Source organism: Podarcis liolepis (genome assembly GCF_965112155.1).
Source record: "Podarcis liolepis genome assembly, chromosome: 10".
NCBI classification, from domain to species: domain Eukaryota; kingdom Metazoa; phylum Chordata; class Lepidosauria; order Squamata; family Lacertidae; genus Podarcis; species Podarcis liolepis.
This window is the reverse complement of record NC_139562.1, coordinates 39,528,909-39,600,997: the sequence shown is the minus strand read 5'-3', so window position 1 is coordinate 39,600,997 and position 72,089 is coordinate 39,528,909. Positions and strand designations below refer to the sequence as shown.

The 72,089-nt window shown below is 41.0% G+C and overlaps 1 long non-coding RNA gene across 1 annotated transcript; it reads left to right on the top strand.

Moving 5' to 3' along the window:
* Positions 1 to 33,810: 33,810 nt before the first annotated feature.
* Positions 33,811 to 43,578, top strand: LOC310687440. Its single transcript, XR_014516427.1, has 4 exons — positions 33,811 to 34,185; positions 36,342 to 36,414; positions 42,622 to 42,663; positions 43,534 to 43,578. It is a non-coding gene; the product is annotated as an uncharacterized lncRNA (long non-coding RNA).
* The last annotated feature ends 28,511 nt before the right edge of the window (positions 43,579 to 72,089 follow it).

The window sequence follows — 72,089 nt, the reverse complement described above, 5'->3', positions numbered from 1 at the left end:
GCTTATAATTAAATTCATGAAATTATAGTGTGCATATGTATGGGGGATATGTAAATAAATGGCTCTACTCATTAGCTGACACCTCGTATACGTCTGCTGCTTAATTACTGTCAGGAAATATTTTATGCCAGAACGAAGGTTGAAAAGACTTATCTGGTTTTAAATGCAATGCTGGCAAAGTTTACAGCCAACTATATTTTAAAATAAATTGGCTGAGAAAATGAAACATCAAGTCATTCAAGTTTGCTTCGGTTTTCTATTGGAGTGGTTTGCGTACGGTTAAAATGCTTTTGTCCCATACTTTGACTGGATTAGATGTGACATTAAGGAACGTGCACTCTAGGAAACTTCAGATTCAATGACGTTGCTTGTGTGATCAATGACCTTTAAACTGTACCCTTAATAGTAATAGGTGTGCTTCTCAAGCTTTTTTATAGGCTATTTCTTTATGTTATCTGATGTTATGTTAATTCTTGCTAATATCAATGTCATTTAATATCAACTGTCATTTAATACATTACACAGTATTATGATGCAATTGAAAAAAACACGTTATTATAATGTTATGAAATTGGGGGTGGGGGTGGGCAGACTCTCCATAATTCTAAATTTGGTAAAGGGGTAGAATTTAGCTGATTTTTGGAATATGAAGAGAAGATGCCAGACCAGTGAAAAAATAGAGGATGAACTGGTTTTCCTTTTCAGGAGATCACTGACAGCAATGTCAACAAGAACACAAGGACAACTAGATGTAAATGCTGCAAACTCTCCCTCCATAAAACTCAGGTGAAAATATGTGTGAATAAACCAGATTTATAAGACAACGTAGACTCGACTGTGCCTAATTTTTGCCAAAGAAACACAAACCCTGGTTAAGTGCCAAGATCTCTGGAATTTCTTGCTGCCACTTGGCAGAAATTGGGGTGGCCAGTAACACTAATTTAACATACGGTACAATTGTTACAGTAAATGTCTGGAATTTGGTGAATGCTGATATTCACCACTGACTGCTTGCATTTTCAGATAAAGTTTGTGACTGCCTGGAAATGGAATATACACAGTGCTTTTTTCTGGGGGGATGCAGGGGTACGCATACCCCTAAACATTTTGTGAATCTGAGTTTGGCCTCATTGAGGGGCAGTATTCAATATGAGGAGGAAAATGAGAGTACCCCTAAACATTTCTTTTAATATAGAAAAAAACACTGGATATGCATCACTTTTCAGACATACACCAGCTAGGAATGGAGGAATGATTACTTCAGTCCACCTTCTGAAGCTAGCCAACCCAATTCACTCGTCGGACACTCGTGCATGCAACTTTCTAAAACTATCCAATCACTGAACGTCACTTTCGATCCTTCATTTGCATAATTATCTACAGTATCCCCCTGCTGGCCCAGGGTGAGAACTTCAGTACATAACAGGGACATTTTCTGTAATATATGCTATGTCACACTAAGCAAAATATAGTACCATGAGGCAATTTCATTTTGTCCTATAGAATGGCAGAAGCCTCCCCTCTGATACTCAGTGTTGGCAGATTTTTCTCAGATCTCCTTCATAAGCAAGTATAGGATATATGGAGTGCAGTGTATCAAGAGATGCAATGTGTGTTTCTTCAGCATATTAATGGTGCTCAAAGTCATGACAAATTGACATGTTTGCACAGCACAGCATCCATTGGTATGATTACCAACTTGTCTGTTTTGACACCTCATTGGGCATTACAATTGCTTTCTATTGATGGAAGTCTGAAATAGCAGATATGAAAGTGCTCTGTTATGTTTGTAGATGTGTAAATTGCTTTCATATCTGTCTACACAGAATCAATACCTCTGGCTGCTCAAGACTGGATGTAACTGGGGTCCAGTTCAGGTTCAAGCAGATGCAGATCAGGAGGGCAATGGATGTAGTCCCAAATGAGCAGGAGGTCAGGCACCATATCTGGCAGATGATGCTCAAAGAGCAAGCACAGGAGAAAGCAGGCATTCTGAGGGAGCAATAGAAGGCTGAAGGAGCCAAAAACACATGCAAGGTCAAAGGCAGGCAGGGATCTCCATCTAAGATAGCAGTCAGGAAAACAAAGAGTAGACAAAAGCCACACAATCAAGGCAAATTGATAGGACCAATACACTGGCTTACTGAAGCTGCAGGGACAAAAGAGTCTGTCAGACTCAAAAATATCTGGACTTCAGTGAATTCTATGCATTTGATAAAACTGGACTCTTTATTGGTGTCTGGCAAGGTACACTTTTCTGCACAACCTCATAATGTAGTCCAACTATGTTGCCACAAAAGTCTTAGCAAATGAGCAAGGACCATATATTATTAACAGATTTGCCAGGGCCCAGACAGATGTGGTTTTGCTGAAATTATTGTTGGCAGTGGAATCCTTAAGAGGGTTGTGATTCCACCGTATTGAGATACCAAGAATTTACAGAAGAGATGTTTACGAGTCTGATTCATTTTAGAGATGCATCTCTGAAGCAGCTTTGCTTTCATTTTTCATCATATAGAGAAGAATTAATAATGGTAACAGAGACTTGAGTGTACATATGAGAGCTTCAAGGCCCTTGTGAATTAATATGAAATTTGCCCAAAACTGCCATGGGACTTAAGGCATCTACTACTTCCATTTCCAGTGCTATACTGCATCATTTTGTTTGTATTAATTTTGCCATATTGTAACGTGTGTTATTTAGTTCTCTTGGGAGGTGAGATGGAAAGGAAATGTGATTTTTTTTTTTTTGGGCAATATAATCAGTAACTGGAAAAAGTGTGGCAATGTGTATGTGTGTGTGTTCAGATTTGCTGCTTGCTAGCAGGGCCAGATTTAGGTTTGATGAGGCCCTAAGCTACTGAGGGTAATGGAGCCCTTTATATGTCCAGCTGTCCTTTATCAACAACAAATTGTTGCTGTTTTTTGTGTTAAATATATGCTATATGGTAATTTAACACTGTCCACTGGTTGGACAGTGTTCTCGAACATGAGCTTGACCAAACTGTGGGAGGCAGTGGAAGACAGGAGTGCCTGGCATGCTCTGGTCCATGGGGTCACAAAGAGTCAGACACGACTAAACGACTACACAACAACATGGTAATTTATGGAATTAATAGGTCCATACACAACAAAAAACACTGTTGCGGTAGGTTTAATTTTATTTGTTATTTATCTTATATTTTGGAAATGTACATCCAGATTTTTTCCTTTAAATTTTTTTGGGGGGCCCAAGAGAGTGGGGCCCTAAGTTATAGCTTGTTTAGCTTATACGTAAATTTGGCACTGCTTGCTACCAAGGACTTGCCCACATTTCAGCATTATTTAGCTTTTGATCCACTTTTTTCACTCTTGAATTAGGCCGAGTAAGTCCTACACCCACACATATTTGGATTTATATGTATATGAGAATCAACTTTGGTCTTTCCTGTTCATACTAGTGGGCATTCCCTCTTGTGTTTGTCCCTGCCTTCTAATCTGTTAATTCTATTATGCCAACTAAATACTGACATGGCAGGTGTGCAAAAAGATGTGCATGTACTTTGTTTTTGAAAAATAAATTGCGTGCCCAAGAACTGTGCAAAAGCACTCAGGTGATTGTAAATCTGCTTGTGCAGTTTTCTGGTTTTGCATTAATCCGATCAAAAGAAATATATATTGCTAAGCTCTTGATATGCCTTAATTAGCAGGTTAGCAAAGAAATGAAAGCAACTGTATATTCTCAACACACACTTTTCAGATTGCTTCCCAATGTTTCTGGTGTAGAAATTTGGATTGTGGTTTGCTTGTGTAGTTTTCTGGTTTTGTGCAAATCTGAGAGATGATGAAGAAGAAGAAGAAGAAGAAGAAGAAGAAGAAGAAGAAGAAGAAGACTTATTCTTCCATTCAAGAGCGCATCAGACATCGCTATGAGCACAGCTGAAAAAGGAATGAAAGAATTGAGGAAGCAGTGGGCATGGAAAGCAGAGTAGCAGAAAGTGACCATTGATCCACCCACTCTAAAATACCAAAACAAAGCATCTGCGACTCCAAGTGGAACAGTTTGGAGCCTGCTTGGGTCAATCCAGATTTACAGGGGGAAAGCTTCAAGATTAGGGTTTGAGGGTGATGTGATGTGGACTACACAAATTTAATAGGAAAGCAAACAGCTCCAAACACATGGTAAATGGCAGGGTGGTAAAGCCCTAAGAATATTAGCCCTTATTACTTGGCAGAATTTGACCTTGGCTGATGTTTAATTTGCTGGTTTACTAATTATCTCTTCAAATATATTTCTTTCAGCAATGTGACTTTTGCTCAATTATCTAAGAATATGAAGCTAAAGATTATATCAGGTTAATTTAATGAAATGCAACCAGAGTAATAATTACAGTGATACCCCGCAAGACGAATGCCTCGCAAGACGGAAAACCCGCAAGACGAAAGGGTTTTCTGTTTTGGAGGCGCTTCGCAAGACGAATTTCCCTATGGGCTTGCATCGCAAGACGAAAGCCCATAGGGAAATGCTGGCGGTCGGGAGCAAAGACTTTCGCCCACAGCCGGCCTTCAGAAGAGGACCTCTTCTGAAGGCCGGCGGGGGGGAAAAGTCTTTGCTCCCCCCCGCCTGCCTTCCCCCCCGCCTGCCCCGGGCGATCTTAAAATGCTGGCGGGCGGGAGCGAAGCATTCGCTGCCGACCCCCAGCATTTTAAAATCTCCAAGGGACAGCAGAGAAGTCTCTGTCCCGGGGAGATTTTAAAATGCTGGGGGTCGGGAGTGAAGCGTTAGCTGCCGACCCCCAGCATTTTAAAATCTCCCCGTGTCCCGGGGAGGTTTTAAAATGCTGGGGGTCGGGAGCGAAGCGCTGCCGACCCCCAGCATTTTAAAATCTCCCCGTGTCCCGGGGAGGTTTTAAAATGCTGGGGGTCGGGAGCGAAGCGCTGCCGACCCCCGGCATTTTAAAATCTCCCCGTGTCCCGGGAAGGTTTTAAAATGCTGGGGGTCGGGAGCGAAGCGCTGCCGACCCCCAGCATTTTAAAATCTCCCCGTGTCCCGGGAAGGTTTTAAAATGCTGGGGGTCGGCAGCGCTTCGCTCCCGACCCCAGCATTTTAAAACGCTGTTCCGAAGGGGGGGCGGGGACACCTGCCCCAGCCGCCCCACTTCGGAAAGCTGTTCCGAAGTGGGGATGGGGGGGCGGGGACACCTGCCCCAGCCGCCCCACTTCGGAAAGCTGTTCCGAAGTGGGGAGGGGGGCGGGGACACCCGCCCCAGCCGCCCCACTTCAGAAAGCTGTTCCGAAGTGGGGAGGGGGGGCGGGGACACCCGCCCCAGCCGCCCCACTTCGGAAAGCTGTTCCGAAGTGGGGAGGGGGGGCGGGGACACCCGCCCCAGCCGCCCCACTTCGGAAAGCTGTTCCGAAGTGGGGAGGGGGGGGCGGGGACACCCGCCCCAGCCGCCCCACTTCGGAAAGCTGTTCCGAAGTGGGGCGGGGGGCGGGGACACCTGCCCCAGCCGCCCCACTTCGGAAAGCTGTTCCGAAGTGGGGAGGGGGGGCGGGGACACCTTCTGAAGGTGGGCAGGGGGCGAACGTCTTTGTCCCCCCTGCCTGCCTTCCCAGGGGCTTTTAAATCGCCCCGGACAGCGGAGAAGTCCTCCGCTGTCCCAGGGTTTTTTAAAATGCTGGGGGTGGGAAGAAAAGCCCTTGTCCCCCCCCCCAGCCTTCAGAAGAGGTCCGGGGACAGACTGTCCCCGGACCTGGTCTGAAGGTGGTTTCCCTAGGAACGCATTAATTGATTTTCAATGCATTCCTATGGGAAACCGTGCATCGCAAGACGAAAAAACCGCAAGACGAAGAGACTTGCGGAACGAATTAATTTCGTCTTGCGAGGCACCACTGTATTTAAATGTCATCTGCAAAGCAAAAGAAGGGATCATTGTCACTACCAGCACCTTCAGTAACTAAACACTGAACCATTACGTAGACATTGCACAGGAGAAGGAGAGGAATGAGGAAATGGAAAATAGGAGATGAAGAGCTGGATGGTTCAGAGGAAATGGAGAAAGAAAACAATATTTTTAAGAGAGGAAGATGTAAATGTTTTAAACTTTAGTTTTTATTTTACAAGTTGAAAATATATACAATATTAGTACACAATAATTAAAGAAATCTTAGTTCAGGACTAGAATACCTAGAAGATTATATCATCCTTTGTACACCTGATTGATCACTGTACTCTGCAGGAAAAAAGACTCTTGCAGATACCATCAAAGATCTCATTCCATCCAATATTAGGGGGAAAATATATGTATGTTTCAACAAGTTCTTTTGGAAGTGGAAATAGATGAAGCAGTATGGATATCAGGGGAGGAGAATTCATAGGTCAGATGTCACAATGAAAACTTGATAAGTTAAGGAAAGAACAGAAAAGTCAGGGTTTTACAAGATGTATCGAACCAGCAGAATGAAGAGGATGAGAATAAATGTAAAAGGCAGAGAAAAGTATGAGGGGAGCAATATTTATAATGCTTAATATAATTTTTTGATTAATTAGAATTTTTTAAACTCTTATCAAGAAAACATGAGGAACAGATCCCCCATGGAGATTTCATTATAGAACTGGATTGTATTTATTAGAGAATCTCTTTAGGCTTTTCCTTTTAATCGAACCATCATAATATACCTATAACAATATCCAGTATTTGATTCTGCTGATTATCAAGGTGTGGGGAGAAGCCAGGAATTAAAAACTGCTGATAATAGTGTTGAAAATGGTAAAATAATTCATTTAGTATTTAATCATGTATATGTTGTTCTATATAGTTATCTACCACTTTCAGAGAGTATGGAAATCTCCCTCCTGTTACTTCCAGTAAATGGCACAAAATGGGATGGTAAGAAGAGTATTCACATGTTAGCATCATGGCAAAGTCTGATAGCACATTAGGGTGAAGGTGTATCATCATGTGACAAGGCCTAGGGGTTCAATTGGATCTGGATAAACTCTTGAATTGACATAAGTTTATGCAGCTAGTATGCATTACTGAATGAGTGGATTTGGGTGGGTTCCCTGTCACTTAATACCAGCCTTATCTTTCTCCAGAGACTTCCCAAAATGGAATTGCAGCCTTAGAAATTTTATTTGCAGTTAACTTGTATGAAACTTTTGTTAAACAAAACAAACATACAAATAAATAGGTGTTTGCTTTTAGGCATGTCCAGTAGAGCTACAAATATTCAGGGAAAACAAGTGCTTTCTGAGAACCTGAGATCACCTCTGAACAGGTTCATCTTTTTAAGTAAGTCTATATACTGTACCACACTTCTCCAGGGAGGAGAGCAACATATTAAAACACCTCAGTACTTAACCTAACTCTCATTAAAACATAAATACAAAATAAACAGAATACAGTGGTACCTCAGATTACATACGCTTCAGGTTACATACGCGTCAGGTTACAGACTCCACTAACCCAGAAATAGTGCTTCAGGTTAAGAACTTTGCTTCAGGATAAGAATAGAAATCGGGCTCCGGCGGCACGGCAGCAGCAGGAGGCCCCATTAGCTAAAGTGGTGCTTCAGGTTAAGAACAGTTTCAGGTTAAGAACGGACCTCTGGAAAGAATTAAGTACTTACCCCGAGGTACCACTGTAAACTAAAAGCAACTGATAAAATAAAATAACGGAGGGTACAACATACAACTGCCCTCATGCATATTACAGTTTGCCAAAAGCCTGGCAAAATAAAGGAGTGTGTGTGTGTGTGTGTGCGCGCGCGCGCTCTTCACAGCAATTGCTCCACTAATTTGCTAATTTTGGGTTGCCATTCTCCCCCAATCCACCCTGTTTACAGCTTTATCCTTCACATTATGATCCAGTCTATCAGCGACGTGATAAAATCGAAATGCTGCAAGCGCCTCTTGTCATGCTTAGCTCTGCAGTTGTCAAAATTGTTATGTGATGACATCACAGAGGGCAAGCAAAGCCAATGGAGAATGACCTCAATACTGTACTTCCTGTTCCACATTACCTTCACTTTGTTGGGGGAACACTTTCACACCCTTTACAGCAACTTATGAAAAATTACAGAATGGCAAGCCCTGTTCAATGCTGCTGAAAACATATGCGGAACTCCCTATTTCAGCTCAACCTTATCAAACAGCTGAGAGTACTGTAGAAGTGCTAAAGAATAATATAATTTGGAGAAGATGAATTATTTCAAAAGTCCTTATTAGCCTGTAAAGTTAGTGAGTGAAGGTAGCAAACGCTCGATATCCACAATAAAATATGAGCCAGGCTGTATTGCTAAATATTCCAATTCTAACTCACAAAAACGTTCCATTCAACTTGTTTCCTGGTCAGAGTCGATGCCTGGGTGCCATAATCTAGGCATTCTTCAGTGCTTACAAAAACAAATTGACTCTGCTGCGAAAAAGGCACATTCTATGTATAAATTTAAAGCTCAGCAAATTGTCTGATATCTCTGCAGCCAGTTATTTACTGCCAAAACCAAATTTATAGCAATCTCTTCAAACCTATTATTCAATAACGTGGGGAGCAGAGCAAGGAACTTATCTTTATAATATTTCATGCTTGTAAAGTAGCTGTGCCTGTGAATACATCTGCCTTCTGCACCTGAACCCACTTCACTGGTACAAGGTGCTGTGGAAAGCTCAGAGGCAGGGTGATGGGAAAGAAACTGCCTGTGTTTGGGGAATCTACACTCTTTCACCTAGGACGGTGCTGGAAGACACAAACACATCCGCCTTCCTGGCTAGGAATCGCAGCAGTGAATAATAGACCAATCTGAATATGCAAGCTCATGTTCTTTGGTGGCTTCAGTAGGCTCTCTTAACAGTCATCAGGATGTTTTCAACCTCATGAAAAAATATACACTATATGCTAAGGATGAAACCATTTCCTAGAGATGGTGGCTCTGATCTCATCCTTATCCATAGGTGCCAACTCCCTGGCACCCACAAAATTCCCCATGAAAGGGTCAGACACCCACAATTTTTAAAACACAACATTTATTTATTTGCTTTTCTGCTACATGTTCTCCACTGATAAATAGACTACATACATAATACATAATACCCCTACATATACTAATAAAAACAAAACAAATAAATGCTCTTATGTACTTCCACTCCTTCCATTGTTACTAAGTCTTGGAGTGGGAAAACTAGGAGGTGAGAGCCCTTGCAGAATCAGTCCTGCTTGGGGGCATTTGAGCAGAGACCGTTGAAAGCAGGCTTCCTCAAACTAGGCCCTCCAGATGTTTTTGGCCTACAACTCCCATGATCACTAGCTAGCAGGACCAGTGGTCAGGGATGATGGGAATTGTAACCTCAAAACATCTGGAGGGCTGAGTTTGAGGAAGCCTGATTTAAAGTGGGGTTTTTTTGTATGCTGATGGTGCTTCTTGCTGGAATTTCAGGCATCAGGCTGAATAACTGTACAAGGAGGGGGAAGAAGAGAATGTGTTTGGCTAGATTTTGTCTTAATTTAATCACATTGCCTTTCATCAATATTTAAGAGTGGCAGGTGGGGGATATAATGCTCAAGAACAATTTAAATAATTGAATAACAGAATTCAAAAGCCAGGGTAAATAAGAAAGATTCTGCCCGGCATCTAAAAGAAAGCTGGACCAGCATCCTTGGAGATTACTTTCTGTTTTCAAAGCACCACTGCTGAAAAGACCCTTCCCATCTGAAATCTTGGAGAATCAATGCTACTCAGTATAGACCAAGAGTGGGGAACCTTCAGCTCATAGGCTGGTCTTGTCTTACCAAGGGTCCAGTTTGGCCCATGAAGCCATTTCCTCAAACCAGGCCCTCACACCCATGACATTAGCTGATGGGCAGGAGGATAGGATTTTATCCCACATTGGCTTTGTTTTATCCACAGGATCATGCAGTATTTAATCACCACTTGTCAACTGATGGGTGGCCGCTGTGCAAAAATGCTGTTTGAGCTTCGCTTTTAACTGAGTGGGAGGGCAGCCACTCACTTAAAGGAGAAATGTGAGTTGCTTCAAAGAGTGCTTTTGCAAAGCACTTTAAAGTGGCCGTTGTGCTCCTGTTTCAGCCTTCAGAGACCAAAATGGGAATGCAGGGGTTGATAAGAGAGGCATTTGCAAACCTCTCTTATCTCTCCTTTTAAACCTCTGAGATGAGGGTTTTAAAGGAGGAGTGGGTTGGGGTAGACTTGTCAAGGTGCACATGGGATGTAACAGGTGGGCAGCCCCAACCTCCTGTCAAATTTGGCCTGCAAGGCCAATCCTGATAATGGAAAGAAGAAAGATTACCCTTCCCTGGTGTAGTCAGTATAGAACTAGATGGGCCAAAGGTCTGAGATAGCTTCCTGTGTTTCTCTTGTTGACACCCACCTCACTTCTGATAATGGTGGCACACAGAGAAGGGCCTCAGAGAAGGGCCTCAGCAATGCAATCTAGGCTGCCATCTGGTTGGTTGTACTGCAGATGTTGTAAAACGTGAAAAGGAAACATTGTCTAGATGCTCAAACTATGTGCTGCTGCTTTCCCCTGCCTTTCACTTGGCATTGCAACAGCCCACAAGGTGCAAAACAACATGACCCAATTTAAGCAATTTTTTAAAAGGTTTCATAGAGGAAGCTGGTAATTAGTGTCCCAACTATGATTTGCCTGTGAGGGGTCAACTATAATTTTTTTTTACGTGTAACTTTAGTGTATCTTAAGTAATATATAACATACTTTTAATGCATCAAGACTCCATTTGGAGTTGAAAAGCATTCTTGGCAGGAATAATATGTAATCTGACACATTTGTTAATTGCTGCAACATGATATGTGAATTTTAGGTCTGCCTTGCTGAGCCAAGTATATAATGAATGGGAAAATAGGTAACCATTCTATTCCATACCACAACAATGGAAGGGAAACTGACCAATTAGAAAAAATGTCCCTGCAAGGTTTCATGGATTCCTGCTTGAATAATGATGATGTAAAAAATGATAATGGGGAATTTGTATTTGTACTGAACATTCTACATCATTATAGAGAAAAGCCTCCTGTCAGTTGATATAAACAATCCTATCCAGGTTGCTTATGCTGTGCAGACCCTTAACAACAGTCAGGTGTCCCAGTTAAAGCAAGTTACTGCACTAGGGGGCAAATAAGTCTTGCCTATTTAACTTAATCAATCACACTAGTTAACAGCTGCAACAAATCAAACTTGTTGTCTTATATGTTGCATTAAAAGTAGGGGCTCCTGGTTGGAAGCACTTCTGCAATCAATGAACCATTGGCTCATTTCATCAAGTATCATTTGCAATTTTTCTTTGGGGCCATATCTGCATTTTTATAAGCTCAATTTACTTCAGATGCTCAATAACATGGTTGACAGAGTATATCTTAAGAGTTTGTTCAGCCTCCATAGCCCAGTTATTCCATCTTCCAGCTCTCGGTCTACTTTTATAGGCTTTTTCAGCTTCAACATATGGATTTTTATGGCCAATACTTGCTGTGTTTGATCACTGAAGCAGTCGAGAATGCCATTGATCAATGTGCTGATCTGTGTGGAAAGCCACATTCACAACTGCCAAGGACAGATAACCAATGGGCCAAAATGACTAATAGCCACCTCCAGTAAAACAGGATTCAAGAAATGCCATGCTGCATTAATTGGTTCATGGGAGAGTATGGTGGAGATTATTGCCAGATGAGAAAAGGCTCCCTATATCACACTGAGAGTTCCATTTAATTTCAACAATTGCCAACCAGATTCCCTCTTGTGGATCTTCACCAACTTGTACTGAGGACCTACACTCCTGTATTCGTCTAATTTTTTGTAAAACATCATCACCATCTAGGTTGGTGGCTATCACCACACTAGCTTAGATGACTCCTGTGTGATCTAAATAGGTGACTTGGGAAAAGGTATTCTCTAAGGTGGCATCCCATTTATGATAGCCTCCCATGTGTCTGCTATGGAGACTATTTTTGTACCATTTGTTTGTCTGAAGATTTGCAGGATACTAGTGCTTATATGTGGAAGTAAGTTGCCAGTTTTAGGTATATTAAGGGTTGAATGGTGGTGGGGTAATTGATAATGTAGAAAGTCCTCAGAGTCTCATGTTTTAGGAATTGTAACCTGCAGTATTCCATGCACTGAAATCTTATGATGAAGGGCGAGCTAGGAATGAAAGGATTGATAAAGCAACATTTCTTCAGTTAAGAGAAGGCAAACAATTCTGCAATATCACGAACGCACACACCCAGATTGTTACCTTTTCCCAGAAGCATTGTCTTTTGGAGAATTTATTTTCCCCTCATCAAAATGAATACAGTGGTACCTTGGTTTACGGAACATGTTCTGCTTCCAAGGCAAAGTTCACAAACCAAAACACCTACTTGTGGGTTTGCAGCGTTCTTAATCCAAGTTGTTCATAAACTAAACTGTTCTTAAACCAAGGTAGCAAACTGTACAACTCTGCTGAAACAATGGGGGGGGGATGAGTATGAGAACTATAGCTCGGTGGTAGAGCACATTGTTTCCTTGCCTAAGGTTACAGGTTCAATTCCTGGCATCTCTTGATAGGGCTGAGAAGCTCCCCTGACTGAAACCCTGGATTGCTGCTGACACTCAGAGTAGATGATACTGAGGTAAATGGGCAAATAGTCTGATTTGGTATAAGACAGCTCCCTGTTTTTCTAAGAAATGAGCATAAGCTACTGAGCTCTATACAAAGCTTCGGACAGCACAAAGCACAAAAGACTAAGTAACCAGTAAGAATGTTGGGGTGAACTGTTTTAAATATGAATAAATAAATAAGTTTCCCTCAGGGTCCCTTCCAATAGGACAATTCTGTGATTCTAGGAACTGCCTCGTGCTTTACACCTAAGCTAAAGAGCACAGTGCAATTCCAGTGGGACTGAGGGAAATGACTTATGGAGCATTGAAAAAGATTGCTATTGGGCAGGGATGGGTGAATTCATTTTATCTAATTTTGAACCCCGTTGAACATCTTGTGTGTGAAATGTCAACTCGAGCTTGAGTTATTAGAGTTTTGTTCCTCTAAGGAGAAGCTTTGATAAAAAGAGCCAGGAAGAAAAATCTAATGGACATGAAGTGGGGGGAAATGAAACAGAAAGTGTGAAATGAAATATCTTGCCATGGAGAAATATAAAGGCAGAGAGAAAATAAGCCACAGAAAAAACTGTCTTTCCAGTGTCAGGAAAGAGATGTTCCCTTTCATGCTTACACAACTGGTACAAGCTGCAATTATGCTCCATGATGCATGATTAAGCACCATTAATACTCATGATAACTAAGCATTTTTACATGCACACAGGAGACAGGATGGAATGGCTACATTCTTTTTTATTTGTTTTCCTTTAAAAATATTTATAAACTGTTCATATTACAAAATATCAGAGCAGTGTGCATATATATATATATATGGTGCAAGATTACAGCCAAGATATTTAGCTGTAGATATTTATTCCACAACTCAGTGTGGGAAATGTTTATTAAATATGTACTTACCATTGCGAGATAAGCCACACACCTATTTCACAGATGGAAAACTGAGTCTTGTGGCTACTGGGTGCCATCACTATTCCATGGAATTTTATTTATTTCTGTTGTATCTGTTGTTGTGCATTGCCCATTGGCTAAAGCCCTCTGCCTGATTTACAAACTATTACAAATGCAAAATACAGTCAGAAAAAAAATAAGGACAAAATCAGCCAAAATGTCAAAGCCTCCCCCATTCTTCCTTTATTTCACCATACTGTTTTCATGAGGCCAGCCAGTCAGAGTTTTCCCACATACAAACCTTCATTTAATCCACTGTTGGATACACCCTTTTGCTTTCTTTTCTTTATATTGTTATGCACACCAGTGCCCACAGATTTGCTTGCTGTGAAATAATTCTATTAATTCAGCTAAACTTCTTATGTATCTACGAATCTAGTCAGTAAACAGAATCTGAATGCAACTTGGAAGATTTGCTACTGACTGAAACCAAACGGTTCTAATTTGGCGTGCTGCCGATATTGTGCTTTAAAAAGCTGTTTTCTTCCTTTAGGGTGATTTAAATAAAAGACATTGGAGAAAGAAGAGCTCCTTTGTCACACTTTGAATGTAATAAGATGTACATTTTGAGCTGGGTTGTTTAGGTTTGTTTGAGATTACAGCACGAAAAAGGCATTATGCTACAGTTGGTCTTTATAATCAAAAAACAGCTGAGACCACTAATCTCTATTTGATTTAGTGCCATTGAAAACAGTGAAACTACATCAGCATAAATGATCTGAGATTTAACTACAGCTCTAGTGTAAACGCTCAGGAAATGCCTCAAAATGGCAGCCACCTTGTGGTGGGAAATAGACACTGCCTGCAAACTGGTGCCACAGAGAATTCAGATATCTGAGGTGGGACTTATTTGCATGTTTAGTTACTTTTTTGAAACGTAAGGCTGGTACAGGCATTTGAGGAAGCAACAATCTTGCCTGTAATTCTTGAGTCTGTGCCTAAACTATCAGATACAGAAGTTGCAAACTCTAGTTTCCTTGGCACTTATTTGCCCTAATTTATAACGGTCCTGGCAGAATCTGAGAAAGAAAGTTGTAAACATTGAAAGGGATTTCAAATATCATCAGTTCTTACTTCCTGCCAATGTAGGAAATCTTTTACAACATCCTTGATAGGTGACTATCAGCCTCTTCTTAAAGCCTCTATCGCTTTTCTGTTCAGCTGTTGAATGGCTTATATTGCCAGGAAGCTCTTCTTAATAGTGAGTCTACTAACCCCTTCTTTCCTTGTAATTTGAACCAATTACTTCAGCTCCTACCTTCTGGAACAGCAACAAAATTACTCCAACATCTTTGAGACATTCCTTCAAATATTTGAAGATGGATATCCTATCACCTCTAACTTCTTTCTTCTGTAACTAAACTTATTCAGCTCCTTCCTCCTTTTCTTATTATAACTTTGTTCCAAGAAGACCTATACTTGTTTGAAGAAGAAACTATTATTACAGATAACCTGCTGTTTATTAACAAGTTAACTGGTGAAAGGAGAAGATGCTACTGCTACAGTATTACTGCATAATTACTTGAGCATTACTAGGCTGAAATTTTACTGTTCGGTTCCCCTTTACTTTAGGACCTTGATTGAGATTTTTTGCTTGGGGGGGATGGGGATCTAATCCATAAAACCATAGAGAGCATGTAGAAATCTGCCATATACTAGAAGAGTCTATCAATCTAGTCCAGTTTTTGTTTACTAAGACTGGCAGAGGCTTCCAGTCTTCTTTTAAGTGGAAAGGCTTAAACCTGGAGTGTTTTGTATTCAAAGCAGCTGCTCTATAACTGAGCTACAAACTACTCTTGAATCATTGACTGATAATATTTCTGCTTCCCCTATGGATGTCATGGCTGGAGTACTTAGGCTTCTACACCTCTAAAGCAGAGGTCACCAAACATTTTGGGCCAGTAGGCATATTTTGAATTTTGAGAAAGTGTCATGAGTGCCAGTAAGTAAATGGTGGTCATGGGAGTGTGGCATAACACACAGTGGTTGCCATGGTAGTGTGTAGAGGAGGCCGAGGTATGCAAACAGGACCTATGCAGTAAGAGCAAGTGGCCTTTCATGCCTTGTCAATTTTTGAGGGGGTGTTTATTGTGACCTTTTGTGGGCACTATAGTTTGTATACTGATGCCTGTAGCTACCACTTTGGTTACCCCTGCACTCAAGGTTCAGCTTCAGGTCTGCCTTCAGCAGAAGCAAGATTTTTCAACAGCTTCCTCTTTATTAGGAACAACATATATAAATGCAACACTTTCGCAGCAAGGCAAAGCAGCTCCCAAAGAAAGACAGAGTAAATGAAAGCTATGCCTAGCAGGGCATCAATCCAGCATCAGTCGAGAAAGTGGACTGCTCCATTGCAGGCCACTTAAAGATGCATTAAATATACGACAGCTGACAAGCTAGCTGCTGTGTATCCTGAAAAATAAGAATGATTCCAAGTTGGAAATCAGCTCATAAGACAAGTAAGTACATAGTCCAATTTATAGCAACTGCATTCAAGAGGATCTGTGAATAGGACTTGCGGCATAGATTTTCATTTGTGCTCCTGGTATTTTCAGCAAAACTTCTTTACTGAAACTTGTGAAATAACATGCTTGTGTTTGATAAAACAGGTAGTTTTTCATGTTGCCTTTCTTTTATTTGTATGAGATGAAACATATGTGATTTTTTTCGTTACATCCCCGTGTGTGACTCATGCATTTGCCCAAACATACAAATAGAGGCACCTAGTTTCCTTGGGTGGGGGTTGAGCCACTAATAGGGTGATTTTCCGATAAGATCCCGGACAGAAATTTCCTCCAGACATCAATTCCAGCTTTGAAATCCTGGTAATGTCTGGGAAAATTCAAGCATATGGCAGCCCTACCCATTAATGAATTGTGTTTCATAAGCCTACTCTTAAGAATGTTTATTGAATTATAAACCCCACTGAGTTCAGTGGGTTTTTCTACTATGTAACTGTATGTACAATCACAGCCCTGATTTTGAATGTCTTTGAACTAATTCACACCAACATGGCAGTTGGAGGGCCCTGGAAGTGAATTGGGATTATATTTGTCTGTGGATCTTTATATGTAATGGTTGCTTCATTTATGCAGGTCATCACATAATCTTAAAGTTGCCAAGTAATGATTGATGCATGTGTGAACTCATTCTTAGTTCCTACCACTGCTCTTCCACATTTTCTTAGCCAGGAACTTGTTCTATCTTTGGACATTCATATAACTTTCTGTCACAAAAGGAACAAGTTTGAGATTGAACAACTGAACTCTTGTAGGAAAATAAATCATTATGTGTATTAGCTTTTAGCACACAACAGGAATAGTGGGAATTTCCAAGGAATTCGTTTCTGCCTCATTTTCCTGCTGGCTTCTGCTGTAATTCTTTAAAATGTTCAGTGCCCATTGGTGTGATCAGACTTCTCCTCTACTCTTTCTTTTCTTTTTACTGCTTGGGGGCTCCTTCAATCCACTGGCAGTTGCTCTAATAAACCAGGCTGTTTTCAAGCCTGAAAACTAGCCCAATGTATGCATCTTGAAGCAACAAGAATACACACACACACACACACACACACACACACACACACTTTATATTTTGCTCTTTCACACTTTCTCATCCTGGCCAGAACAGGAAGCAGAAAAGCTGAGATACTGTAGACAAAACCACTTTTGTGAGATTAAACTCCAGCTGTGGTTTATCACATGCTTCCAGATAGATGGGATGCAGTTCAGCAGCTGGAGGTTTGATGTTTATAAAAGCACTTCTAACATTTGCTTCAGTTTGCCCATCACTTCATACTCTGAAAAATAATGTTTTCTATCAAAGAGGAAAAGTCATATAACACTAAACTTGTTCCTGGCTCTGTAACCTTTTATTTTTGTGTTCATGTGTGCTTATTGACTTTAACGGATGTTGCATATACTGCAGTGCTAGCCATATGGACTATACAGCAACCTAGAAAATATTCAGTAATGTATTTGTCCTCTTTCTGTCTCTCTGGAATCAATTACTAAGTGAGCAAAGAAAACTGTTAATGCCATAACTTTCCAATGGATTGAAACAATATGGCTGCCACAGATTTATTTTCAGTTACACAATAATCGGGGGAGAAGGAAATTAAGAGGGTGTGTTATTTAGCAAGCTTGAAACATTATTTTTGCCAGAATTCACAGTACAAAGCATAGTCAACAAGAAATGCATTTAACATAAAATATTGTGAAGGGTAATGAGAGCTTTTCAGGGATGGTGGTGGTTAGGAATCTACACAAAATGTCCACTCTTCAACAATATCAGACATGTAGGAAGGTAACGCTAGAAGAGTGTCTCCCAAGTTGGAATAGCAAACATCAACAGAACTATGACCCAATCCACACCTGACATTTAAAGCACCATGATACCACAACAGTCATGGCTTCCCCTAAAGAATCCTGGGAACTGTAGTTTGTTAAGAATGCTAAGTGTTGTTAGTAGACGCATATTCCCCTTACAAAGCTATGGTTTCCAGTGTGGTTGAACAATCAATTCCTCTTCCCAAGGAACTCCAGGGAACCCTGTGGAGGGAGTAGGGGGTCACCTAACACAGGCATAGACAAACTCAGCCCTCCAGATGTTTTGAGACTACAACTCCCATCATCCCTGACCACTGGTCCTTTTAGATAGGGATGATGGGAGTTGTAGTCCCAAAACATCTGGAGGGCTGAGTTTTCCTATGCCTGACCTAACAACTCCCAGCACTGTTATCAAGCTGCAGATCCCAGGATTCTTAGGGGGGAGTATTTAAATGTGCAATGCAGATGGGGTCTAAAAGTTTTTGCATGGACTCTCTTCTAGTTTCATAGTTCCGTCCCCAAAATGAATGTTGCTTATTCTTTGTGTTGTTCCCCTGGATGAAGCCTGCTAGGCACATGCATAGTGGACCCAAGTAAAAGATATCTGTCTCACTAGCAAAAAATATTCAAGGATCCCTTGTGAAGTGCACATAAACATGAATTTCCACATACATATGTATCACATTCAAGAGCCATGTTTATAAAGGATGTTGTTTGTGTGAATGTTGAAAAGTTTAAACTTGGAGTCTAAAGCACATGTTCTTAGATATATATATTTTTAAGGAGTATATGGCAGAAAACCTGGGCTATTAGCTCTTAAGAATCTTAACAGACTGGAGTTTTTAGATAATGCAGTATAAAGACCATTGCAGTCAGAGACCCTGGCACAGGCTCTGTAGATGACCTCATGAGTGGGTCTTTGTGGTTTGCAACCCAAATGTGGAAGGTTCATAAATATTTTACTGGAGTCCTTTGTTAGCCAAGGGGTGTATTTAGTGAAGCAGACCTTCAAGTAGTAGCACTGTTGGATGGTTTTTAAAAATAGCAGCTTCTTTACAGTGACCTCAAGCAACACATGTGTTTGAGTTATCTCGGAGGAGCCATGTCTGATGACATACTGCTCCAATGCAGCTGTAGCTGCCAACTTGTAACTTTTCATTTGTTGAAAAGGATATTTTTCCTCAAGATTTCAAGAAACCTATTTAAATAATTTGGTTTCATTTGTAAAACAAGACTGGCAAATTTTAACATAATGCATCTCTCTCTCTCTCTCTCTCTCTCTCTCTCTCTCTCTCTCTTGTTTGTACAACTATAGCATATTTTCCTCTAAGATATTTGTTTGGCTTGTTCCAAGGGGAAATGCAAACTGAGGAGAACAGAAATACTTGCTTACTTCAGAACATCTACTTAAGCAAACAATTTTCAAAGTGCTGCAGTTGCAGACTAGGGAAGGGTATGTATGCAAGAACATGTTAGTTGTTTACCAAAGTACATTTAAGTAAAGCAGGAAAAGGAATTCATGGAAGAATAAGTTAGCTGCTATCCAGCAGAGAGTTGGGTGTTTTAAAATAGGGGGAGCCAGAGTTCAGGCATGTCAGATTTCCTTTTTTTTTTACTAGAACCCCAAGATCTACGAACCAGAGCCAAGTGCAATTGACACAAAGTTTGGATTTAGGAAATGTCTGCCCCTGAGCACATTCTCAGCCTAGCAATTTGATTTTAGCAGCAGAATTGAACACACTGTCGCTTCACACAAAAAGTTTACCAATTTCTTTTTCTACATTTCAGCCACCAAATTTAAGGAGGGAGGGAGACGTCCTCCATTGTTATAATAATTGGGAGTTTGGAACTCTTGCAAATCTGTAGTATCTCACCCAGAGATCTACAAGTAGATCACAGTGGAGCTTCTCCCCAGACCCTATCTCTAAAAGCAGGCTCATCTATTTCAGTGTACAGTAACTGAGCACTAGAGATCTATTAACAGTAGTCTGGGGGTGGGACCCGGAAAATGAACTAATAGCACAGCTGGATTTTGCTATTATTATTATTATTATTATTATTATTATTATTATTATTATCATTATTTGGGACAGGCTGTTATACTAAGGGCCAATCTACTAAGGGCCATCACAGAGGACTTCTTTTATAAGAGTTTCAGTTGGAACTTTTTATCCAATTCATTAGGTAATTTTGTTTCATTTTTCATTTCCGAGTTCCTCCAAGGAGCTATGGTGTACTTACGTCTCTGACATTAGATCCTCACAACAACCCGGTTAGGTAGATTAGGCTGAGTGATAGCAACTGGCCCAAAATCATTCAGTACATTTCATTTCTGGGTGGTGGTTATTTGAATCTAGGATACCTTTTTATGTCTGGTACTGCTACAGCTTCTGTCCCCATCATCACTTCATACCTAAACACCACACAAAGCAGTCTGCCTTTCTCTTGAGCCCTGAAGCTTAAGGGCCAGAGGACGTATTGAAGGAAATTAGAGATACAAGGTTAATTTTTGATAACAACATTAAAACCTGAGAATAGAATGGAAGGGGATAAAAAAGAATAGCTGTTATAGGAAGAGTTAATGTTATAATGGATCAGGGTGGAGGGAAGAAAGAAACAGAAATTTGGGAAGAGGAATAGTGTACAAGTTAAGTGTGAATGTGGAAGGGGAGAAGAAATAACTGGAAATGAGAAAAATTCATTGAGAGATATGGGGGAGGCTGGGAAATAAAAAGTGATTTCCATCTATAGAGCCTATGGACCAATAGTGCTCCAATTATGCACCCTGCTTAAGGAAGCTAAACTGAAATTCCCAACCACAAGGAAATTGCTGTAGCAAAGAATATATCCTTCAGTTCCACTTACTCTGTTCTGGTCCTCCTCCACTTGTCAGTCATTCCATCTCCAACTTCTCAATATTCTATGGACTGCTGGGGTTTCACCTCCCTTAGGGGTGCCACCCCCCAAATGATTTTTTAAAAATTACTTTTGTGAACCTTGAGAGTACATCAGTTGTGCAGGTACCTCTGTTGTGCATGGGGATTGCCATTTGGGTTAAATATGTCAGAATATGAGATCATCGCAGCTGCAGACAGCCAGCTTGTTGACACCACAGGATGGGGCTGACTGTGGGAAACAGTGTTCCAGTCAGTTCACAGGGCAGTTCACCGGAATTTGCTCAGTGTGTAATATGAGAACTTCCTCTTGCGTATGTACAGGAAGTCTCACTTACTTGCTTGCTGAAGTTTGAAGGTAACGGACATGTTTTCTGTAGTGCTGCAAAGTCAGAACAGAAACGATGTAAATAGACATTTCTGACTATGTCCTTTCCCTGCCAGGGAGGCAGGAGGGAGGGGGTGTGCATCTCCCACGCTGGGAGGTGTCGCCTATTGAGACCTAGCCTGGATCCTGCAGGGATTGCAGCCAGGGAGGTCAACCGGAGATCAAGCCAGAAGCCTGGGAGAGTTGCCAGCTTTTCCCGAAATAGGCTTGTTTTCCAACAAAATAAAGGTAGGAACTCTCCCCTGAAATTTAGAAATAGGAGCTCAGCCTCCCTCTGGAACCACACACTGGCACTCTAATGACATCTCTTCCCAACTAGGGATGGGGAACATTTGACCCTCCAGATGTTATACTGTTTCTATGTATTACTATTACATTGGTACCTCAGGTTAAGAACTTAATTTGTTCTGGAGGTCCGTTCTTAACCTGAAACTGTTCTTAATCTGAGGTACCACTTTAGCTAATGGGGCCTCCCGCTGCCGCCACACAATTTCTGTTCTCAGCCTGAAGCAAAGTTCTTAACCCAAGGTACTACTTCAGGGTTAGTGGAGTCTGTGATCTGAAGCGTGTGTAACCCAAGGTACCACTGTACAGGCATATAGAAAGATAGAATCTTAGAGTGGGAAAGGACCCCAAGGGGGATTAAAATGCCCACCATGCCTCACCATTGCCCGCACTGACTAGGATTGATGGGAGTTGGAATCCATGGGAGTTCTAGAGGGCCACTGGTTCCCCATTGTTGGTAAACACCAGAGTTTCCCAAACTTGGGTCTCCTGATGTTTTGGGGCTACAATTCCCATCAACCCTGACCACTGGTCCTGCTAGCCAGGGATGATGGAAGATTCAAGTGTGGGAAACCCTGGTATACACAAACATGTTAGAAAACATGCAGTTTCTTACTTTGTACTTTACCTGATATATAATCATCCTAGTATCTGTATGTTTGTGCTGTGCAACCCTTTCAGTGCTTGTTTATAAATGTTAATTACTTGTCATTTATAGGGAGCTTTATATGCTTTGCAAACATTAAGGAGTCATTTTTATTAGACTGAAATTGGAACAAGATTGTGGACAGCAAAACGTTGAGTAATACAATGACTTAACTTGGACACGTCTGCTTTGTTAATATCTGCCTCTGAGAATAAAGTAAGGATTTTGGCAGATACCTTTGCTTAGGTAGCCAATAGAGGTCTCTCCAGATGTTTGGGGGTTCCTATGGTAATAAGCAACTTTTAAATTTAAAAAGAATTTTAGTGGTATTAGTAGAGCAAAACCCCTTAACTTTCTTCCCAATAAATTTTATGCAGTCACCCAGGTGGAGGCTGTGTAACTACTGAAGTGGAGTGAACATTTCCACTTATTACCTTTGTTGATTTTTAATATAATTTTGTGGTAATAACGTAGTTTTGAATAATAATTTAGAACAGCACTGAGAATTTCTTTCTTTCCTCTGTTTAAGGATATACAGCTGGGCCTTTCTTGCTAAAGTTTTATGGATGATGATATTGCTTGCGATGATTAGTTACAGAACCTGTAATACAGAACCTTGGGCCTCCATCAGTTTTTGGGCTACACCTCCCATCATCCCTAGTGGTCAAGGGTGATAGGAATTGTAGTCCCAAGACAGATGAAGACCCATGTTTTGGAAAGCCTGCTCTGAATGTTGTTAGACTATATCTCCCACCCGTAAACACTGGCCATGCTAGCTGGTGGCTGATTGGACAACATCTAGAAGTCAATGGGTTCCCCATCCCTGCTGTAGAGTCTGTTACCTGGCCTTCATACTGCCATTGCCAATCAAAGAGCTTAGACTGATGACTAATCGGTTCCCTTATTTGCAGTACACCCCTAGGTTATGCAAAGGATATGTGTTACAAATGTACATTCATCACACTTTCATTCTGTCCTAGGATCCCCGGAGCTTGAAGGGCATGTTTCTAATTTATGGCTCTATCCAGATGATAACTGTAGGTGGCAATGGAAAGTAAGAGAAAGAGTTTTGGATTTTCTGCAGGGTTTTAGAATAGAAGAAATGACTGGGGGTAGCAAGCAACAGCAAAGATCTATTCCAGGGTTTGACTCCATATTCAGAAAGGAGTTATTATCCCATGAATATGAATCTTTGTTTAGGTGTAAACATACTAGTAAGATGCTGGTCTGGAAGACAGAAAGTAAAGGCTTGAATTTGAGTTGGCTTCTTTATCTTATCTTATCCTCACTCAACACATTGCAACTTCATAATTTATTTTGCATATTTTAGTCAAATTCAATTGCTAGATGATGATGGTTTGATGGGGTATTGAACTGAAGCATTTACTCTTCAGTGCCTTGCTTACACAAAACCAACACTCTTAATATATTTGACTTATCTCCAGGGATTCAGGACTACAGGAAAGACATGCAATGGAAAGACAAAACTGACTGAGCCCAAAATTTGTTACTGCTTAATACCAGGGGTATTGCAAGGTATTAAAAGGACAGGCCCATGACACAAACCTGCACACACTCCGAAAATCTTGTGAAGCAGTTCCTCTTCCGACGAGGAGGAAAGCCCCACCTCCAGTGGAGAGGAGGTGCAAGGACCAGAGGATGCTAGTAAGAGCCTTAACACCGCGCCTGAGCAAGCCGGAGAGGAGGGAAGCATGCCCTTGCCATCGCCCATCATGCGCAGTAGTTTGAGGCGCAGGGAGGCGTGAAAAAGTGTGACGAAATTTTATGTTGGGGGGAGGTACAAAAACAGACCACTCCCGGATTCTGCTAGCGATTGAGCCAGACATGAACTTATGACGCTCTTCACTGTAAATAGTTTGCACCAAAATAAAGCCTGTAAAAGACAGGTCGGAGTCCTGCCTGGTTACTCTCGAGCAACCACAACAGCACCTGACATATATGTATGGATGTTGTGGCGATCACACAGGGTCCCCGGATGTTTGACAGTCTATTGATCCCTGTGCCACCACTATGATCACTTTCCCGCTGCCACCAACCCGTTTCTCTCGGGTACACACTGCGTCCAGACAGTTGTTTACATCAAAACAAATAATCAAGTTTATTTTATAAGTGTGAACAAGTTTATGGTTTCAGATAATTTTTCTTGTCAGTTTCTTATCCTTAATTCCTATACCGGCCTATACCTTCCTAATAACTTTTAACTGATTATCCCAACTGTCTATCGGACTCCTCCTAACAGTTTCTCACACATCAAAACTAGACCAACCCACAGACTTACCCTCCCTCTTCCTTCTCCAACTCCCAACTGACTTCCCAACAACTCCAACCCTACCTCTAACACCTCCCCTTGGGTTCCCACTGGCCAATCACTTCACACTCATTTAACCCTTTCCTTATGACCCACCTAGGAGGGCAAACGCCACAGATGTGGATGGAAAATCAATATGGTGTGTGGCTGGGATCCTATGAGCAACATTTTAAAATGAAATGTGAAATCTGAACACCACAATTTATGAAGGATATTGACAAGCTGGAACATGTACAGAGTAGGGCAACCATGATGATCAAAGATCTGGAAACCAAGCTTTATGAGGAAGGGTTGAGGGAGTTAGATTGGTTTAGGCACCTTCAAATATCTAAAGGGCTGTCACATGGAAGATAAAGCAAACTTGTTTTTTTCCTGCTCTAGAGGGTAGGACCCAAACCAATAGTTTCAAGTTATAGGAAAGGAGATTCTGACCAAACATCAGGAAGACCTTTCTGATGGTAAGAGCTGTTCTGTGGAAGGTGGTGGCCTCTCCTTCATTGGACGTTTTTAAGCAGAGTTGGATGGTCATCTGTCATGGATGCTTTAGTTGAGATTCCTGTACTGCAGGGTTCCTTCTGACTCTACAGTTCAATGATTCTATTATTCTATGTGTCCAGAGCATCCTCTTTGAAGGAAATGAATGGGGATGCCCCTGGAATTGTGGGTATAGGGATGTGTGAGAGACAGCCACTCCAGAACAGAGATAATATGGTGCTTCCAGATGTTGTGGACTACAACCATACTAATGGTCAGGTTGACGTGCATAACAACTGGAGGGCATTACAATGACTACCTCTGCTCCAGGAAATAATTTATTTGGGCATTAACTTCTATTCCTCTGGGCTAATCCACTTTGGAAAGCGAACTTGGCTCATTTATTTTATTTTTATGTTTCTTTCTTTTATAGCTTCTATTTTAATTATTTGCATCATGCAAATGGCTGTTATTCACATTAGCCACTGGAACTGCTTGACCTGTGAGTTAAAACACTTTGTGATAAATATTTACTGGTGCTAGAAAAGTGAGATTCTCCTTCTTAGAGAAAACATCCCCAAGTGGCAGGCATAGTATGAGATAAGGGTAATAGTTCCTTAGGGAAGCAGGAAAGTCTTCAGTAGCTAGTGAGCAACATCTAATAGTTCATTTCGAAAATGTAAGAACATTTATTTTCTTGTCTTCTTCATTCTTTCTGACTCAATAATAGCTCCTCTCCTTAAAATAACCCTACTGGTATTACTTAGCTGAAATTTATTCTTCGCATTCTAGCTTTTAATGACCATAAAGAATTCTTCAAGGATCTCATTACCATGAATATCATATTTTGTTTCTCTGGTTGCTGTACTGATGATTGTTGCTGAATATCCCTGCTGTGTGTGAAATTCTCAACTTACTTCAATTCGACACATTGTAATTTTGAAGTTGGCTGATGGAAAGATTTCACTAAATACCCACAAAATATTAGTTTTCAGATGTTGCTACTCATTTTTATTGTGGCCTCATACAGTGGACATTCAGAAAGTACATTTCCATGTCTGGAATTGAGTTAATGTGATTATTAACATCTGTACAAGCTTAGGTGAGTGCCATATTTTATATAATTTTATTATGAGCTTGGGCTTACTTTCTGAACAGTACACTGGCCCAAGTCATGTCTTTGGGATTTTTGAGCAGCTGTTAAGGTGCTGGTAATGAAAACCCACTTCCCTAACTGCCAGCAAGGCACAGATGCTCTGGAGTCCGGACAGGTACTTTGGGAGCAGAAATAGTATTAGAACTGTTGAAAATCAAATTGGCAGACTAGTAAGAAGTTATACCTTCATGGGAAAAAACTGCTGAAAGAGCAAATGTAAGCAATTTGTGAAACAGAGACAAGTTGAATATTATATTATATTTCTCTATTGTTTCCTAACAAAAATTTAAAAATCTGTCTTCCATAACTCTCATTAGACTGCACTTCTAGCAAAATAATCATAGCCTAAATTCCTGCCTTCACAAATACACAAATTCCCTCTTGTAATTGTTTATCAGTACATTGTATAGGATTCAAGGCAGTACTGTTTATGAATCATGGATTAAGAAAGTATTTCTTGATGTGTTCATATCCTCCGCAGGGATATATGCCTGTCAAGGAGTTTCTGAGTAAACACAGACCCCACAATCAATGGCATTGTATTATACTGGAATTTGACCAAGTATTTCATCACGCAGCAAAACAGTACTTCTAGATGGCAAAGGGATGGTCTAAATCAGGGAATATGATGAACAAGGATCATGCATATTTAGCATTTTGGAATCATGTAGAGATGTGGAATTACTCCATGTGGACTAAGCTACAGGGAGTAAGTAATGCCTTACCTGGCCATGTTATGGTTATTAGTGGCTATTCTTTCATGTCTTACTGGAGATTTTAAAAGCTGCTAACAGGTTTAAAAGTGAATGGCTGAATGATTTTAAAGAGATATACAGTGGTACCTTGGTTTAAGAACAGCTTAGTTTATGAACAACTTGGATTAAGAACGCTGCAAACCTGGAAGTAGGTGTTTTGGTTTGTGAACTTTGCTTTGGAAGCAGAACATGTTTCGCTTCCTGTTGAGTGTGCTCCATTTGTAAATTGAGTCCCCTGCTGCTATGGGAAAGCACGCCTTGGTTTAAGAATGCTTTGGTTTAAGAACGGACTTCCAGAATGGATTAAGTTTGTAAACCAAGGTACCACTGTAGTGGAAATGCCCAATAAATGCCCAGTAAATGTTGCAGTATACATCTTGTCTGTTCATACTTCCATTCATTCATTCTTCTCTTTTTCTTTTTCTTTTTTAAAAAGCATCATTTGAATGTAATGTCCTGGGAAATTTGACTGGGCTTTCATACTCTTCATACTCTCCGCATATAAATTAGAGATGTTCTTATAAGCCCACATCACCCATGTATTATATACAAAACTAAAGTCTCTTCACCACTTGCCATATGCTGCATTATGTTAATCTATAATAGCAGCTGATTATAAAACCAACTAGAAAGATCCATGAGAAGAAAGTTAATAAAAAAAGAAGAAGTCTGTTCTCAACAGTTCAAAATATAACTCAGGAGTTGTAGTAAATAAAATGGAAGGCTGGGCACTCCATAATAATAGTTATTATTATTATTATTATTATTATTATTATTATTATTATTATTATTTATTATTATTATTTATACCCCACCCATCTGGCTGAGTTTCCCCAGCCACTCTGGGCGGCTACCAATCAAGTGTTAAAAACAATACAGCATTAAATGTTAAAAACTTCCCTAAACAGGGCTGCATTCAGATGTCTTTTAAAGAGAAGATAGCTGCTTATTTCCTTCACATCTGAAGGGAGGGCGTTCCACAGAGCGGGCGCCACTACCGAGAAGGCCCTCTGTCTGGTTCCCTGTAACCTCACTTCTCGCAATGAGGGAACCACCAGAAGGCCCTTGGTGCTGGACCTCAGTGTCCAGGTTGAACGATGGGGGTGGAGACGCTCCTTCAGGTATACAGGACCGAGGCCGTTTAGGGCTTTAAAGGTCAGCAAAAACACTTTGAATTGATGCCTGGAAGTACAATCTTATGTCTTCTCTGAAGAACTTCAGTGAGTCTTTCTGCCAGGTTCAGTGTGTATCAGGGGTGCCAACTTGAATAAAATTTTGAAGGGGGGACAGGTAAGCCCAGCCTCGCATAATGGATCACATAATGTGTGCTCACACACCATTTGAATGGCAATACCCATCAACTTGGGGGGCGGCCCCCTCAGAATATGTTATTGGGAGGCAAAGACAACCAGGCCCCTAGGAGGTGGCATCCTATGGTGTGTATTTAGACACATGTGCAATAAGGATGGGAGGAAAAAATGGTTTCATTCAGATACCTGCTTTGCACTTTTGAAAAAAATATATGTGAACTGAAACAGAGCTATCTTTCAAAATCCATATTTATCCAAATTTTATAATATGGTTCCCCCCCACCCCCCGTGTATAAAAATGCACATGCTAGGGGAAAGTGTGCACATGCCAGGGATAAAAATGCATATATTAGTGAAAGTAACAAAATGCCTTGTGTTAGAGAAAGATGCTCGCAAAAATGTGCATCTTAAGCAAAACTGCACTCAGAAATGCGTTCCGTCAGGAGAAATGCACACTTAAATGCTGGTAATTTTTTTGGGTGAGGACTTTTATTTTTCAACTAAAGTGCTACAGAGATGTGTCTAACTGAAGTCAAGCTTGGGAAAATGAGAAACCCAAATTGACAGAGTTGACCATCTCTAACGTGCACCAGAGACAAATAAAAAATAAAAAATGCCCCCACGCTGACTGGGAGAGAATGCAACTGTGACAAAACTCTAGCAACTTCTACAGAATAGTACAAAGTGGCACTCTGGGAAACAAAGTTATTTACATTGTAGAAAGAACCAGCATGTTTGGCATCAGACACATAAATGGAAGTTGCCTAGATTTGTCCAAACTATGTAGCATTTTTCATGATGCTAAAGTTACCATGTTTCATACACATACATCCACAAGCCACATCTTTAACATGGGTTAATTCTGCAATTCTGTTGCTCGCAATGCCCCCTCCACCACCAGCTACAAGCACCTGCCTTGAAGCCTAACCTATGATTATATATTTACTTTCACTGAGACTGCTTCATTTCTGCTTTGACCTTCATCTTGTATCTTGACCTTGCAGAAGGAAAAAAAATAACAGAAGAAAAGAATAAACATGGAATGCAGTGCACAGAAGAGTGTTGGTCTAATACTGACTAAAACAAGAAAATAAATAATGTGAGATGTTCAGACAGATGAGATAATGCACTGTAGACACTCAAGGCCATTATATTCATGCATACAATAATTATATATGAGTGCTATTGGTTTCAGGTATTAAGTACCACTGAGAATATTTAAGGCTATGCTTGTCATTTGGCTTGTCCCATATATTACTGGGGTTCTGTATGTTCCCCATTTAATTTAGATGACTCCCCCAACCCCAAATAAAATAATATTACCAACTCTCTTTTACAGATCTGGAATATTTTATGGGAATAGTATTGTCGGTCCACAGCAAAAAGGTTATGCAAGCTATGATTCAAAATGGCAGCTTCGGAGGCCTGTGTGTTTGTGATAGGGAAACAATATGCAATTGTTAAGGGATGGGCGAATCTGTCAGTTTCAGCTTCTCTTGGTATCTCATTTTTCCCAGTCTTAATATTGGTTCTCCACATTTCCATAAAGTTAGCATCTTTTAAAAAAATTAAATAAACCCATGAAAATTCAACAGCATTTTAGTGTAGAATTCTCTGAATATACCTGTTTTTGTATGCAGTTCTACCTAATATACATGTTTTTGCAAAGCAATTTTCCCTAATAGGAAACCTTTTTACATTATTTTAACTAATAGATATATTTTGGTGCATACGATACACTGCTATATGCATTTTTGTACACATTACTTGACCAGAGAAATGCACTACAAAATTTGGAGAAGCACAAATTTCAAAGAATGGCTGCATTTCAGAAAGTGCAAAATAGGTAGATTCACCTTTAAATGTGAAGTGAAGCCAATTTGCCCTGTATCCCTAGCTAGAAGTCTGTGTTTTTGAATGGGGTCACAATCTATAATTAAAAACAGGTCTCTGTTCTTAAATGGGGAACAATGAATAAGCCACATCTGTGATTTTGAGTGACAGGCGATATAACAAAAGTGCACAATAATGTTTCAGGGGGTGTGAAAATCCCATTGTGGCAAAATGCCATATCTGCTTTTGCAAATAAGTGTACTGAACGTGTCGTGCCAATGCTCTGAAAGGTGAACAAAAATAAAAAGGGAAGGCTTTGCACATTCCTAAAAGCAGACAGTATAAGGTATGATAGCATGTGAAATCATTCAATCTACAATTTAGAGTAGTAAAGCTAAAGAACAGGCTTATTTTTAAAAAGGATAGTAGGGTAAGAGAAACAGATTTGAAAATCAAGCGTTAGGGAATGAGTTTATACGCTACAGACAAGTCAAGAGGAAAACATTAGGCAAGGAGGCAGGGCAGGAGGGGAGAAATTCCTACAAGACAAATGACATGTTAGGCAGAATATGCTCTATGTAATATTAACAATAACTTTGCCTGTCACACACCCAAATCCTCAGCAAGCCACCTTGCCATCTTATATAATGTTACAGGATGGCAAATCATTTTTTTTTAAGCAGATGGAGACAAGTGGTGGATTTTGTCTTTTTGGTTTCAAAACAAAGAATGCAGGGAAGACTTTATGGATTAGAAACAGAGTTTCCCCCTGTAGAGATGACAAGAAAGCATTCAGAGGGGATTTTGTGGCATCTTTATCTTCCTGACACAAATGTAATTCAGTTCAGCCTTGAAAGCTGCTAGCTTTGGCCTGCTGCCTGCTGCACTTATGGGTTATATTAAGGTCATGATGAATACTGCAAACCCATGTATTCATTGCACAGAATAGGACTAGGATTTCTTTTTTAAAATCTTGTTTTAGTTATGTTCTCCTACTCTTTCTTGTTATCATGATTAGTTATTAATTTATTAATTTCATTTGAAAATCCTCTGATGAACTAGAGGAGATTACCAGGTGCTTGGCACACAGTTAATGGTAGTAGCAGCAGAAAAAGAGATTTGCCATTTGGCAAGGGAAAAGAGAAGCAAAAGGGCAGGACCAAAAGTAGACCAATCACAATAAAAAAATATGGTGGTTTTGTGATCCTGGACACGGAGAAGGCACAGTTTATCAACTTTGGAGAGGATTAGGGAGACCGTAGGGCTATGAAAGCTGACTCACCTACGATCACTAAGAGCAGCATGTCTGTAGTAGAGATATTGACAAACAGAATCTAGCTTCAGAATATTTGCTTCAAGGAGAAAGTATGCATTACTGAGCCACTTGATTCTTCTCCTGTTTGGATTGAAATCTGAACTAAAGAAGAATTCCCAGTTAACAATCTGACCCTAGAAAAATGGTCTGGAGGCAAAAGTCCACCCTTTGGGAGGCAATTGGGCTTTGGTTCCCCCCTCTAGTTTTCTGTGGAGGTCTAAAACATAGCCCTCCTTCACCACAGTGCCTCTTGGGTGTTAAGACTAACAGAGGGTGCCCACATGGTACTTCTGCCACCCTCAAATTTTTGTGGGCAGTGGTGGCCCAAGAAAGTGCATTCTCCATGGCAGCCCCTAAATTGTGTCTCCCCACAGAGGTGTGCCTAACACCTCCACTATACAGTTTTTGGTGAATGCTGAAAACATACCTCTTTGACACCTGAGATGTGTGTCTTCAGGATCCACCCTACTCCTGTAAAAGTTGCTTTCACTGCATTTAACACTGGATTTTAAAGTGTTGAAACCCACCCTCGACCTGCTGGTGAAGGGTTGGTGCTGGTAAAATAATAATAGCAGCTAATAATAATAATAATAATAATAATAATAATAATAGCAACAACAATGTGACAGAGACACTCATCATTATTTTGCTAGGATGTTGTGCTTATGACAAAGGTCTCTTGAGAAGTGCAGACTCTTGTCTCTCATTCCTAGTTCCCCATGTTTTTTCTGTGGCTTTGCTAGAGGGCTGATTGGAAGTGTTTCCCTTGGTAAAACTGTGTGTGGATACTGGCAAAGCCCACCTCATGGGAAATTTTGAGGGTGCCCACTGAAGGGCTGCAATGGAAAGGGGGGGGGGTTGACACCAAAAGGCCACCCTTCTGAATTGTAAAAGTGAAGTTTGACAAAGGAATTGTCAGTCTGAATACATAGCACACCTTCTTCAGCAGGAGATGCAAGTGTGTCATGGGTAAGATTCTCCATTTACTGAAGTGTCATGTCATTGCACACATTTCATTCCACAAGTTGGGATACAGTGGGTGTGCATAGCATTTCATACTGTTGAATGGTGCCCAGTGTAATTATTAATGACAACAATGGATTTACCCTGACAGATGTAAAGAATTGGAGGAATGATATCCTAAACATCTTTCATCATTACAAAAATCCTGTCTAATTGATGATGAACAGAACAACTTCCATACTAAGCACACATCTTATGCTGTTTAGCCTGGATTTTCGGAATCATTAGGGTCTGATGTTAAGACACTTAACATCAGGTGGGGTGGCTTTAAAATATGTTTTTGGCCCTACTTCAAAAACCCTCTGGTGAAAACTATCTGGTTAGGTTGGTTTTGGATTTGGTTCAAGCTTCAGATGTTATGACTGAGCTTTCAGCACCTTTGACAATAATAATACATAACAGGCAGACAGGAATTTATTTGGAGAACATCAGGCCAAGAACTGAAATTGCAGTGAGATGAAATGTGGATTTCTGCACGTCTGAAAAGCACTTGTTTTAATTTCAAAAGTCATTGAACAATGTGCAATTCTGATATTGACAAAATATTGAACCTGCCTGACTTCGGATAAATAGAAGCTGTTCTACATGGGGGTTGAATTGCATACATTATTCTTAACTAAGGCAGCAAAATATGTAATTTATGCCATTGTGATATGAGGACCCCTCTATTTTATTAGTGTTTGAAAATATATGAGGATTAGGATGTTAGCTTTTCATTTAATTCAGTTACTTATGAGAGATGGATGAGATTGTTAAAAATATTTTTTGATCTATCATTCTTTCCCCCCTTTTTTAGCCCATATTGCTTATGCAGTCTAAGGATGTAATACTAAGATAAAGATTAAATGTCTGGGAGAACACAAATCTAAGCATTTAATTTTCTTCCTGATTCTTCTCTTTCCCCCCTCCCCTTCATTTGATTATTCTCAAAACAACCCTGTGCAGTAGAGCAGGCTGAGAGTAATAACTGGGACAAGGTCAGTCACCCCATTAAGTTTTGAACCCACTTCTCTCGGGTTCTAGTCCAACTGCTGAATGTTCGTAGAAATTCTACTTTTTCACTTAAGGTATGACAAACTGATTCATAGAAAGCAATGTCAATCCGGGAAGTGCAATAGCCAGCCAGCAGATACTTGGAAGAATCTGAGGGCGTTTATTATGTTATTGAAATATAGATTGGTGACTTGAGCTGTTAGTGCATTCTTTTGAAAGAGTTGTGTTTTGCATCTTTACAAGCAAAATGTTCAGCTAATCCTGATTCTTAACTCACTTTTCCCCTGCTTAAAACATCAGACATGATGCATCTGAATCACCACCTGGGGTGAGCTAGCCTGTCGTCAGGAAGTGAAGAAGCCAATTTACATTTGAAAGCTCTCTTAGCCCTTCCCAGAGAAGAAAGTTGTTCTTTGAAACAACACAAGGACCTAAATATATTCTTGATGACACACTGTTAAGTGTTGACACCTTGTTAACACCAGTGGAGTGCCACCAGAGATCACATTGACCCAAACCATCAAGGGAAACAGATAAGCTTGTGAATTCAGTCTAAAATAAATGCAGTTCTTTTTTCCCCTTTTTCTTTTTGAAGATGAAATGAATTGCTGTTATAAAACTAGAGAGAGTAGAATTATAAAAATCAAGACCTTGGCACATGGAGGAATATAATGATGTTGTGATGTTTCCTATTGCATTGCTGTGTGAATGCATCCTAAGTGAGCATTCTCTGGGGCCCTGGTTCAACAGTAGGACTCATGCTTCACATATATAAGGTCTCAGGTCCAATCCTGGACACCAACAGTTTCAGGAGCTCTGGCAGGAAAACTGGCAGGGACCCCTGGCTGAGACTTTGGAGATTCAGTGCCAGAGAAGGTGGTGATCCTGGTCTAGCTAGATCCAGGTAAGTGTATGCAGTTTCATATGTTGGGTGGTGGTGGTGAATGCCCTATGTTTTCCCATCAGCTTCATGAGTTGGCATCATTATCAAATTTATCATAATTATATTTGTGGTATAGTTTAAATGCAGTTTGATTGATTGGATTACCATAGTTTGTTTTAAGCTGCCTGCAATTAACATAAAATAGGTGGGATATAAATGTTTAACTGCTACATGTGGATATTAAGTTTTTGGCCAAAAGGCTTTATTCTCTGGATGAGCAATAATTATCTGGCACATTGCTGGAATGCAACAGTTTTTAAACACACACACACACACACACACACACACACACACACACACACTTACTTTAGAACTATTTCCAGAGCTGCATAATTAGTTATAAAATTAAACACAGCTTTAATTAAGGAGGTTTACCAGGGGCTTTCATAATTGCTATACTAACACTTTTCTATCGTACTGCACTCACTGAAGCAATTCCATGAGGAATAACTTGCACTGGACAAGCTAGCTCAATAATAACAACAACAATTTGAATTTGCATATATGGTCTTTCATGGTGCTATGCAAATCCTTACTGAGGAAAATCGCTCACTGATGCAATTTATCCAGGAATGGGTTTATTAATAAAATAATCCCTGAAACCTTTTTTTTAGATAAGAGGATTTTTATGAGCGGCTTTGCAAAGTGCCCGGGGGGTGGGGGGTGGGCGGGATAACATTTGTCCAGTTCCCAGCAACATGACTAGCTTGTTTGGTTTATTTGTATTTAGTTAGAGATGTGCAGCCTTCTCCAAAAACCTGCAGTAAGGGGCAGGATGTACTTCAGTGGTGGGCACTGGCGGAGGAAGAGGTGTGTGGAGTGTCTCAGCAATGCAGTTGGGGAAAAACTTAGTTATTCTTCTTAGCTATTTGTATATTCTTCTGATGTTTTGCTTCATTTGAGAATGTTGCCGTGAAGTGGCTCCACACTTTAGCTTTGTATGATGTATAAAGATAATGCAACCGTTTTCTGAGAAATGTCAGAAAATTTCAACAGTATTTGCATTTTAACTACTCCCATTGCCTGTGAATCATCTCCTACAGGTCACACTGTAGGTTCACTCATATGCATGGGCATAGCCAGGATTTTTTTTGGTGGGGGGCAGGTTTTTGTTAGCGGGGAAGAACCTCAGATTTGTATTGAGTTATATTGCTTTTTATTGACACCTCCCCTTGGCTATGCCCATGCTCATATGAAGTGGCTACAACAGTCACTAGTTTAAAGGCAGGAATTTGTAGCAATATGTTGGAGTGTGATTGATTTCCCTCTTCTGTCAAAGGGAAAGGAGAAGAATCACACTTCATATACTGCTGAAGATGGCCTCCTTTAAAGCAGCAACACAGTCCCTCACATTCTCTCAGAAAATGCTTTGCTTAGCTCTGGCACCTCTAAGGCGGATACCATTGTCATTCTAATAATAATAATACCTTTATTGTCAATGTACAACCTGTGTACAATGAAATTAACCGAGCCTCCCCACTCCCACAGACACTCAAGGGAGAAGTTCAAGGTGAGCTTCAGAATCTCATTCTAGAAAAATAGCACTGATTAGGAGGGCCCTGTTCCCTCCACAGAGATACCATTTCCAGAGCCCCCTGTCACTAGGGATTCATTATCAAACCACTCTGGGGATTGTAGCTCTGAGCGGGGAATAGGGGTCTTCTAGCAACTCTCAGCGCCTTTAACAAACTACAGCCCAAAATTCTCTGTAGGAAGTCATGACTGTTTAAAGCCCTTTAAATATATGGTGTAGATGTGGCCCCATTCCAGAGGGGCCCCAAGTCATGATGTACAGTACTGAATATGTTTCCTTAATGGTGTTTTTTGGGGGGTGAGGGACAATCGAGGTGGCCCCTAATGAGTCATATTGTGCAAAATAATGCAACTGAATTTGGCAAGAAGGTTGCTGTGGGACCAGCCATCAATGGCCAAGCAGCAGCTCTCCATATGCTGAATTTATCATGCTTAAAGAGAAAAGTCCTTGAAGTCCTCTGCCCTTCCTATCACTGATGGTGTTTCCCTTTCTGCTTTCACTTTTCAGTAGAAAACTATTTCTCACACATGTAAATAATTGGCCATCTCAGCATTGCTATTATCCCCCCCCCCTTTTGTTCTAGTCTTTCAGATCTCCTTGACATCCAGCCATTTTGGGATAACCAGGGAACCACAAGAAAGAGAACACCCAGGCAGGTCTCCGTCAGCTGTTGAGGAGTCATTTCAGTTGCTGCTGCAGCTTTGCAGAACTGAAAGTTCGACCAAACTGCTGTTAAGCTGCTGGCTGCTGGAACAATGTGGGAGTTTTGATCCATATATATATTCACTTTATGGGTAGTTACTTTACACTGGTATTATCTTTCTTTTCCCCCAAGCTGATAGTGTGTGTATCTGAATGACTGGTACTTCTGGGAATTCTTTGAAAGGAACGTTATTATTCCTCATTTTATGGTGCTATAGGGAAAGGCCTCAGCTCATTGGCAGAGCACCTCTGCTTTGCACGGAGAATATATCTGGTTCAACAGCCAGGTAGGAATGGGAATGTCTCCTGCATGGAAACATGCAGAAGTATTGTCCGTCAGTGTAGTGTACTGAGGTAGATAGACCAATAGTCCGACTCAGTAAAAGCTTCTGTGTGTATAGATTCATAGGACAGTCCACAGATTCATAGAATCATAGAGTTAGAAGGGACCCTGAGGATCATCTAGTCCAATGCAAATATGCAGCTGTCCCATGCAGGGATCAATCCTGCAACCTTGGCATTATGAGCTCCGTGCTCTAACCAACTAAGCTAGGTAAAGGTACCCCTGACCATTAGGTCCAGTTGCGGATGACTCTGAGGTTGCACGCTCATCTAGCGCTATAGGATGAGGGAGCCGGTGTTTGTCCGCAGACAGCTTCCATATCATGTGGCCAGCATGACTAAGCCACTTCTGGCGAACCACAGCAGTGCATGGAAATGCTGTTTACCTTCCCTCCGGAGTGGTACCTATTTATCTACTTGCACTTTGACGTGCTTTCTAACTGCTATGTGGGCTGGAGCTGGGACTGAGCAACGGGAGCTCACACTGTCGCGGGGATTCGAACTGCCGACCTTCCGATCGGCAAGCCCTAGGCTCAGTGGTTTAGACCTTGCGCCACCTGCGTCCCTAACCAACTAAGCTACACAGGCCTGAATTTGTTTCCTTCATCCTCTTCTTGAATTTGGCAAAGAGAAAGAATCAGAATTTTGATGTATTACCCATTTCAATTCATATATATTTTGCAACTAAACAAAGGCTGAGATTTGGGGGTTTTTACTCACACAAAAATGTTGTCTGTCTCATTGCATGCCTTCCTCAGGTTTAACATTAATGAAGTCTGATGCTGTATACTATTTTATGGTGGATATGAGTAGCCTCATGACCACATGTAGATCTTGGCCAGCTGCAAGGTAACCAAACAGGCACAGGTTTCTTGTCACCATCTCATATTTAATTCTAATGATCAGATTAATCTCTCATCCCCTATGCATAGAGTAGCCAATGTGCCGACCTTCAGATGTTGTTTCACTACAGGTCCCGTCATCCTTGATTATTGACCATGTTGACTGGGGCTGCTGTAGTCCAACAACATCTTCAGAGCACCATGTTGATTATCCCTGATATATATATTCTCTTCAAGCCTATTATGCATTTAATTGAAATATAAATAAATGGTTTTAGCAAGAAATTGTGGGCACTGCCTTACCCTTCCCATTGGTGCTTGGTAGGTTTCTTTAGGAAAACCTGAAGCATTCTATCCAGTTCACACTGTCAATTCACTGTTCATTCTGGAATTGAAACCAAGAATGAATTCATTGTGAGGCTCACCTAGATGCAATGCAGAACTTAAATCAGATGCTATGTGGTTGTCTGCTTGGGAAAGCTCAGCATTTCTAGAAATATCTTCTTAGACCAATGTGCCTTTCCAAGGTTCTACCCAGTCCCTAAAACATTGAGGACTTTCCCCTTGAATCTGTATGTATCCTCAAAATATATACAGTGAGGATGTTTCGACATAAGAAACAGGCCTCTTTCAGTACATGTGGATTTGTTATTTTATTTTTACTATGCATTGTGAGATGATGGCAACATGAGATCAGAAGGACACGGCTCCCAACATGCTACCACCTCAGCCTCCATGGATCCTGATACTGCCCCCTGCCATGCCTTAGCTCATGACAGTAACTCTCCCACTTATTTAGCTTCTTCTTGCATGAAATGGCAGATTGCTCTGTAACCTAATGAACCTAATGAACATGATATGACATCTGTATGGGAGGATAGTACAACATCCTGCTTGGAACCAGGTTTAACCATGCTTCAGTTTAACATATGTTTGCCTATGTGGAAAGACCCTAGAGCCACAGCTAGAGACAGATGCATAACACAGAAAACTGAATAATGTCTGAATAGACACCTGTAAAAGCCTGAGGTGAGCCCACAGCTGCCTGTGAACATCTTATCCCAGCCAAAGGAGGCTGACAGCCAAGGGACCCTTCTTTAAAACAAGATATATTTCTCTCTCCTGCAGACAATTATTTTATTACTTATGTAGCCACTATCTGCATCCTCCTGTCATATTTCATGCTTAAATCTTCTGCAGATAGGTGCTGCTTGTTTTGAACACATGCTGATGTGAAAAGAATTGATAATCAGGGTTATTCTATCCTTTTGGTGAAGGGAATTCTAGGAAATGTAGGAATTCTAAATTCTAATTCTAATTCCTTTAGAATTCTTGCACGAATTTTGCGCAGAAATACCAAGATCTGTGCAGATGGGGTGGTGTATCAGAGGAGGTTGTGCTTGGGAGATGAGATGCTAGCATAGGAATGGCACAGGAAGGAAAATGGCAACAGGAAAACATCTATGGATATTTGGTCAGAAATTATGCAATATATTACAGTGGATAAGTGAAAGAATGCTAATATTTATGTATGAATGGTGGTATGTAAATGCCAGCCATTGTCAGAGCATGTGTGTTGAAGATTTGCAAGATATACTTTGAAAAATCAGTGAAATACCAGTGAATGCTAGCAGTAATGAGTGCCAATTTTCTCATGTACAGAAAATGTGGCAATGTATACATCGCTTTGGACGCTGACAAAATTCATCATGGTATTGTCAGCATGCGAATCTTGAGATTCACCAGATTTTGGACATCCTCTGTAACACAAACATTCAACTGCAGTAATAATTATGACATTGGGTCGTCTGCTCCTGGAAAGTTTATTCTGTAGACATGTAATTTGCGAGTTTGGAAGATTAGGAAGTCAAAAGTAGAGGCATCTGTATTTTCTTGCTAAATCATCCATGCCCCAATGTAAACATTATAGAAACACACTCCCATTCACAATGTCTACCCTTCCTCTTTATATTAGAAATAAATGAAAGACGGGACCTTTCTAAGGCTCCAAGAAGCTCAAGGGTGGAATCTTCATTTGCTGCCTTCTTCCTTCTCTTCTCTGTTGAAATGTACCATTTGTCAATGTCATTATGGCACCCTCCGTGTTTAAAACCTGGGGAAATGACCCCATCACACTCTTTCCTGCCAAAAGGGGCCTTAGTTTGCCTTGCTAGACTGCAGACTCAGGCTCCAATGTCTGCTTCCAACAACACCAAGATTACAATGAGCTTAAGAGACTTCTTGGAGCCTTTCAAATTATTGTGCTGCAGTGGCCATAGAATAGACCCATGGGAGCCCTTCATTTTAAAATTCCTATACCAAATGTGGCCGTTTCTCTGCATCTGACTTTTAAGTGTCTCTCTCCAGTTACTTCTAAATCCTCTTAGCCAGAGATAGTTCTATCTTGGGACTCATAACACTATTCCTGAAGAATCATTTTCATTTGTTTTGCCCTAGAAATCCACTGTCCTCCCTTGCCCATTTTCGCCAGTGGAAATTATTTCCTTTATAGTTTGCAGGTAACTTCCTTATTGGTTCCCAGGCTCTGTACTTTGAATCTCAAATGTTTCCATTTCCCTTCTCTGGGAAGCTAAAGAGTTCAATTTGACAGAATATATAGGCCTGCTATTCTCATTATTCTTGTTTCCCCTGTATTTAAATTTCTCCAATGCTGTCGGCTACAGCATGCTAATAATCCTTCTGTGATTTTTCAGCATAACATTTTAGTACTGGCCTTTGTTAAAGAAATGAATGTATTGGGTTACTCTTGAGAGTTAAGTAAAAGGGGATGGTTTATCACCATAAAGTTTCAGCAAACAGAAAAGCACGTAGTTCCATTGCACTATATTGTTTAAACAGGGTCAGTCTTTCAGCTGATATAAACAATAGTCTTGAAATAAAAGTGTCAGAAGAGAATGCACGGATCTTTATAGGACTGCATTCCACAGTCCTGAAAAGCGAAATATTAATCAACTGGTAAAATTCAACTTCATGCCTTTTGTTTAAAAATGAATAAAGATGGCATGTTTCCATCTCTTCTCTTTCTATCTAGGGGGTGGGGTCTTTCCAAAATGCTATTGTGTGACCCGGATGTTAATGCAGTACCTTCAAGGTACCTTTCCACACTCTGCTGAAGAACCACTGCAACCTGCCTAGTTAGCTGAGATTGATGAGCACTGCAGCCCAAAACAGCTGGAGCACACCTGGTTGGGCAATGTTGGCCTAGACTCAGAATGGGGTGATGTAGGAGGCTGGTGAATATGATATGCAGGTATTTTTGAAAACTGGCCACCCAAATTTTATGACAATTATCCAGAGAGGCAAATAAGGTGGCAGGTATGAAATCTTCAAGTATGGCAATTTCTCACAATCAGTGAAACTGGGCAGAAGTAACCATTTAGCTTTTCACTGTTCCTGAAGTGCAAAGTGACCTGCAGTCATTTATATATTTGCGTTTCTATTTTTTGAGTTGTATTTTCTCTTCATATCATCTCCTTAGTTTCTTTAAAATCTTTTCTTTTCTTTTCTTTTGGAAAAATAAAATTTGTTCAATTAAATGTGTGATTTACAAATAAATAAATAAATAAATAAAACAGCCTGATAAGCTAGGTGTTTTGAAAATTATCTATATTAAGCTAGTATTAATAGTAGAAATGCAGGTAATGTATCAGGGAAGAGATAAACTACACTACAACTTAATCCCTATTGCTAGCCCTTCAATGGTGGTTACTTAAATGGAATGCTGTAAATGTTTCCTCAAATTAATTAAAATACCAGCAGAATGATACTGGGTTTTTTTTTACGATGGTGGAGTTTCCCCAAGATCAAATAAGACTGGTTCAGATTAAGCAGAAATACACACACACAAGTATACACACAGAGAGAGAAATAGTTTGATTTCGCTCAGTCTGAGCCCCTTGAAGTCAGTTCAGTTTCCTTCATGCTCCTAGAGAGCCAGTGTGGTGTAGTGGTTAAGAGCGGTAGTCTCGTAATCTGGTGAACCGGGTTCATGTCTCCACTCCTCCACATGCAGCTGCTGGGTGACCTTGGGCGGGTCACACTTCTCTGAAGTCTCTCAGCCCCACTCACCTCACAGAGTGTTTGTTGTGGGGGAGGAAGGGAAAGGAGAATGTTAGCAACTTTGAGACTCCTTCGGGTAGTGATAAGACAGGATATCAAATCCAAGCTCCTTCTCCTCCTCCTCCTCCTCCTCCTCCCCTCCTCCTCCTCCTCCTCCTCCTATTCAGGAATGCAGTGGGGTCTGATTCCTTACCCCATTGAGCCTCCAAGTTTCCTCACCTACCTAAATCTTATTTCCCCCCATTTCTCCAACCTCCCATGAGTCTCCAACTCCCCACCTGTCCAATCTCCTGCTTGGGTGCTATTCCAGCAGAGAAATGGAACTGAATTATTCCCTGGCTCTGAATCAAATCTCAGACAGAAAGGGACTATGGGGGTAATAATGCTTGCCTTATATTTGAGGTGAGTTGTATGAGTTTTATCAGGAAGAAATCCAAGTCTCATTGAATTTCTAATATACTGATACATTTAGGGAAGCAGCAGAGTTAGTCTTTCCCTACAAAGTCAGGATCCCCATTCAATAAACTAAAATATAGCATTCCTATAAATAGAATATTTCATCACTTGCCAACGCTGTGTGTCTCTTAATATTCACTGGAATTGTCCACTGTGTCTTTCTTTGGGAGGTCTTGGGGGTCTTCGCATGCAATTATTATTTCTGTTTGTCTAAATAATTTTGTAACCTGCTCTTCAGCCAAAAACAAGCAAGGCTCCAGAGCAATTTACAAATATCAGTAAAAAGACGTTTCTTAGTCTCAGGTTTAAACTTGAAAAGACTCCATAAAAAAAGGAAAAGAAATTGGGACACTGGCTGTTTATAACGATACAGTAATTATAATATAATAATATGATAATAACCACTATATCTCTGAAACCTTTGTGCCTTACATAGATCAGGTTTTTTGGTCTGATGAAGATTCTCTTGGTCATACACCTTTGGTAAGAGGACAAACTGCTAACATTCTGTATTTTATGCAAGCGTTAAATGCATAAGTGCCTCAATCTGTTTTGCATAATTATTGTAATTAGCAGTACAATCCTATACTTGCCCTCTTGGAATCAAGTCCCTTTCCCCCACCTGGTAAGTGAGTATAGGATTGTGGGCTGAGTTCCAAAAACTTTACAGTCAGGTGTGTACTTCCAGTTTTGCAGCTATTTATGATCAAATGCTAAGTATCCCATTTGAAAGCATCTATTTATGCTTCTCTTCTTTAACTATCCAACCATACATGGAGGTTTGGACAGTGAACCTAATTAGATGAAATTTTACCTAATGAATCGCTTATAAGTGCTCCTATTTTTCACATTTCATGGCTGACAAATGAAAATTAAAATCTGTAAAAAGTGCATAATGAAATGTTAAACCCATAAATACTCAACGCGCACACAGCTACTATAATCTGAAAAATGTTTTCAATAGCACAATTTCCCTGGGCATGACACTAATTGCTTGCTGTTGTGGCTGTTTGGTTTTATTCAAAGAAATAAAATGATGAAAATGAAACTTTCAGTCAGTATTTGCAAAAATATGTGTGCACTCTCACTTTTGCCAACTGCAGAAATTCTCTAAAAGGAGTGAAGCAAACGGATCTCACTTTGTTTAGTGTTCCATTCATTTTTCAGACAAATGCTAACCACTATTCCACTGAACAATGAAATCTTTACATTCAAAAATGTAGTTGTGACTTCCATTTAACAACAAGAACAAGAACATTATTGCAAGACCTTCACCAGAACAACAATATAAAATACAGCTTAAAATGAAATAAAATCACAACTAATGTGGGTCCTAAAATATATATAACTCAGGTGACAAAGGACAAGGTAAAGACAAAAGCTGAATAAGGAAGGTGCCAAGTATGAGGGAATTCTGCACCTTGTAGAGAAGTATGCCTTCTCATGGCTCCCACCACCCAGACACCTGAGGATGGTGGAACTAACAAGAATCCGCCCCTCTGCTGATCTTATCATCTGTAAGAAATAAGGTAGTCTTTCAAATGTCTGGAGTTTAAGTGATTTGGGTTTTTAAACACCTAGTATGAATATCTCAAATGTTTTCAAATAGGTAATGGTAAAAGGTAAAGAACACCTGGACATGGGGTTGCGGCGCTCATCTTGCTTTCAAGCCAAGGAAGCCGGTGTTTGTCCACAGACAGCTTTCCAGGCCATGTGGCCTGTATGACTAAACTGCTTCTGGTGCATGGGACACCATGAAGAAAGCCAGAGTGCACAGAAATGCCGTTTACCTACCCGCTGCAGCGGTACCTATTTATCTACTTGCACTGGCATGCTTTCGAACTGCAAGGTTGGCAGAAGCTGGGACAGAACGAGAGCTCACTCCATCGCGGGAGTTCAAGCCGCTGACCTTCTGATCGGCAAGCCCAAGAGGCTCAGTGGTTTAAACCACAGTGCCACCCACCCACATCCCAATAGTGGGTATATGAGTTCAAAGGGAACCCCAGCTACTAATCTGGCTGCTGCATTTTTGGCCAGTTGAAGTTTACGACATGTCTTCGAGGGCAGCTCTAGTGTATGGCAATAATCTGATCTGGAAGGTATCAGAGCATAGAGTAACAGGACCAAGACATCTCTGTCCCAAAGTGGCCATAGCTAGCAAAACAAACAGCTGAAAATAAGCACTCCTAGCCACTGAGGCCACTCCAGTAGCACCCCCAGTAGCTTGCTCCTTCTAGGGGAACACAATCCCATCCAGGACAGGCTGTCTCCACATCGCCTGGACTCAAAAGCTTGGTTGTTATGTTTCCTTGTGTCCTTGCATTTAGCATTTATCTTTCGGTCATATAAAATGACCTATGATTAAATCCCATTGAACTCAGTGAATTTTACTTCTACACATGAATAGGACTGCACCGTCCCATCCCTAGAGAAAGGACTGCACGTCTGGAACCATGTAAATCTCTCACTTTGTTATTGATGGCCAATTCAAACATGCATTTACATCTCCAGTGAGTTCCAACTAATCTCAAAATAATGTTAAAGCTCTGGTGCTTGTTCTGTGTCATTGGGCAAATGGTGATTGAAAACGGCAATAATCAAGCTAAATCTACAACTGACTAGTAGCAGCTTATATACCTATCATCGTTGTGGATGTCATTGTGTGTTGTGAATAGTCACTAGATGTTCTAAGTGCTGATCATCAAGAAATCTGCTACCAAATGAAATGTCCTTATTCAGCTGCATATGTTGAGACCTGTGGGTGCCTGTTATGGTCATTGTAAAATGCTATTTTATTAATCATAAGCGATCTCATCTCAGCAGCTAGGTCAGATAACTTTGCATTAGTTTGTTTTATATTATTTCACCTCATTCTGTGGTCACAGAGCTGTTTTATTCTGAACTATTCAAGTCATAACCACACAGAGTTTTCGTTAAAGGCCAAAATTGGACATCGAATCAGGTGAATTGGAAAACGTTTTAAGAAAAACCACTAAAATCAATGTATTTATCACTATCTCGGTTGGTACACTACATTTTGCCCTTTTTCAAAATGCCAAGGCCTTAAATGTAATTGCTGTGATGATGAATATTATACATGACAGTTTTTACTAGCAATATTTTTTAATGTTGGTTACAAAGAAAATGAATAGAAAATCCTAGCGCAGATAATAAATTGCCTTCTGTATATAAGCCAGAATTATGGACAAAACAGGAAGATACCTCTTGAAATAATGCTATGCTTCTAATTGCCTTCTCTTTTTTCAGATTTCATTTTGAATTTCACAGAGAACACACAATTCTTCTAATAAACTAAACATGTCAGCAGACTTCACTGCTAGGCAAAATGGGTTAATTCTAGTGTCTACTTTGTTCTCTCCCATTGCTCTTGTGTGTGTGTGTGTTTTTGTTCTAAAAGTACACTATAAAAATCCTGATCCAAAAACACATTTCTAAATCCACTTTTCAGTGAGGACTGTTGAAAATTAGCTTCAGAATTGCACCCTTTGATTATGGCTTTATTAATGTGGCCGCTGATTGCTTAAAGTATCAAAAAACAATGCTTCTTATATTGTTGGCTTATTTCTATCTCTAAGAGGAGTGATGCTTCTTCTAATGGAACATGTGTAGCCAAATACAGCATGTATTTGTGCTGGTTGATCTTTTTGAGAGGTCTTTTCCTGCACTGAAAGATAAATAAATTGAGCACTGGAAATGGAAATGGCTTTCTTCCTGGCTTTTAGCTTATTTAGGACTTGGTCATCTTGAGAACGTTACTGGTAGTTGCTTAATTTGTACATAGCATAATATATTCAGGGAGATGGCTTTTCTATTCTTAAATATTTTGGTCACAGCTGCCTTGTAGTCATCTTCCTTTTATAAATTTCAGCCAGCCTCACTTGAAAATACATATTTGAGAACTGAATGACCCTTTCTATTGCCTAACATATCTTCCTGCCGTAATTTAAGTCTGCACTTGACCATCATCATTTTTGAAAATAGACCTTTTCTAATCATTAGATTTCAAGCATAGGTGTGTGTGTGTGTGATGATCATAAAGTATGATTATGGCAATTTCCATGCTGGACCTCATTACTCTGCAAAAAAATCAATAGCCAGTGCCATATGAATTTGCTGCCTTCAGGTGTAAACTGTACCTCCTTAATGAGATGGAGTTTTCTCTTTGAGACCTAAAGCTCACAACAAGACAACAATGGGTTGGATACAGACTTAGTCCTGCTTATAGTAAATCTATTGAAATCAATGGGATTTTACAGATTGGAAACTCATGCTGAGAAAAAGTGGAATGCCTAAGGCCATCACACTAGATTGTGAATAAGCTGCACACAGAATGCTAAAACTAAACTTCCTCGCTTGATATCCATCAGGATAGGAGTTGTAGCCCAAATTTTCTGGATGGCACCAGTTTGAGGAAGGCTACATTAAACCATATTCTCTGTGTTATGAGGACAAAAGCTAAACCACACATTGCATACTTTCTTCTTGCTCCCCCCCCCAATGTGGCCGTAGGAAAGAAATGGAAATTTCTGCTTCCATTTTAGACAGTTTTACGTTACCTCTCGGCCCTTAACTGTGGTTTATCATAACCACAGTTGGGTGAAACCATCTTCTTAATATATGGTTTGAAGTAGACTTATTTCCACTAACCATACCTAAAAATTAATTGTAGCTTGTCTGGGTCCAGATGACACAGCAAGCTGTGGTTAATCTAAAATGTAATGAAAACTTTTGAACTCCTTCCATGACTTAGCTGATAGAATACAGCATTACATCCAAACTGGACTTTGGTCTAAGGGTGGCGGTTTCTATATATATATATTCTGTTTGGCATGGATTTTACAGCAGCAGCAACAAAAGGGGCTGCAGCAGCCCTTCTCGGTCCTTGAAAGCTGAAGGATTGTATGAAATCTCCTTTCATACTTGTGACTGTAAAATGTGTATCTTGCATCCATGGTGGATCTCTGCTAATAGCAGTACAGGGAAAGCAATCTTGTCTAATTTGGGAGCACTGGTGGAAGAAGGTTTTGAATTCTTCTCCAGAACCCCAGATTCAGCCAAGTTTCCTGTATTCACATTGCTCATAGAAGTGCAGAGAAAGCATTTTGTGTTTTAATGGAGAGAAGGATGGTTGGGTGCAGGACAACAGAGAAATTCATGGTGAGTTCCAGTACCGCTTTTTCTGGAAAAATAGCACTGGTTGGGTGTGGTTCCTGCACATCTTGCCCATGAAACAGCTGTCTCTTGCCCATGAAACAGCTGTCCTCTGAGGAACATTGTCCTGGTGCATCTGTCTCCCCATTTAAATCATGGTGTGTGTGTGTATGCATGCATATATAAAGGAGGGTTGTGTGCATTTGTGTGTGTGAGAGTGGATGTGTGTGCTTGGATGTGCATATACCTGGCTCTGGCTAGCATGTGGCTCCTGAACCTGCTACCAACCCCCATTTTGCCATCAGTGTCAAAAAGGTGGGAAACTCCTACTTTAGGGAAGTAGAGCTTTAGGGAAGAAGAGCTGGGGCCCAGAACTTGTGTGCGTTCAGTTTCCTAGTTGCATGTTACTCTTGATTTACATGATCTTCTTTTAACATTCTAAATATATTCTAGTAAATCAGTAAATCAGTAAATCACATAACACCGGTCTTGAAAGACGTACATTGGCTCCCAGTAAGTTTCCGAGCACAATTCAAACGACCTCAGTCCAGTAAACCTGAAGGAGTGTCTCCACACCCATCTTTCTGCCCAGACACTGAGGTCCAGTGCCGAGGGCTTTCTGGTGGTTCCCTCGCTGTGAGAAGCCAAGTTACAGGGAACCAGGCAGAGAGCCTTCTCGGTGGTGGCGCCTGCCCTGTGGAATGCCCTCCCACCAAATGTCAAAGAGAAAAACAACTACCAGACTTTTAGAAGACATCTGAAGGCAGCCCTGTTTAGGAAAGTTTTTAATGTTTAATAGACTATTGTATTTTAATATTCTGTTGGAAGCCGCCCAGAGTGGCTGGGGAAACCCAGCCAGATGGGTGGGGTATAAATAAATTATTATTATTATTATTATTATTATTATTATTATTATTATTATTATTATTATTTGTTCATTCCTCAAGGTTATCCCCCTTCTGTGATATATTGTGGAATATCCTTCTTCCTTTTCTGATTCTCTATGGAGTAATTCTACACATGCATGCTTTTGATTCTACAAGTAAGAAGTTGTGGTCATAAAATATATTACATATATAACAAACTATTTACTTAAGGTCCAATTGTTTGTTTACTGACTGTGAACTTGTATGTGAAACTGTTAATCCTGGGATGCTCTAGTAAATAAAACAGATCTGAAAATAAACAGATTTTAATGAATAAATCTATAACGTTCAAGGAATTACTGTGGATTCAAAGCTTTTTACGAGGCACTGGAAACAAAAAATAATGGAGTGTTTATCCACAGTTAACCCAACAAATAAGGTTTACAAACATCTGATATGTGTGGAGTAGATTCTTGGTTACTTAAAAATTATGGGACTTTGGGGGAAGCTATGGATGTTTGCTAAAAGAAAAAAGCATTAATAAAATTGTGTGTTTTTGTTCGTTTCTGGAGAACTGACTAAAACTGAAAAATGCTACTTTTCTTGGAAATATATTTTACTGGAAAAAGAAGATGATGGAGTTGCCAGTTTCAACAGCCCATGAAACAATTGAAGCAGTTATCTTGGGGTTTTTTTTAAAGAAAAGTTTGAGAATAGAGTTCAACAAAATAACTCTCACTTGGAAGATCAATGAGGAAAGGAGGGGGGGAGGACCAGGTGGCTGGGGGTGAGAAGCAGGTGTCAAATTATCTCTAGATTTGAACTGTCCATGAATAATTCAAAAGCATCTTCTTTTGGCAGATGCCCAAACCACCAACTCTGTACTCTCTGCAGATTGTGTGTATAGCCCAGACTAGGAAAAATATGTTGTGATATTCATGCGCTGTTGCTTTGTATTCATGTCAAAATAGATTATCTTGTGCCGCATAAGAGTTGGTGAGACAATGTTAGCTGCAAACAAGAGTGTTGTGAGTTTGGTATGGGTTAGGCTGTACACCTGAGTCTCTTCCAATTCCTGGATCCAGCAAGGATTCAATTGATTTGGGGGGACAGGGGTTGGGAAGGTGTGAAGGACTCCCTGGTCCAGAATGGGGTAACTGTGCCCCTGAAGGACTAGGTGCGCAGCCTGGGAGTCATTTTGGACTCACAGCTGTCCATGGAGGTGCAGGTCAATTCTCTGTCCAGGGCAGCTGCTTACCAGCTCCTTCTGGTACTCAGCCTGAGACCCTACCTGCCTGTGGACTGTCTCACAAGAATGGTGAATGCTCTAGTTATCTCTCACTTGGACTACTGCAACACACTTTACATGGGGCTACCTTTGAAAGTGACCAGGAAACTACAATTAATCCAGAATGTGGCAGCTAGACTGGTGACTGGGAGCGGCCGCCAAGACCACATACCACCAGTCTTGAAGGACCTACATTGGCTCCTAGTACATTTCCAGGCACAATTCAAAGTGTTGGTGCTGACCTTTAAAGCCCTAAACGACCTTGGCCCAGTATCCCTGAAGGAGCGTCTCCACCCCCATCGTTCAGCCCAAACACTGAGGGCCTTCTGGCAGTTCCCTCATTATGAGAAGTGAGGTTGCAGGGAACCAGGCAGAGGGCCTTCTTGATTGTGGCGTCCACCCTACGGAACTCCCTCGCATCAGATGTCAAGGAAATAAACAACTATCTGACTTTTAGAAGACATCTGAAGGCAGCCCTGTTTAGGGAAGATTTTAATGTTTGATGTTTTGATGCATTTTTAGCATTCTGTTGGGAGCCTCCCAGAGTGGCTGGGTATGTATGTATGTATGTATGTATAAATAAATAAAAAATATGATGAGCTAATGGCCCCCCTAAGTATTGGCTTTGTGCCAGAGGGCAAATGGGTGGCTTCCCCCGCCCTCACTTGACTGTTGGTGAAAAGGACAAGGGCCAGAGGTTTGAGAAAGAGAGAGCTAGAGTAGGAACAAGCAGAAGCCTGAAAGGGAGAGGCATGCTTGATTTCCAGGGCTAGGGCAGAAGAAAGACCCTCTTGGGGTGCCAATGCTGTGAGCCCCTCCAGCACAGACTCAAGTTGTATATATGCATAAATCAGAAAGACAACACAGTCTCTGTTGTGCCTCATTCCAAGGAACGTGAACCCTCGGTAAGTGCCTGGAACCTCACACTGTGTGATGACTGGGGTGGCATGAAACCCAGCTCATAACTATATTAAGCAGAGCAAGATGCCAAGAGCCCAGCTCCTGATATAGCAGAAAAAACATGGAGAGATGGGGCATAGCTCATTGGTAGCGTATCTGCATGCAGAGCTCCCAGGTTCAAACCCCTAGTACCTCCAGGTGTGGCTGAAAATGTGCCCTGTCTAGAAGTCTGGAGTGCTGTTGACAGTCAGTGTAGACAAGACTGAGCTAGAGGGACAGTGGTATGAGATAGCTTTCTGTTCCTATTTTGCTTGATACCCTTCCCTGTATAGCTTTGGACTTCTGGAAGCATCTATTTGGCCACTTTTAGAAATAGATAATTGACTAATTGCACCCTTGGCTTGGCCCAGTAAGATTCTTTTTTACTTTCTTAATTTTAACATGCACCTGTGGAATACAATAAGCAAAAGAAAGGCATTCCGCAACCCTGGGAGACTTCTTAACCCCCTGAAATATTGATTACGGTGATAGAGATCCTTTCAGGTGTCAGGGCAATGAAGAGCAAAGGCCAGTTATATTACTAATCTGATTCGTGGAGCCTGGTTCAAGGTAAAAAGGAAAAGGCAAAGGACCCCTGGACAGTTAAGTCCAGTCAAAGGCAGGTGTTTGTCCACAGACAGCTTTCTGGGTCACGTGGCCATCATGACTAAATCACTACTGGCACACGGAGGACCGTGACAAGTACCAGAGCGCACGGAAACACCGTTTACCTTCCCGCCACAGTGGTACCTGTTTATCTGGACACCCAAGAGGCTCAGTGGTTTAGACCACAGCACCACCCACATCCCTGCCAAGTTCAAGAGGACCAACAGACTGCACCTGAATAAGCAACAATACCAAAAGCAGGGATTCTGAGAAGGATTAGGGGGCATTGGAAGGAACATTCAATAAGCAGTATCTTGGGGGATGGATTAGATGAGCCTTGGTATCCTTTCCCAGTAGTGATGTATGGAAGTGAGAGCTGGACCATAAAGAAGGCTGATCGCCAAAGAATTGATGCTTTTGAATTATGGTGCTGTAGGAGACTCTTGAGAGTCCCATGGACTGCAAGAAGATCAAACCTCTCCATTCTGAAGTAAATCAGCCCTGAGTGCTCACTGGAAGGACAGATCCTTAAGCTGAGACTCCAATACTTTGGCCACCTCATGAGAAGAGAAGACTGCCTGGAAAAGACCCTGATGTTGGGAAAGATGGAGGGCACAAGGAGAAGGGGATGACAGAGGACGAGATGGTTGGACAGTGTTCTTGAAGCTCCCAGCATGAGTTTGACTAAACTGTGGGAGGCAGTGGAAGACAGAAGTGCCTGGCGTGCTCTGGTCCATGGGGTCATGAAGAGTCGGACACTACTAAACAACTAAACAACAACACCCTTTCCAACTCTACCATACAGTGGTGCCTCGGGTTACAGACGCTTCAGGTTACAGACTCTGCTAACCCAGAAATAGTACCTCGGGTTAAGAACTTTCCTTCAGGATGGGAACAGAAATCGTGCAGCGGTGGTGCAGTGGCAGCGGGAGGTCCCATTAGCTAAAGTGGTACCTCAGGTTAAGAACAGTTTCAGGTTAAGAACGGAGCTGCAGAACGGATTAAGTTCTTAACCCGCCACAAGCTGTCACTTATGTGTTGTTTTTACCTGTATGGGCCTATGGCCGTAATAAATATTATCTATCTATTATCTATCTTAACCCGAGGTACCACTGTATTTCACAGAATCATAAAATTGCAATGTTTAGGGTCATCAAGTGAGACTTAACAGCACCTTGAACAGAGCGCAGAACACAGAGCACAGAGAACAGATCCTGTGAAGGTTTCACAAGCAGGAAGAAACAGTAGCAGCTTTCTGTCGCATATAATTTTCCTAATCCACATAAGCATGATTATTATGCATTATGATGTCACCTTGCCTCTATTCCGTCTTCCCCCGCCTGTAATAAAAGCATCCTTTTCATTTTGTTTGAAAGGAAGGAACATTATTGAAATGATGGCCTCCTTGATAATTTGGTCCTGAGTAGGTGGCAAGCTTCATAAATGACCTTGAAGTCTCAAAGAATGCTGTCAGCACCAGTTTAACAATTTCCCAGCATCATTTCATTCCTCCTTTGATCTTATTCACTTTCCCCTGCAATCTATTAAATGCTCTATATGAAAAATGAACAGACTTTTTTTTAAAAAAAATTGTCTTATTATATTGCTGGGTTTTACCTGAATTCCGTCTTTCACTACAATAAGTTTGCTTAGAGTAAGGGTAGCTAACATGGTGCCCTCCAGTTGCTGTTGTCATCTAGCACTCATTAGCCTGAGACAGCAAAGCTAATGATCAGGCATGATGGGAATTGTAGTCCAAAACTTCTGCCGGGCACCTCACTGGCTACCCGTATCTTAGCAGAGAGTAATCACACTGCTAGGATGTTACTTTTCTTTTTTTCAGATTCTACTTCCTTTCATTTTAACTGTTAATCAGAAGAAAAACTATAAAAGAGGGCTATTGTGGTTAGCATTATGAGTTTTCCACTACTATTCTCCATCAATTACTATTCTCCATCAATTAATGAGAAAAGAAGTTGCATTTGAAAATTATTAAAGGAGAGAGAAAATGCCTGGGAAATCTTCATGGGTTATGTGCTAGTGTTTAAGTGGTTTTTGGTCTCACCTAGCATACTTTTGAGGTGGTCACGGAGTGTCTTGAGATTCTTTTTTCATTTGAAAAATTGTCTTGCTAATAATCTGAAGCCTTCCCAGCTGCCCACACTTCACTTAAAACCCATGGGGGAATTTTTCCCATGGGACTCTTTCAGAGCAGGAAGTGTGGTAGCCAGAGAGGCTGCAAAGTGCTGGAGAAAGGTTTCCTGGAAAGGAAAGTGGACTGCCCCTCAGTTCACTTGCAAAAATCAGATAAGCTCCATACCTACCAAAATTCTCAAGAAATCCTACAACACCCAAGAATGTGGCAGAAGAAGAAAAAAGAAGTTTCTATGACAGGAGAAGAGAACGTTTGAGAAACCAGAGAGCAGATTTGGGCATAGCACACATGGCAGTAATCTCCTACTTATCAGCTTTCCTTAGGCATCTGATCAACTGGGTAACAGGACGGTAGACTAGGGAAACAACTGATTGTTGTGACTCTTTTTGTGTCCTTAAGTTGTTTCCCAGGAACTGGTGCAGTTGAAATTACTCTAATTGTGTAGAACAGTGGTTTTCAGCCAGTGTGCCGTGGCACCCTGAGGTGCCTTGAATGATGGCCAGGGGTGCCACAGGCAACACTGCTTCTGTCCCTCTTTCCTTCCCTTCTCTGAAGCCCTCTTTTTTTCTCTGCCTCCCAAAGGCTTGTGCGGCTGTGACTTCCAAGGAGAGGGGGCTAAGGGAACACTCCACAAGGGAGGGTGTTTGAAAAAGGGTGAGAGGAATGGGCATAGCCAGGGAGGCAGGGGGGCAGCTCACCCCTCCAAAATCAAGTAAAACAATAGAACTACTTAACTAACTCACCAATCATATCAGTTCTGCCGCTCCCTAACAAAAGCCCTACCCCCCAAAAAAATTTCTGGCTACACCCATGGTGAGAGGCTGCCCACTCTGCAGACAGGAGTGACATAACTGGGCTCCTGAGCCCCACAGAGGTACCACAGAAAGAATATAGTTGGTGAAGGGAGCCATGGACTCAAATGGTTGAAAACCTCTGACAAAGAAGCCTGCTTGTCATATCATGGCTTTCTGTGAAAATGCAGGATACCTCTGAAATAATGATGATGAGAAGTCCATATCCTTCTGTTCTGCTTGTTCATTTCTAGAGGCTTCTGGATGTCTGTTGGGTGTAAATAGAAAGCAAGACTAAATGAGGCCTTGGTTTGATATGACATGTTCTATGTCCTCCTGTGATTATGTCTGGAATAAGTTTCCTTCTGGTGGACCATACACTTTGATATCTAGTCTATGTGCTCATTTCCCCCTCACTGTTAATAACACTAATTATGCAATCAAAGGTGGGGGGGGGGCATTTACAAAACATAAGAAAAACGCCAATAAAAAACCCCTTCTTGATCAGATCAGCACTCCATCTAATCCTGCATTCTGTTCCCACAGTAGACAACTAGATGCTTAGTGAAGTCTGTGAGCAGGAAGCACCATAAGTGCATCAGCCTTCTCTCCACTCGTGTTCCACAAAAAGTAGCATTCAGAGGCATATCACCTCCAATACTGAAGATAGCACATGGCCATCATAGTCAATAGCCATTGATAGCCTTATTCTAGTAGTTGGAGTTCTACAGTCTTTGGAAATGTAACTCAGACTTTTATTGCTATCAAAACTACACCTATATTGAGCAATCAGTGTTTGATTTACTAGTGCCTCTTAGAGTTAATGAGGGTTTTTTGGGTACACATTTATTTTCCCCCATCAAAGAGTCATATAAAAATAGCTGAAAAGGAAATATTGTAATAAATAAATTGAGTGAAATTTACAGCTTGCCTCAATTAAAGTAGTGACAAGTTTAGCATGAAAAACAACAACCATCAAACATTAGAAGTGGGGGGAAGGAGATGAGAAAAATACATTGGGGGGACCCAGAAGGGAAATGTATCACTGCCTGTTAGTTTTAAGCAACTCACTTCCCTATAAAAATCCCTTAAAGAGGAGTGGGACTTTTTTTTCCCTTTTGAAAGCAATTACTCCAATGTGCATGTACATTATGCTGCATATAAACCACCAATAAACAGCAATAATAATGATCCTTTAAAGTGTCCCATGTGCACTGTGATGTATTTAATGAGAGCTTGCATAGTAAATCTACAGAGTTTAGCAATCAGCGGAGAACGTATCTGCAGGCCCCAATCTGACTCGTCACATTCAGCATACTTAAAAGACATAAAAAGTGTTTGTGACAATAAAAGAAAGTTCTTGGGATGGTAGTGCCTCAGACTTCTATAAACTAGCACCACAAAACATACTGCCAGACAAAGCACTGAAGAATGCTAAGTAGGTGGTGCACATGCTAATAACAAACCATCTGGACTAATGCCACTTTTGCACATTGTGAAATCAACCCTATTACCCATGCCACATTTTGTGACCTCTGAAGGTTTTTTTGTGCTGCCACCGCCACCATTTTATTATTAATTTAGATCATTCATATACTGACCTTTGCATAAGTCACAGGGCAATTTACAGCAAGTCAAATAGCTCAAAGGGAATACATAAAACCACACAATCCTTTCTACAACAGCACAGTAAAGCTAAAGGTAAAGGTACCCCTGACCATTAGGTGCAGTCGCGAACGACTCTGGGGTTGCATGCTCATCTCGCTTTATAGGCTGAGGGAGCCAGTATTTGTCCTCAGACAGCTTCCAGGTCATGACCAAGCCGCTTGCAAACTGGCAAACCAGTGCAGCACACGGAAAAGCTGTTTACTTTCCCACCAGAGTGGTACCTATTTATCTACTTGCACTTTGACGTGCTTTCGAACTGCTAGGTGGGCAGGAGCTGGGACTGAGCAACGGGAGCTCACCCCATCACACAGTAAGTCATAACAAATCACTAAATAACAATCAGTCCATTTGCCTAAATAGGTCAAGTCCAAACACCCACCAAAAACCAGTTGCCTAAGACCATAAAGAGATGGAGCCACACCTCAACAGTGAGTGAGTTTCATATGTGAAGAATCACCACTGAAACATTTCTTCTCTGAGTCCCCACACCACATAGAAGAAGAAGAGAAAAAGGTGGAGGAGGAGTTTGGATTTGATATCCTGCTTTATCACTACCCTAAGGAGTCTCAAAGCGGCTAACAATCTCCTTTCCCTTCCTTTCCTACAACAAACATTCTGTGAAGTGAGTGAGGCTGAGACACTTCAGAAAAGTGTAACTAGCCCAAGGTCACCCAGCAGCTGCATGTGGAGGAGCAGGGATGAGAACCCGGTTCAACAGATTACGAGTCCACCGTTCTTAACCACTACACCACACTGGCACACGTACTTCATCTTGAGAGTGGAGGGATCCTCCAGAATATAATTGACATCCTACTGGTGGCCAATGTGCATTGCACAATATGAGGAAGACTGTGACCAAGTGGCACATGCGCCCATTCAACTTGCTGCCCAGGTGCTAACTCTTGATGGACAGCTTCAAGGTCCTTGGCCAGGACAACCCTTCACATGCAAGGGACATGACATCCTCCAGAGACAAATACTGTCATTGTTACTTGAGGAAATGTGATTTATCCACAACAATAGCACAGTCCTTAGGACAGTTCCTTAGATCTGTACATTCATTGTGTGAATAGGAAAATACTTGGTTGGTTGGTTGTTTATTGTTGGTTATTTTTGTCTGTTGAATGTTTTATTCTTCCCACCTTTTTACTTAAAAAAAATCAATGCATCTTGGGTACATGTTTTATTTGTTTGCATGCATGCGGGAGTTTGAGGTCAATGGTTCTACTATCTCTGAGCTGAATCTAAAACAAACTCAAGGTCACACCAAACTACCATTTAACCTACTTCGATAAACAGCATGGGATTTGTGGGAAGGAAGGTTTGACAGATATGAATGTTCATCAAGATTTTACTAGTTACAATAAATGCTGTGATCTCTCAATACCATTCTAATGGATGGCATGGTTTAAAAAAAATATAACTAGACAGATTTAGGTGTCAAAACAGCTTTTGACATATCAAGTGGCAATTCAAGAAGTTTAGATGATCTCACTATTAAACTTCTCAAGCCATATATCTCAAGCCATATAAAATTAGGTTTCTGACAGCACTGCTGTATCCATCATCCCAACATGCTTGTATATGATGAAAAATGTCTTTCTGTGATAAGAGGTAAGGCAATAATCAGATTCATGGGGCAGCACTGAAAGAGAATTTTGATGGCTTATTTATGGAGTTGAGACAGGCTGGCAAAGCTCTTTTAATCTGTAGTCCCAAAATGTTCTCAGCCGCTTGCACCGCATCTGAATACAATGATAACTAATCATTTTTCTAGCTGTAGTCCTTTATTAATTATTTTTAGAAGTCACATTGCTCCTTCTCAACAGGTTGTTTCATACACAGCATATACTCACCAAGAAGCTGCAGCTATTCCTATTCCCCGATGAGGATATCTGTATAATACACTTTTCCTTTTTCATAAGAACATAAGAAGATCCTGATGGATCAGGCCAATGGCTTGTCTAGCATCCTGTTCCCACAATAGTCATCCAGATGACTGTAGGAACTCTGCAAGCAGGACCTGAGCATAAGACTATTCACCCCTCCTGTAGTTTCCAGCAACTGAAGCATTACAGACTCCTAGCATGGAGGCAGAACATAGCCAGCGTAGTAGAGCAGAGCCGTGCATTCATAGCTACCAATGGGAGTGACCATTTCCCACAGGTTGGCACAATAGAATGATACTAAATGTTGTTCTGGGGCAAACTTTCTCAAGAGCAGGGCTGATGGGAGACGTAGCTCAAAATAGCTGGAGGGCATCAGGCTGGAGAGGCTGGAGTATTCTGGGAAAGAAACAAATGTCATAAGTCATCTGACAGGAGACTGAAGGAGCGCTAGCCATTTCCTCCATGCACTTCTGAAATCCCTCCTGTCTCAGAAAATCACCCATACTGCTCTTGTGATTGTGGCCTGCACTAATTTTATATAACTATATTTTACACGACTATAAAATGTTTTAGGTATTCATCTAACAATGTGACATATGAAGCTGTCTTTTTTAAAAAAGGTAAAGGATCCCTAACTGTTAAGTCCAGTCGCTAATGACTCTGGGATTGTGGCGCTCATCTCACTTTACTGGCTGAGGGAGCCAGCGTACAGCTTCCGGGTCATGTGGCCAGCATGACTAAGCTGCTTCTGGCAAAACCAGAGCAGCACACGGAAACTCTGTTTACCTTCCCACCAGAGCGATACCTATTTATCTACTTGTGCTTTGATGTACTTTTGAACTGCTAGGTGGGCAGGAGCAGGGACCAAGCAATGGAAGCTCACACCATCGTGGGAATTCAAACTGCCGACCTTCCAATTGGCAAGCCCAATGTGGTTTACACCACAGCGCCACCCGCATCCCTTAACACCCAGTAAATAGCATCATTAACACAGCTTACTGCTGTGCACACATGTATGTCTAGATTTCAGGGTTTGGCTCCCTCCCCCTCAATCATTTGTTTACAAATTAGCAACAACTAGTCTCTTTCTTTCTTTTTTTCAAACAGCTGATTTCTACCCAGTATTCAGAAATTGTTATGTAAATCAGATCAAGGCAGCACAATTATGTGAACAGAATGAAATGAAAAGCAATTACATATTTTGTAGTCAATATTTCTCCTTGCTCTTCAAGACTGTGGAGGACTTTTACACAAAACTCCACATCTGTCCATATCAAATAATCAATTTCCTTTCCAAGAAAACAAGAAAAAAACATTCTATTAGTATTTAAATGCATCTACAGGCTTATTTAGTATTTCTTTAGGCTATTTTATTAACTAGCATTGAAAAACTTATTAACAGTGAAGAAAGCCAAGCAATAACACAGAGGAGTTACAAAATAAAAATAAAAATGCACGAACACAAATCTATTTTCAATGAGAATAAATTCAGGAATTAAAGTCAAGGGGATGGGTCAAATGCAACATAGTCAGAGATTCTCCATGTGGAGGTGTTCACTTGGAGGCTATCTGAAGACTATTTTTTGAGGGTTCCATGATTTATTGACCAATCCAAAGTCATATGCTACAAGTTAATGGACAAAGAGTAAATACATTAAAGGAGTTTTCAGTTCAGGTGTCTGACAGATCTCAATTAGCTCCCAAGGGGGAAAGACTAACTACTAAAGATTTAAACTTGTGCTAAGTTTAAAATGTAAAGGGATGGGGTTGTTTTGTAAAATATTCAATAAAGTTAAAAAGGGGATCCCCTTTCAGCAATTCTTCAGTTATCATCGTGTTGATTCTTAATTATCTCTATATGACTACCATATTTTTTGCCCTATAGGACGCACTTTTTCCCCTCCAAAAATGAAGGGAAAATGTGTGTGCATCCTATGGGGCAAATGTAGGCTTCAGGAAGCTATCCGCACGCCTTGCAAGCCCGGCGGGAGGTCCAGCGGGCTCGCAAGGCTTGCGGGCAGCAGCCTGGAGCCCAAAAGCTCGGGGGACAGCGGAGAGGCACAGCACCGCCACCCCGCTATTCCCCGACCTGGTCTGGAGGCTGGAGGGGGGGGGAGAAGCAAGCTTGCTTCTCCCCATCACCAGCCCCACAAGCTCGGGGACAGCGGGGCAAGCCGCTGCCCCACAGAGGCTAGAGAGGCTGTCCCTGAAGGCAGAACAGGGAGACGGAGCGCTCCATCTCCCTCTTCTAGCTTGGGGATGGCTGCGCAAACCTGGGGGGGAAATAAAAATTTTTCCCTTGATTTCCCCCCCCCAAAAAAAACTAGGTGCGTCCTATGGGCAGGTGCGTCCTATAGGGCGAAAAATACGGTAGGTTCAAGCATGTGACTAATAAGTGAAATGTTCTCCTTTGTATAATAGAATTAATGGCGCCTTCTCACAGTTGGATTTGATTTGCTACATAGCCCCGTGATATTGTCATGTTCTGTGCATGATCCCTGATTGTCTAGGTTCACTCAAGAAGGAAGTGGCCACTGCAGCTGTATCAGAGGGAGAAAACAGTGGCTGTAAATAGCCCCCAAACAAACAACCCCCCAAACAACAATAAATTGTCCTTAAAAGGAACTCACCACCATCGTGTTCAAGCATGTGTTTACCTGAGCTTCAAGGGAATCCTACAAACAAACTGCCATGGCTTAGGAGCCTAGATGTTTCATTGATAATATTTTATTTAAAGCCACAACATCTGGGTTTTTGGCAGGCTCTGACATGGAAAACGACTGGCCCTCAGTTTGCTTGTGTTGGCACCTGAGGATTTTCTTGAGGATCACTGTATAGTAAGGTTGGCTGGAATTAATTGCCCAGCTGGAAACCCTACGTCTTTGATTGTCCTGTCATTGTCAAAGGTTTGCTCAAGTTTATGTACCAAAGCAAAAAGCATCCTACTCTAATATCCATGATTTCTTCCACATGTAAGGCACTGCTCTGGTGTAAAAGAAACTGATCCAAATGCATTGGCATTAAAGCATCAGAAACCTTTAGAGGACATCCTACTTTGGCTCACATTTTGACAAATTAATAATCTGAAACCAAAATATATTCTGTGCTATGCTGTGCTGCATAAAGAATTCCATCCAAACAGGCCCTTAGTGATGACAGGTTTACAGCACAGCTGAAAAGATTAACAGTTCTGGTATGAAAATAAAATATAGAAACAAAGAAGCATGACCTGATAATTTGAAGAAACCAAAGTTTACAGCCTTTGCATTCTGAAGCACTTATCTCACAGACCACGGTAGGCAACTTATGGCCTACATGGTGTTCCAAGCCATATATTGTTATACTCCTCATGTTAGTGCATCATTACAGCTAAGAATATGAGCTGAGAAGTCAAATATCACCACAGCAGGCGGTATTAAGCTCTGCTTTCTGTTCTCTCAGCTTCAGTCAACCTCTCTCTGAATTAAGGAGGTAATCATACTGATCTAACTTACGAGATAATGTACATTAAGCACTTTGAACCCTTCAAATGCACTCTGTAATTGAAAACAGTAGTGGACAGCATGGTGGAGCTGCTCCACTCACCTGACCTCCCTCCAATGAGTGTCTATGCTGCATACCTTGATGGGGGACAGTCAGCATAGTGCGAGTGCGCCAGCAGAAGAACTGAGTTGGCTCCACTGGCTTGCTTCCTCACTGATGGTAAACTGAGGTTGTTGGGGCACTTAATAGACCAGCCTTCACTGCATACAGTGGTACCTCAGGTTACATATGCTTCAGGTTACATATGCTTCAGGTTACACACTCCGCTAACCCAGAAATAGTGCTTCAGGTTAAGAACTCTGCTTCAGGACAGAAATCAGGCTCTGGCGGCGCGGCGGCAGCAGGAGGCCCCATTAGCTAAAGTGGTGCTTCAGGTTAAGAACAGTTTCAGGTTAAGAACAGACCTCCAGAACGAATTAAGTATTTAACCCGAGGTACCACTGTATATTCTTTCCCCCACCTTCAACCAAGACTCCAGTCCTTCTTTTTCCTCCTCCAGCCATTCTTCACAAAATTAGTCAGGATTGTTTCGTCTACACATCTCCCCCCCCACCTTCTTTCTTGTTGGCAAGCTTTCTTTGCCTATTCTTCTACTTTCCAAGCTTAGTTTGGACTTTGAGTTTCCTAGGAGTCTGTTTTATTACTAGAACTGAGTCTGGACACACATGAAGAAAAGCACCTATGAGGAAGGGAAGAAAAGACCCACTCAGGACCGCTCTGTACCACTTCGGCATGGGGAAAGGGCCAAGTCCGTCCAGTCATGTTTTCATGCAGATTTTCAAAGGCCAAATTTAACTGTGAATTTCTTCTAATAAGCACATTTTTTGTTTGCAGTTTTGACTAATGTAGACATTTTTGTAAGCGATTTCCCTGAGCATAATGCACATTGGTATATAATTTTTATTCAAATCTTCATTTTAATGCACATTTCCCCCTAATATATCCATGCTTGTTAGCATGGGTTGGTTAACTGCATTACAAAATTAAGGCAAGTGCAAATTTTAAAGGATAGCTGTGCTTTGGTTCACATATTGTTTTGGAAAGTGCAAATTTGCTGGATTCATCTTTAAATGCATGCTGACTTGAATTTCTCCCCCACCCCAAGTCCTATAAATGTAAACTCATAACTAAGTCACCTTCTGTGCAGCTGGGCTAATCCCAAGGTATGGGGTTCTGGGATTGCAGACATTAGCCTGTCTGCTGAAGAGTGAGGATCCCTCCCGTCACTGCAAAGATGAGTAAAATAAATGGAATTCTTTTTGAATGCCTACTGAGAAGGAGCAGGGGATGTGCATATGAATAAATATGAGTGAAATAGTTCTTTGCCTTCTGAAATCCTTGTTTCTAAAGATGGTAAGGTTTGTTCTTATTAAGTGAAATTGTGTGTGTATAATTGTAGCTTAATGGAGTTCATTGGCTTTGTTCTTATTTTTGAATCCTGGATTAAAAAGTAATCAATATCTCTGCTAGATTTTTTCTTCACCTGCCAATCTTGCAATTGATTGCCCTCCTTTTTGTTCAATATTTATTACATTTTTTATAGCATGCCATAAATTCAGCTCCCATTTGTCACTTGGTTATTTCAAAGAATCAATCAACTGCACCAAAGAATCAACACTCAGAGGAAAACTTACTGTACGTGATGAGTAGAAGCTCAAGAAATTCCATTGTGGGTGGGTTGGTTGGTTCATATATGCAAGCATGTCATTTGATTTTTTTTCTAAATTTGATGACAGGCATGAAACATGCAGATTGATGCCGTTGAAAAGCTCTGTGTCATGAGAAAATAGTACATCCCTATATGAGAGATCCTATATCTGTGTATTGGCCCATCCAGGTAAGAACTGGACACTGTGTTCATCAAGCAGTGAATATGTATGCTTGAACTGAGCCTCTTTTATTACCCAGTTCATAAATCATCAAGACTCCAGTCCCACTCTAGTGTCCCAGAAAAAACTACTTCCCTTAAATGCAGTGGCGTAGCGTGGGGGGTGCAGGGGGGGCCGGCCGCACCGTGCGCAACATCTGGGGGTTAGGGTTAGGGGGCTCAAATCCACGGGTTAGGGGGCGCAAATTACTTGCCTTGCCCCGGGTGCTGACAACCCACGCTACGCCACTGCTTAAATGTTTCAAGTCAAGAGTAAAAAAATAAAGGTTTTATTTTCCCAGACTCTCGAAAAGGTAAGAGTCATCTTGTTATTTTTAAATAATGCTTCCTATAAGTGGTTTGGAATGTGCTTGACATACGTTACCTTGTGGTTCCTACAACAACCCTGTTAGGTACAGCAGAATTATTAGGCCCGTATTTCAGAAGATGTATGTTGATTGCAAGGCAGTGATTTAATGATGGAGGCAAGATTTATAGCTGAGCCACTATACACACCAACTTTCATTTTCAATTTTTATTCCTTTCTATATACATACAAATATAAGCATGCCATCACACAGCCCATGTTGCAGGATTTGTAGTTCAACATCACAATGGAATGGCAGGCGAAGTTGCAGGCAGAGTGAGCAGGGGTGCAGCTCCTAGTACATAAATGTAAAAGACCATTAACAAGACCTTTTGTTAATGTCCTCTCTGAAATAAATGGCTTCTCTGAAATGAACCCAACTGAGACTTAATCCCAGGTTAGTATTTATAGGATAGCAATTTAAAAGAAGTAGATCTAAAGTACCTCCAACACAATTTGTATCAATCACCTGTAATATAAAGCCTTATGTTCAAACCTATAATATTGATAAAATCTGCATGCACATATCTTCTTTGTATAACTTCTTACCTGCCATTCATCTACAAATTTCTAGATATCCTAAACAAGTATAATCCAAACAAATGTAAGGGATTGTAGTGATTTTGCACTTAACCATGACAATCCAAACCTTCTGAAGTCAATTTTCAAGCAATGGTCTTTTTTCTGCTTTAACATAATTTTGCAGTACATGGTTTTCCTATTAGTGTCTTACTCATTAAGATTTTGTTTATCTTTCTAATGCAGCTCCTGGTATCATTTAGAAGAGGCATTCTACGATTTTTTCCCCTCAGTAAATCCAGCCGGAATATAACTAGGTACAATTCGATCTAATTATTAGGGGATATTTTTAGAAATAATGATTTTTTTAAGGAGCTATGTACAGTCCACTTAATTTTATAAATGAGTCTATGGACATATTCACCAAATACGTATAAAGAATCATGATACCACTTTACACAGTCATGGCTACACCCAACAATTCTGAGAGCTGTAGTTTGTTAAGGATGCCTCTGTTCCCCTCACAGAGCTACAATTTCTAGAGTTCCCTGTGAAGAGGGGTTGATTGTTATAGCACTCTAGAGTTCCCAGGGCAGTTGTCCTGAGCCATCTAAAGAAAGATCGCCAGGCGATTATTAAAACCAGCCTTTTTAGACACTGTAGTTTGTATACTTTCAGCTGCCCTGTACCCGTGCTCTCAAATTTCAGCGGTGCCCTGTGTGACAATAAAAATTTGGTGCCCCCCCACCTCTCATGCACCATTCAACAACATTGTTGTGGCGCCCCCTACAGGGGGGCACCCAGTGCCATCATACTGGTTGCTCCACCTTAAAATCACCTCTGTCTATGACTAACAGTGGAATTAGTACTGATTAAATTGATTATATGTATGATTCCACTCTCCATACCCATACACCCTCAACAGCCACATCTACAACTGTGTCTTTTTATATCCAAACATTGCATTGTACTTGGAAAGACCCCAGATATTCTTGTGTGCACTGCACAAAAAATTACCTCCCTTTGAAGCCCCCATTCTGGTCATAGACATCTCAGTATAGAGGGATAGTTTCCCTCCCTCACAGCCTGCCTTTCCTTTCCTTCTTTTGTTTCCTCACTTTCCAATAAGAAATGTTAGAAATGATGTTGTCTAGTGATAGGGTTGAAATTATGATTGGATGGGGGAAATTACCTCACGCCCCCCCCCCAATTTTCCCAGAAGAAAGTTTACCTCAGCTTTGTTATTTCTGACTTAAACCAAGGCCCATCATTAATTATTACTATGCAGTTAAAAATCATCATCAGACCGATGTGTCTTATGATCTGCCACTGTCTTGAAATATATACCAGCACAATTTTATATTTATCTCTCACAAGGCAGCAACATACACACTCCGAAACTACAACAGAATAACAGGGTTAAAATGAGATTAATTTGATGTGAAGGACATGATTCTTTTTTGACTGCAAGCCAGCATTGTGCTTCCCACAATGCCATTTCGGAAGAATTTGAATGCTTTCACACTAATTGATACATTGATACATTCATTGGACCAGATCATAGCAACATATTCACACACACTATTTAAAAGAGCACTGTATCATAATAACCCCATAAAGTGATTCTATTTTGTCCAGCTTTTTACATGCCACAAGCTGGTGCAGACAAAGGTGCATGTGGTCTGAGGTGCCTTGTGAGGCAAGAACTACATTTAGTCATTTAGTCCATTAGGATGAATTGAACATTGTTCCTCCAACCTGCCAGTCATCTTATTTACAATCAGTGGCTTCACCTGCTAATGGTCTGCTTGCTTTCCAGCTCAACAGTACCAAAGGACACCATCCACCACTACAGTGTGTGGAACAGCAACCCAGCAGGTTCCAGACAGCCTCTGGGATTTGAGTTGTGTTCTTGATCTCTACTTGAAACTGATCTAGTGTGACCTTAAGATAGAAATGAGGAATGAAATCAAGAGACTCTTTGGAACTGGGAATGCTTAGAATGAGCAACATCCATTCAGTTCTATGGGGCCTCATAAAGAAACACTGGCTATGCTAATTCTAACATGCACAATATGTATTCTTATTGACCCAGGTCCCCAGGATCTCCATTAGAAAAAGGGAGGATGGAACCCAAATTATCTTTGTTATGGCTTGTTGACATGCTGTTGACTAAACTATGAGTTATCTATGTTGCACTATTAATACTATTGTATTAGGATACTATTCATTAATAATGGCATCCCATCTCACTACCACATTCATCAGTGAATTTTGAAAATTGATATCTAAATATGTTTTTAAATACACATTTGGTACTTTAAAAAGAAACAAAAATAAAGAAAACAACCACTGAGAACTGCATTGCAAACTTTGGGAATTAAAAATTCAGTGGATAGTTATCTTCCAATCCACACCATAATCCAGGAGTTACTTTACATCAGAACTGGCAGAAATCAAATTCCTCAAATGTCAATAAGAGGAATATTGATGCAAATATTGATTGAAAGTTTACCTGGCTTTCCTTCCCCCATAAATAAATAGCTCCTCACACAAGCAGAGAATAGGGGCTCCTACAGGTTCATGACTCCTCTTAGAATTTTTGTTTAATTTTTACTTAAATTTTTAATTTTACTATTATAACTTACTGTGTTCTGTTTTTTCTAGCAGGTCATAAACTCAGTTTGCAAGACTGCAATGAGTTTAGTGATGATGTAATTAGAAGGAAGCCAGGACAAGATAATGGGAAAGAGTTTAATTGTTCATGAGCGGTTGGTTGGAGGGGACAAATTCAGATCATTCTTTCATTTTTCAGCTCTGCAGGGATTCTTTTAACTCCAGCTATAAGAAGGGAGGGGAGACTAATGTCAATAATGTCCAGCAGTCCTAGTAATGTCTTTGTGATTTGGAAATCTAAGAAAAAATAAATATTTGGCTTGGGTAATGTCTTTCATTATCTGAAGGAGAAAACCAAACACTGTCATTTAATGGAAAGCTTGATATGCAAATAGAGTGGACTGCACAATTAGATGGAAATAAAGTGATTTACATTTCTGAAAGTAATTCTCTGAGGTGTTGAATATGACCTTTGTCTCCATATATAGATTTGCCTGCCTTCAGTAGTCTTTTCCCCAAACCAATACATTTCATAGTCTTTGACTGTTAGTCCTCCTTATCATGAGGGGATTAATTCTTCTTATGAAAATATAGCTCAGCAAGAGGATTTATATCCTTTAAAAAGAAGAAGAAAAGCATTAGTTCTTCAGCATCTGAATCCCCCACATTTCAATTTTGCTTACAAGTTGAATTACATTTTAAAGGGGAAAAGAAAAGCACTAGGGACCATTTCTTCTTTTTTTCTGTTGATAAAAGTGACTATAAAAAAAGTTTTCCAGGTTTACATTTGTGCTCTTGTTCCATGTGTGGGTATGCATTCACATTCATATTACCAGAAGTAAAATAATTACTATGCAGACAGTTCAGTCTTTTTATCTCTGCACTTACAGACCTGGGAAGTGACATTTATCTCCTCCCAATAGTGGCACCTGCCCTCTGCAAAGTTCTAGTGGAGCTTTATGGTTCCTTGTCTCTGAAATTCCATTTCAGTTTTTGAATCTGTGCTTGGCGCTGGTGACCAGGAGGCCACTAAGTATGTGTTGAAAGACCTACATTGGCTCCCAGCACGTTTCTGGCACAATTCAAGGTGTTGGTGCTGACCTTTAAAGCCATAAACAGCCTCGGCACAGTAGACCTGAAGGAACGTCTCCACCCCCATCGTTCAGTCCAGACACTGAAGTCCAGCACTGAGGGCCTTCATAGAATCATAGAATCATAGAATCATAGAGTTGGAAGAGACCACAAGGGCCATCGAGTCCAACCCCCTGCCAAGCAGGAAACACCATCAGAGCACTCCTGACATATGGTTGTCAAGCCTCTGCTTAAAGACCTCCAAAGTAGGAGACTCCACCACACTCCTTGGCAGCAAATTCCACTGTCGAACAGCTCTTACTGTCAGGAAGTTCTTCCTAATGTTTAGGTGGAATCTTCTTTCTTGTAGTTTGGATCCATTGCTCCGTGTCCGCTTCTCTAGAGCAGCAGAAAACAGCCTTTCTCCCTCCTCTATGTGACATCCCTTTATATATTTGAGCATGGCTATCATATCACCCCTTAACCTCCTCTTCTCCAGGCTAAACATGCCCAGTTCCCTTAGCCGTTCCTCATAAGGCAGTTCCTTCCAGCAGTTCCCTCACTGCAAGAAGCGAAGTTACAGGGAACCAGGCAGAGGGCCTTCTTGGTAGTGGCGCCCGGCCTGTGGAACAACTATCTGACTTTTAGAAGACCAGATGTCTTTAACATCTGGTCTTCTAACAGGTAGCCCTGTTTAGGGAAGTTTTTAATATTTGATTAATTATTGTATTTTAATATTTTGCTGGAAGCTGCCCAGAGTGGCTGGGGAAACCCAGCCAGGTGGGTGGGGTATAAATAATAAATTGTTGTTGTGGTGGTGGTGGGCAGGAGCCCTCTGGGCCAGGTCCCACAACGCCAGTGTCCATGCAGCCAGAACCAGATTCTTTGCAGGCACATTCCATTGAGCAACTGATTGCATCTAAACCCATTGATTCAGCCCAAAGGCAGAGGGGACATAAGAGCTGGGAAACAAGGGAGGGCAGAATATGTGTCAGTCTTCAAGCCAGAAGGTTGGCCCTTTAAGAACTTCATTGGAGGTGTTTAAAGAAGACGTTGGATGGCCATCTGTCTTGATGCTTTAGCTGAGATTCCTTCACTGAAGGGGGTTGGACTAGATGCCACTTGGGGTCCCTTCCAACTCTACAATTCTTTCATTCTATGAAAGGGAGTGGGGCCTGGGAGAGTGGTGACAGGCTCAAAAGGCCACATTGTACCTCTAGTCTTTTTTTAGCCAAGCTTCACACTCACAGCTCTTTTCTGCCTTGCCGTGTGAGCTCCTTCCTCAGTACAGAACGTCTATGAAGTTGTTTTGTTTCATGCCCTTTGTCAGTTTTTTCAATGCACAGAATTTGTAAAGATACATACAGTATTTTTTAAAATCTCAAAATATTAACCATAAAATAAGTATCATGAAAACATGAGCAGACTTTACTTACTTACACACACACACAAATATCCTCTGAATTTGATAAGCTAAGCAAGCAAATTTGGCCACCATGCGATGTTCTGCGTGTTAAGTTTTTCATCAAACCTGGATTTAGCAGACTTCGTTTACATTTTGAGATGCACATGCACATCATTACGCATCATCTCTTTTCTAAAGCTATTGTTGCTATGTGTTTAGCACAAAAACAGAGAACACCATTTTTACATAAGATAATGTGTTCAATCTCATAACTAAATAATCCAGCGGATCCTTAGGCATAACACCTTTGGTGCCTGTGGTGGCAATGTATGCCCGGATAGTAGCAGAGATAGAAAGTAGGATGCAAATCCCACATTGTTCCTGGCAGAGCATCTACTTTTATTATATTATACTACCAATATTCCTGATTAAAAAAAAACAACATTCATGCAAATTAAGTAGCTGCACAAAGAAACAGATAATTAGATACAGCAACCAGTTGGACACACAATTATCCAATTTCCCTGTGCAATTGCAGCAATTATGCTCGTAGATTAGCTAAATGATTGTGTGTACGCAGCTTTCAGAGTATGCTCCTTATCGTTTTCTAAACTTCTGCAAGATGGCTGAACTGATGTTATATCGTTTCACCTGCATGTTTGCTGGGAAGTTTGAAATGAGCAAGACCCCACTGAGCTACATCTGATGCCCCAACCTACTCCCAGACATTTCAGCTTTATTGTTAAATTTGTACAAGTTAAAGGGATTTACCCCCCATTGATAAATTAGTGAAGAGGCCCTCAATAGCCAAACTCTATCTGCAGCTGCCACTCTTAATGGTGAATCCATGCCTCCACAAACACACACAAAGAGACAGAAAGAGAGAGGTTCATGTAGTTATCTTCTTATACCCTCTTAGTCTCATCTTCCTTCCACAGTGTAAATGCAAAAACATCCTCAGCTGAAATCTGTCTCTGGCAGCACGTACTGATCGGGTCATGGGACTAACATCATTGTGGCCTGAACTCTGTGCGACTTGTCTTTCAAACATCAGCACAACTGAATGTTGTGCTGATGTGAGCAGAGCTTAGCATGTTCCACCTGCGGTCCCATCATACATCAGTGTTTCCTCATGGAACTGGAAGCATGGGCTGATGGACCAAATGAGGCATAGCTATTTTATTTTATTATTACTACATTTCTATCCTACCTTTCCTCCAAGGAGTTCAAGGGTATGCACACACATTTCTACCTTTCTCCATTGTATCCTCACAACAAGGTAGATTGGGTTGAGAAGTAGTGACTGCCCTAAGGTCAACTAGAGGGCCCCATGGCTAAATGGAGATTTGAACCCTGGTCTCCCAGGTCCTAGTGCAGCTCTCTAACCACTACACCACATTGGCTCTTAAACATAGCTGGTTTTGTTTCCTAAATAACTGACACGGGGGATCAGCAACTTAGATTGGGACTGTGACAAGATTGGTTTCCATACCTACTGTTCACAAGAGGAAGGAAGTTTCCACTGATGCCAATGAGATACTGGGATTCCGGTTGCATTACAGCAGGAGAGAAGTATGAGAACCCCTCTTCTCCACCCCTGTGCCATAGTTCTACACCAGATCAAATTCACACCCACCCACCATGCCAGGTATTTGTTAAACAAAAATCAGGTACACCAAGCTGAATTGTGTGAATTTTCCCAGAGGCAGCTCTGAACTAGCAGACGAGAAAGCCCTAAGAATCCAATTATTTGGAAAGTGTTGAAGTATATAGGGAAGCCCCCTACACTATTCCCCCAAATTGTCTGAACAACTCCCAGAGATCAGCTTGTCACATTCAGTGCTGTCATTTTCTAGCTGAAGAAGAAAATCCATTTCAGCCCAATCTTGGTACTGTGTTTTCTGGAATGGACTAAATAGGAACTCATCTCCGGCTATTTCTGAGCACATCAACTACAGTTCAGTGTTCTTTCTCACCACCGAATACAATTTTGTGTCCTGAAAGCCATTATCTTCTGAGTGATTATGTGAATGAAAATCAAGTACATCAAATTGAAGGAACAGAACTACCAGATACACAAGAAAGCGACTGAAAGGAGAAGTTCATCAAAAGAGGCAGGCAAAATTGTGACAAGAAAACAAAAACAAGAAGAAACTGATTTAATTAAAATTAACTTTCAATCTGAAGCACTCTAGGTAGGAAAACATTCCCCTCCATGTTTTTTCTATTGTGTCATATAACACGGTCAGATCCAGGATTGGTGTGGCCTTTATGCATGGTGCCTGCAGTGGGGCCTCTTTTCTTTGGGTCCCACATATCCTCTCAGGCATCGCTGCCTGCTCACTTTTTCACTTTCTGGATCCAATCAACGGACAACCCAGAGGCAGAGCACAAGTGAAATGGAAGACGCTGCTCCATTTCCTCCCTCTGGTCATTAGCTACATCCTTGGTGAGGACAGGTGAACAGAAAGAAACAGGAGCTTCATAAAGCACCAGACCAGGGAGGGTGGAATTCAGGACTGAAGCCCAAATGCATCCCTTTCTAATCTGACCCTTAGGACCCTCCCCAGGCCATACAAGCTATCAAGTCCACAATCCCCACCAGCCATGCTTTGCACCCTCCTTGAGTGATTCAGATGTGTCATTGAACTCAGACATTGCATATTCCTTGCCTGGATGGAGGACAGAGAGAGATGTGCGAGCGTGAATAAACTAGCCTAATGAATGGTGTTGAAATTTGTATTTATTTCTTCTCACTCTTGCCCCTGGCCACCAATGGCATGCAGTTTCCCAGAATGCAATGTGGCCCCTGGGCTGAAAAAACATTCCCACCCCTGCTGCAGACTGTGGTAATGTGCCTGCACTGGGGCTTGGACTTCTGCAGAAGCACAATGATGCCCAATGACACCATCCCTGCTGTGGAACTTGATATGTGGACCTCACTTGTCATCCTTATATTTCAATCCCTTATTCCCTAGCTCCAATTCCTAAAGGAAAAACTGGGAGTATATATTCCCATGGTCTCTGTGTGTAAATATGTGTGTATGCATCTCTCTCTCTGTGTGTGTGTAATATCTAAACACACGTACAATATTTTTTTTTAAAAAAAATACTAGTACTTCCAAACTAATTTTTAATAGGAACACT